The 72,089-nt window shown below is 34.9% G+C and overlaps 2 pseudogenes; both read right to left on the reverse strand.

Moving 5' to 3' along the window:
* Positions 1-46,770: 46,770 nt before the first annotated feature.
* On the reverse strand, positions 46,771-49,532 carry LOC116526837 (annotated as a pseudogene).
* Positions 49,533-55,140: 5,608 nt separating this feature from the next.
* LOC116526838 lies at positions 55,141-55,615 on the reverse strand (annotated as a pseudogene).
* Between the last annotated feature and the right edge of the window lie 16,474 nt (positions 55,616-72,089).

A 72,089-nucleotide genomic window follows, 5' to 3' on the forward strand; every position in this document is an offset into this window, starting at 1 on the left:
CTGTGTTTTACTATAATCTAGGCCAGTGTTCAGCAAATATTTTAAGGATAGGGCTGGAGAGTAAATATTTTTAGCTTTGTGGCCTATATCATCTCTAAACTACCCAACTCTGTCCTTCCCATGTAAAAGCAGCCACAGTCACCGTACGAATGAATGAGCATGGCAGTATTCAACGAAGCAAGACAGATTTGGTTCAGAACCTGTCATTTGCTGACCCCTCTCTAGATTCTTTGCTTCTCTCGGATACATATAATGGAGATGCATTAAAATGATGTTCTAATGTGCATTTCTCCCCAAATCCACATTGAGAGATTTCATATTAGTAGCTTACAATTTGCCATGGAGGGAGTATTTATACCACTGAAAGTAGCAATGCTACTACCCAGATCTTTTCATTCTCTCCAGAAAGCTGGTTGTTAAACATTTACCAGCATATCACTCTTACCCCTGTCAAGAAACAACAACAACAACAAGATTATCCAAGCACTTTTTTCTTTTTTTCTGAGACGAAGTCTTACTCTGTCGCCCAGGCTGGAGTGCAGTGGCACGATCTTGGCTCACTGCAACCTCCCCCTCCCAGGTTCAGGCAATTCTCCTGCCTCAGCCTCCTGAGTAGCTGGGATTACAGGTGTGAGCCACCACACCCGGCCTATCCAAGCACTTTTTAAAGATCGTAAGGCAGACTTTATTCAAGGTGGGGTCATGGCAATATATACAGAAACCACTACAGTGGGATCTTGCAGCAAGGGAGACACTGGGCTCAATTCTGACTTGAAAAAGGACAGGTGGGGTTTTAGAACCAAGGACTATGATTGGAGTCAGTGGATGGAAAATTACTAAGAGGAAACACCAAGGATAAGAGTTTCCTCGCTAAACTGACTTGACGTGATTACTGCTGAAGGCCGGCCAGGATGGTAAGATCCAAAGGGTGGTCACATATCTAGCATGGGGAATTTTGCTAAGCTGACTTAGCAGGATTCTTACTCAAACTGGGTTCTCCAAGGATGGAGAGGGAAGACCAAAGAGTCCAGCCCTAATCAATGAGATGATTTTAAAGAGTCTGATTATAGTTTCGGTTTAAGAGGCTTTTATTATTGATCCTTATTTCCCCACCCCTACCACCATAGAGCTTGCTGGTAAAACTTGAAACAAGAAATACCACACTTTTAAGAAGTCTGTTTCTCTCAGGACATCTGTCGTGCTGTCAAATATCAGGATCTGACAGGAAAAGGGAAGACTTCACGTTCCTGTTAGGTTACAACACAGCTGCACCTTTAGAGAGTTTTACAAATATATAAAAATTGCATATTATGTCAGTGATTAAAATGCATTTAGCATCTCAACTTCACTCAAGACTTTGCAATGTATAATCAATGTTAATATTCAATAAATGTTTATGGAACACCGTTTATATACCAGGCAGTAGGCATATATCTGTATAAAAGTTGCATTAGTAAATAAAATAGAGCTAAGATGAAAATATAGTCAACAGGAGGATATAAAATGCCAGCAGGTGGCTTGGGGTAAATTAAATTTTTAAATAGAATGCCCAGAAAATGCCTCACTTTAAAGCAACATTTGAGCAAAGTCTTGAAAAAGCCGAAGAAGAAATCTGTATAGGAGGACAGTGGGAGAGGAGGGAAAGTTTTAGGCCGTGTGAGCAGCAAGTGCAGATTCCTAATGTGGGAGCAGGTCACAAAGTTCCAGCAACAAAGAAGCTAGTGGCTCGAGCAGAGGGAGTGAGGAGGAGGATTACGTTATCGTGGGGAGCAGGAATGGAAGATTACATCAGTTATGTAGGCTTATCAACAGGGTTAGGGCTTCTCCTTCCTCCAAGTTTGGACACCTTTGGAAAGTTCTGAGCAGAAGGAAACTTGATCTGGATTCAAATTTAAAATAATTATTGGAGAACTAGGACATGTGGGAATGATGTGATAGATGAAGCAAGATTGCAAAATGTTGATAATTGTTGAAAGCTGGTGATGGATTCATGGCAGCTCATTATAATTTTTCTGTCTATTTTGTGGAAGTTTCAAAATTAAAAATGAAACAAAAGCAAAAAGAATATTTTTAAAAAAGGACTGTGTTATAAAATTGACTCTAGAGAATGATATTTGCAAGATTAGTGGGAGGCTATGCAGTCATACTGGCTAGAAATGGTTGTGACTTAGACCAGATCAGTGAAAGCGGTGATAATTAAGACAGAGCCAGGTTCTTGGAATATTTTAAAGGCAGAGCCAAGAGTAGTAACTAAAGAAATTAAATGTGTGAAAACTCTTTTTCTTTTTCTCAACTTCAAGGCGTTTTCTCTTATTTATTTCTGTATTTTTTAACCTAGCATTTTCACACTATTGAGACAAAAGATGGTGGCATTAAATAGATTTTTTTTTAGAAAAAATATTTGTCTTTCTCTTTTTATTTTTACTTACATGGGTCTTATTTAACCTTTAGCAATGTGACTGTCATTAAAGGCATGTTATGTGCTTTGCAATAGATGAGTCTCTCTCCTGTCCAGGTTTATGAATTCCAGTCACCAGGGTCTCATTTAAGCCAAGAATCTCAGACTGTCACTACTCCGAAAAGAGAATCACCGTCTCACTCAGCATTTCTCTGTGTTAAAATAATGCCATCTGTTGTTAGTCAAGCTGTAACTATAGGCTCACCTGCAAAGAAGGATGTTGAGTCTTGCCATGAATTATGCCCATTCCAGGCCGTGTTCCAGCCTTCTAAAGGAGGAGAGACTGTTTCAGATGCTAGTAATACTGCATGTAATTAGATATTTGGAACAAATAAAAAGTAATCAATAAGTTTATTTTCTCATATAAAAAATTAGCCTATTTATTTATTCATCTCCAAAATATTATTTGCCTGGGTAAAATTTGAAAGGGCACAGTTAACGATACTCCCCCTAGTACCAAACATTGACATGCAGTTATATTCTGCCTATTCTCTAGATGAAAGCTAGCATGATGGAAAACTAGGGTTGCATAAAAATTTCTGGAGAAACATATTATAAAAATGTTTAAAAGTATAGCTGAGATCTTAAGAGAAAATGAATATTACAGTGAAAAAACCTGAAGAGGTGAATGAAAGTCACTTGCTGAGTGTAAAAACTTATCCTATGGCTTTCCTTAAAATTTAAGCTGAAGGAATTATGTGCCTTGGTTACTAAGGGATTTGATCTTACTGTCAAGTGTGAGGCAGATAGTTGGAAGTGAATGAGATGCCCAAATAAAGCTGAGTTGTTCCCAGAGAGAAATTGGAAAACAGAAGGAAATTCATTCTCCGGGACAGGATGATGGCAATGAAGCTCATCTGTCCCTGTCTGGATTCTCACTAAGAAAAAGAAGTTACTGTCACCTAAAATACAAATCTCTCAGCTTGTGCAGCCATCAGGTTTAGAAACGATTATACAATACCCATGTAAATACCTAATCCTCAAGATAAAAAATTAATACAGTGATAAGTTATAGGTAGGCAATATTTTCAGGGTGCTTTTCAGGAAGCAAATACATAGCCCATCAGGAAATATGCTTCAAAACTCAGTCCAGAAGGGATACTTGTCTCCTGCCACTCACAAAGACATGAGTTCATGTCACAATATTGCAAAAGAAATGAGAAAATAATTTGTCATAATTTAGACTCAAGCATAATAGCAGGATTCTCAGATAACAGAGCAGTGATCAAAAACAAGGAGTGAAATACAATATGCAAACCTATTTTTAAAAACTTTTAAAATAATTAATACCTTTAAAAAAGGAACCACAGGCAGCGGAGAAAAAAAAAGAATGAGAATATTTGAAAAAGAAATAATGTTTCTAGAGAAGATGAATACAGTAATTGCAGAAGAAAAGTAACTGAAAAGGTAATTTAGAAATGAGGAGAATTTATGAGACATGGAATTAGAATGAGAAAGAATGGAAGGGGCAAGTTTGAAAGACATAACTGCTGGGAATTTTCTAGAATATTGTGCAAACATAAATTCTCAAAGATAGTGTGCACAATTTTCTGAACAACAAAAAGAAGCTAACTTAGACCTGGGATTTCACATTATAAATCTGTAGAATCCTCAAGGTTGAAAAATTTTAACAGTGACAGGACAAAACAATTGTATTTAAAAATGCATGTTAAACTGATCAGAGGCTTCCAATAACAATAGAGACTAGAATATAATGGAATAACACTATCAAAGTGCTGATGGAAAAACATCAAATTCAAATTCTGAATTATATATAAAAAGTATATATACATTATATGTGTAAAGAAAGGTGAATCCCACATGAAAAAGTAGAATATAAGAAATAATGTGAGCTTTGTTACATTATTTTTGTCTGTTTGAAATGTTTACCTAAGATTAAATTTAAATTTTAGAAATTAAACCTTAAAAGAAGGGAATGCCAATTTATTAAAAGAATATTTGAGTATCTCATGAAATGTTTCAATCAAACAAAAAGTGAAAAGGAAAGAAAATAGACATTTCCAGGTACTGCAGCAACAGAAATCATGATTTTTCTATCCATAACTCTACAGTGTGATTTAGCTCCACAATTCTCATTTACTCTTTCTATCTGTTCAAATTGTTCAGATGACTATGTATCAATTGTTAATGATTGGAAGCTGATATTAATTGAGTCCCAAATCCATAAAAGGGAAAATCTTTGTCAACCAATCTTTCACTCCATGAATTTTCTATTAAATTCTATCTTTTACTGTTTGACACACACACATTTCTTCTTTTTTATCTAAAGCTTTTTTTATCTAAAGATGTCCTCACTTAGTATGCTATAAACACTTTTGCTACCTCTATAAAGAGAGACAATCCCAGATTATATCTGAATGCCCAATCCAGATTTTATATCAGAATGCCAGTCTTGTCCACATCCAGGCTCTGTAGACAATGGGTTGTTCTACAGTACTCAGTCTTGATCAGATCTCATGTGATTCTTACTATTTATTTCACAAAGGGCTATTGATTCAACATTCATCTCATTTGTAGTGAGCCATTTTTTATGTGTCAAGCAGTTATCAGTGCTTAGAATAAATTAATAAACAACTTTATGTTTTGTGGGAGAGAAAAGTAATCAAGTATTTTTAATAAATAATAATGCATAGAGCATATTAGAATTTCATAGTGCTTGGAAAAAATATAATAAGTATATTGAAAATTCTGGAGAGGAAGGGACAGCTCCAGTACTATTTTAGGTGGTCAGGGTAGTTTCATTGCAAAAGTGCCATTTAAGCAAAAACATGAAGAAAGCACATTCAGTTGGCATGTCTGTCATCTGAATGAAACGTGCTGCAAGCACAAGGAGGAGTCAGTGCCGTAACTCTAAGGTAAAAGAGTGGTTAGAACACTGACTAAGTTGGAGAACAAAGATGAGACAAGTAATGGAGACTCCAGGCATAAAACACCACATTACAGCCTCTCTAAGGTTGTTGACTCTTTAGGCTGTGTGAAAATCAAGCTTTGGCAAGCCTTACAGATTGAATTCTATCAGCCAAAATTCATGTGTAGACATCCTAAGCTCCGGTATCTCGGAATACGACCTTATTTGGAAACAAGGCCATGGTCGATCAGATTAAGATGAGGTCATTAGAGTGGGCATAAATCCAATACGACTGATGTCCCTACAAAAAGGGAAGTTTGGAGGTAGACACACAAAGAGAGAATGCCATATGAAGATGAAAACAGAGATTGGGGTGATGCTTTCTGAGCAAAATGATGTTAAATATTTATTGTCAGCAAACCAACAGAAACTAGTAAAGAAAGCATGGAATAGATTCTCTTTCTAAGCCCCCAGAATGAATCAATGCTGCTGACAACTTGATTTTGGAATTCTAGCCTCTAGAATTGTGAGAAAATAAATTTGTGTTGTTTAGACTACTCAGTCTATGGTACTTTGTTATGAAAATCCTTGCAAACTAACACAGTAGGTATTGAGCAAAGGGGTGAAAAGATTCTACAAAAGCTTTAAAATAATCACTCTAGCTATTCTATTGGGTAAGGCAGGTAAAAATGGAAGCAGAAAGACTGCTAAGCAACTTACTGCATTAATTCCAGCAAGAAATATGGGGTTCTCAGATCAGAACTGAAATAGTAGAGAGATATTGAGAAGTTGTCAGATTCTGGATGAATTTTGAAGGTAGAAACTAAAAGGGGTTCATGATGGATGGAATGTGGGTTGTGAAAAGAGGAGAAGTCAAGGGTAACTCAGCTTTCTGTCATGTACAATTGGAAATATGGAGATGTCATGAATTAAAATGTAGTGGTAGAGCAAGGACTGAAATCGGTTTCTCATCAGTTTTTTCTGACTCTCAGAATAATGTCCTTGACCTTGGAATCAATACTGGATACGTGTGCCGACATTATATTATCAGAGTCTTTAATCATAAATGCACACACATACATGTATTTATAGATAAATACACACATACACACACACACATACACAAACATATGTGTCTCTTGTATTTTAATTGTGATGACTAAAATGTTTTAATCCTAGCATATCATTTTCCTTCATCTCCCTTTCTTCCCTAGTATGGAAGCTAATTATCTTTTCTGTTAAAGTAAAATATATTTTTTGACTTTTTAAATTTAGTTTGAAAGAACTGCAGTAAGTAAGAATTGCTGTTTTTAATCCATTTGTCAGAACAGTAGGGAAAGCACATGCTCTTGAATGTTCTTCATATTTTTATTATAATTATTCTATATTGGATAATTTTTTCTCAGTTGCTCTCTACTCTAAAAAATTTTTTTAATGTTATTTATAAAAGAATAAGAAAAATTGTTATTTTATAAATAGATTTTCTGATTATTTTGTAGAATAGTAGAGCACACTATCAAATAGCTGAAAGTCCATGACTTAACGTGGTGAGAATTTCAGAGAAGAGCTCATACTTTTCATGACATAGTGCAGTAGACTCATCCCTGATGTTATAAATATTAATACTAAACGAAGAAGTCCCCTTTACTTCAATGTCCTAAAATAATTGTCCATAACTGACTATTGCATTATTCCCAGAACAAAAAATAAAATCCTCAAAAAGTATGTGTTTTCTTGAAATATCTCACATCCACAGAGATGTGATCTCATTTCTTAAAATGAGAAGAAAAATCAAAGAAGCTACAGATGAAGTTTAAATAAATTTTCCTTATGACCAGAATCTATATAAATTTACCACATATAGAGTGGCACCTACAGTGGCAGTTGTACATCCTTCCATGTGATAAATTCTTAAAGGTAAAATAATAACTTGAATGAAGTCTATTAAAAGTCCTCTAAGAGGGCATGTTTACCTGGAGGAATAGAAGACTATTCATGAAGCAGAACATAAAAAATTATTTCAAGGAAGTGATATAAAGATTTACTTCCTTGGATGGCTTCCAATATTATGCTAGAAAGCCTCATTCTAAGTGTCTGGAACAGAGGAACCTTCCACAAGAGCCAATGTGATTGCAGTAATAACAAAATGATAAACAGAAAATCTATAAGTGGTACTGACTTTTGGGTGATAGTGTTGATGTTGTACTAGAATTCACTGGGAGTTCTTTAAAGCTATTGAGGAGCCATTGAAATGTAGACACCATGTTGAACATAAACATGCTATATATGAAACACGGGTACACAGAATTAATTTCAACTCCTCTTAGATTTCATTCTGGCTTTGCAGAGTCTTGAAAACCAAAATGAATATTTCCCAGATTCCCTTGGAGCTGCAGTTCTGACTGGAAATTTATTCCTGTAAATTAGATGCACTTACATAAAATCAGAGGGTGGGAGAGACCATCTGCAGCTGCTGTGGCAACTGCTGTGGAAAGCAGAGTCTTGTAGGCTCCGGATGTTTCTGTAGCAGCATTCCAGTATTAACTTTGTGAGAGCCGAAGAGTGATTTTGCAGCATTGGTGATGACAGTGAGAACAGCAGCAGTAGCAGCAGCAACAATGGCTATACTCTCTTCCAGTTTTCCAAGTCAGTCAGTTTGTGGATATTGCTATGGGAGTGATTCCTGGAAGTTCAGCCTAGATCCTGCCCTTGTGCTCATGCCAAGGGCTTTGTAAATATTTATTTCACTCAGTAAATCACTTTAAAACACCAAGAAGCCTGAATGCAGAAAGTTTTCAAAACAATTCAGAGACATACTTTTTCCCCTCCAACAAGGGGAACAAGCAGAGGGCCTTGAATTGATGCTTAGATTCAAGAGGTTAGAGTATAGCTGGGCTCTGGAGTAAAGGACTTCACCGGTATCTTCTACACTGAGTGTACACACCCATGGCTTTGTGTCAGGGGAAATGCCTGCATGTTTAATTTCTTTCTCTTCCTTTCTTTCTTTCTTTCTTTCTTTCTTTTTCTTCTTTCCTTTGTTCCTCCCTTCCTTCTTTCTTTCCTTCCTTTTCTTTCTCCCTCCATCTCTTTCTCTCTCCCTCTCCTTCATTCTTTCATTCCTTACTTCTTTCCTTTCTCATTCTTCTTGTTTTGTCTTTCCTTTTCTTTCCTTTCCTTTTCTTTTTTATTCTTTTCTTTTCTTTTCTGTCAAAACTGAGTCTTGCTCTGTCACCCAGACTGTAGTTCAGTGGTGAGAGCTTGGCTCACTGTAACCTCTGCCTCCTGGGTTCAAGCGATTCTCCTGTCTTAGCCTCCCGGGTAGCTGGGATTACAGGCATGTGCCACCACACCTGGCTAACTTTTGTATTTTTAGTACAGATGGGGTTTCACCATATTGGCCAGGCTGGTCTCTAACTTCTGACCTCAAATGTCTACCCAAGACAGCCTCCCAAAGTGCTGGGATTACGGGCATGAGCCACCATGCCTGGGCTGAATTCTACATTGCTTATTCAAAACCTGAGTGATCCTTGACCTCAAAAACTAAACCAAGAACACAAAAAATGATCTTTCTCATGGCTAAAAGTAAGTAAAAAAAAAATCATTTGAACAAGAGGCGTTACCCTATATTCCCACTCTCCACCTTCAATAGGGCTATACATTTGTCCTACTTTCTTTTTTCCCAGTTTTCACCATTCCTGTGAAAAATCTGAGAAAACAAAAACAAAAGCACAGCCACATGCCTGTTTTTCTGAGGCAATCAACCTGTCAAATGAATAAATGAAAGTTGAAAAACATAGGCTTCAGGAAAAGCAACATCACTAGATATGTCATATTGATTAAAAATGCCAGGCCCTCAAAAACATTGTAAAGTTAAATTCCCATCAAATTATTCCCCAAACAGGATCTGGAATACTCTAAAGAATATAATTCTGTTTAACAACTTTTATCTGGTACTTTAATCAATATTTATTAATTAACACATTTTCCTGAGGCAATTTAATGAAAGGTGCAGATGAAAATGCTCACTCTGTATTTTACAATTAAGTTAAAATTAAAATAGAGCAGAATTTGTATGTCTATACTATCTTTTTTCCAAGCATAAGCAATTTATATATTTTTTTCATAAATAATCACTTCTTTTTTGGTTAAATCAACAATAAAAATGCATGTTCCTTCAAATATAGTTTTTGAAATTACATATTTCAGAATACAACATTAAATAATTCAAATAAAGCTGCACACTGAAAGTCTTTAATATGGAAAAGTGAGAGAAATGAGTCTTTTTCAATACTCTAGAAATTATTTTATTGAAATTGACTTTTTTCGGCAAAATAAGAATGAATTTTCAATGGATCAGTTATCACTATGTCTGATTATTCCATGGAATACATATTAATACAGGTAATATATTGAACAGTAATGTTTGAATTTGTATTAATATTAAATGATAATTCTCTTAAGACTGGTAGCACTTGGCGATTATATACAGAAAAAAGAAACGGGAGACCAGGTTGGTGGCTGACACCTATAACCCAACACTTTGGGAGGTCTAGGCAAGCAAATTGCTTGAGCCCAGGATTTCAAGGCCAAACTGGGAAACATGGTGAAACGCCATCTCTACAAAAAATTTTAAAAATTGGCTGGGTATGGTTGTGTGTGCCTGTAGTCACAGCTACTCCGGTGGTTGAGATGGGAGGATCGCTTGAGCCTGGGGAAGTCAAAGCTGCAGTGAACTGCAATCACATCACTGCACTTCAGGCTGGGTGGCAGAGTGAGACCCTGTCTTAGAAAAAAAAAAAAAAAAAGAAGAAGAAGAAGAAGAAGGAAAAGAAATAAGGATATTTTTAGCAAAGAAACAAGAGAGGAAAAAAACAGAATTTTGAGGCAGAAAATCATGGGAAAGAGTAGGTTGGCATTTCTGGAGGTTTCTATATGTTTTGTTTCAATTGATCCATATCAAAGTCCTTTATGGTAGGTATATTTTTATTTTTCTTATTTTCAGATTAAAAACCGAGGTAACAGAGAGGACCACTAGATTATTAGCACTATGCTTTTTTCTTTACTAGTAAAGCAAGAATATAAACAGAAGTTTTCTATTTCCAAAGACAATGCCCTTTCCTGTGTACTATCCTGAGGTTTAGTACCATCTTTATCATTAACCAGCTTTGTAATTTTGGAAACTGCTTAAATTCTCTTAGACTGAGGTTCTTCATTTATGATTAGTGGTTAAACTCCATGGGGAAAGTGATTAATTTTTTAAATAATTTTTGGATTTGGAATTTAAAGCAGCATTTAAAACAAGGGAAAACATCTTTGCCCTCAATGAAGCCTGAGAAACATTCATTTCTAAGTGCCTCGTTGGTTTAGACTCCAAGAGAGCTCGGTTTGAGACCGACAACTAAGACTTCACCTTAGCAAAGCAGTACCAGATGAAAAACCTCACTAGGGTCAACCAGGATAAGAGTAAATGAGGAGAATGCAACCTTTTAATTTCAAGTCATTCATCTAATCAAAAACTAGACCAAAGAAATTAGGTTTTTTGCAAAATGGGGTCAAGCTTATGGAAAAATAAAGATTAGAAGATGAGGGAAAATATTATTTTGAAGATCCAGTGTATTTGTCACAAAATGGTATGTGGCAGAATCCAAAATAAACTGTGAGGAAAGAGTTTTTTATACTATAAAAGCATGCAAAAATATTTGGTTTCTACAAAATAGAAACAAAGCCTCTAAGGAAGTCACTCAAAAAGTATATGTAATGTTAAATACTTGTGATAAAATAAAAAATTGCAATTTAAAGAGCAAATGCAATAGCTTTCCAATTGGGAAATGTTTAAAAGCAAGAGAAGAAAAAGAATTATAGTCACAGTGTGAATAAAATTTTAAAGATGTAAAAATTAATGTTGTCATACTATCCTTTTATTTTTTACAATTAAAATATCTCAAAGTAATGAACATTTTATATCAATACAGGAATTCAAGGTAAGATACAATTCTTATGCCAGTAACATGGAAAATTTTAATCAGAGGTGAGATAGGTACCCTACTGATAGAAAACCAAGTTAGCTTTAAATAGATTGATTTTACAAGGGCTAAATCACCTAAGTGGCAACTTAAAAAATGACAACAGAAAAATATTCTTGCTGTTGGGACCATATCAAGGAGTAGGCTGCAAGAAGAAATGTCCACTTAAAAACAGCCACATCACTGATTCTTTACCATGTTCTAGGCATTATGCTAAATACCTTACATGCCTTATCTCATTTAATTCCCAGAACCTGAGTTTCATTCTTTTATTTTCATCAATTTACAGATGAAGAAATTTATAGTAATACATGAACAGAAGCCTACCCAATCTGATAGATGGAATATCAAGTCCTAATATTGTGCAAAAACAAACAAAAAAAAATTATCAAAGTTCCATTCATTTGAGGTAGTTGAAAATATATTCATCTTTTTATTTCTATTTTCAAAGAAGTGTGCGGATAAAAGGCAAAAATCCTGGGATAATGAAGTACCTTGTGGGCTAGCACCACATGTTGCCTTTACCACTCACTGAATTAAGGAGATGAGAGAAGGAAGCAGTTACCAGAACCCAGAGAAAGTAGCTGTTAGAGAAGATGCTACACAATAGTGGAGGTCATTGGTAAAAGCACACAGTCATCTCCTGGGGACTGGGAAGAAAGGCCAGAAGAATAATTACCCCATTTGAGAAAATTTCCCACTTTGATCTTTTGCTGATGGCTCCCTTTGCCCCACACATGCAGATAACAGACCATAAGATCAGCTTTTTGGAACATAGAAGGAAGTAGAGAAGTATATAGAGTGAATATGGAAAGGAAAATAGAAACTACCCATTTTCATCTGGTTGTATAACGTGCAACCAAATAAAAATTGCCAAACAGATTATAGGGTTTGGCTGTGTCTCCACCCAGATCTCACCTGGAATTGTAATAATCCCCACATGTCACAGGAGGGACCTGTTGGGAGGTAATTAAATCATGGGAGCATTTTTCCCATGCTGTTCTCATGATAGTGAATAACTCTTATGAGATCTGATGGTTTTATAAAGGGCATTTCCACTGCACATTCTCTCTCTCTTGCCTGCTGCCATGTAAGATGTGGCTTTGCTCTTCCTTGCTTTGCACCATGATTATGAGACCTCCCCAGCAATGTGGAACTGTGAGTCAATTAAACCTCTTTCCTTTATTAATGACCCAGTCTCAGGTATGTCTTTATTAGCAGTGTGATTTTTTTTAATAATTTTGGATTTGGAATTTTAATCTTATACAGATTAGAAGATTTGGTAAATTAAAGAGAAAGAGAAAGTGCCCTTACAAAGTAGTATAAGAAACAGAAAACATCTGAGAAAACTACAGAAGATAGAGTGTATGCGAGTAAGGACTTTGACTGATTAATCTACCTATTTCTATTTTTTTTTTCAGTGTATAACAAGAGGATGTATTTATATTTTGCTATTGTATTTAAAACTTAAACTGGCCAGGCACAGTGGCTCATGCCTGTAATCCTAGCACTTTGAAAGGCTGAAGTGAGTGCATCATGAGGTCAGGAGCTCAAGATCATCCTGGCTAACATGGTATAACCCTGTTTCTACGAAAAATACAAAAAATTAGCCACGTGTGGTGGCACACCCCTGTAGTCCCAGCTACTTGGGAAGGTGAGGCAGGAGAATGAACCTGGGAGATGGAGATTTCAGTGAGCTGAGGTCACACCACTGCACTCCAGCCTGGGTGACAGACGGCGACTCCATCTCAAAAAAACAAAACAAAACAAATAACCTGAAACTAAGCCACCACAACTTATTCTGTCAATTATAAGACAGGGTTGATGTCTTCAGACTTGAGACCTCACTTCTGACAGCGGGTCACAAAGGATCAGGAAGAAGAACATGCCAGATACACTGCAGGAAGCCTAAGAGGCAAGCCATAGTGAGAATCAGGATGACAACCCACCAAATATAGTCAAAATCAAATATGTAGGGGTACCAGTCAAGAAATAGACATGGAAAATTGTTAGTAGGGTAACAAGGAAGGATGAGAGGGATTTCAAATAAAATGGAGGTGGGGGTTCCCTGAGCAATTGCCTCAAAAGCCAGTTAGCATAATCTTTATGGAGAAGAGGATCTCTTATTAAAATGCTGAGGTGTATATAGACAGTTTCCATGTTATGTATTCAAAGGACACTATGTTCCTTTTCTCACATCTTGGCTATACCTATTCAGAAGATTCAAATTGGTAAGTTAAGAAAATAGAAGTATTTAATCCAAGTCAACCTTTTTGATGATATTTTTCTGGAATAAATTCTAATTTGGTTCTTATTTTGCCCAGAACAGTGCTTGCCATATGGTAGACAATTAATAGATGTCTTAATGAGTAATAAAAAAATACAAATGGTTCCAGGATTGCAAGATGCCAGAGTACTAAAGTGACTCAAATTAAATATAGCACAGTCTCAGGAATTTGGTAATTTCTAGGATAAGTCTCAGACATGTATCTAAGAGTCGTCAACACATTTGAAACTCCCATTGTGACGTTCTAATTACCCCATTCATTTGAAGGCTGATATATTAGATTCGTTTACAAGAAAGCTCCTTAGAAAATTAACTATATTCTTGTTGGTTTCCTTTATTTCCTATCCTCTTTAATAAGACCATAAATGTTCAAGAATAAATAGGCAATAGTCCACAGGTGATAGTTAACCTTTTTCCTTCTGACTCACATAGTAAGAAATGTAACAGCCTAATTAGATGCCGGTGAATGCTAAATCCCTTTTCCTGGAGAGAAGCCGTTAAGCCTGCTCTGTTGAGCTCCATGAGACCACATGTTATTAAACTTCGTCTTTGCCATTCATCTGAGACAGGAACTTAGAGGCAATCCAAGAATGAGTTGTTGAGAGCCTCTCTCGCTACCCAGGTAGTAATGCTTAGTGCCATTCCCAATGTACATAAAGGAGGTGTCTCTGTTGTGGTATCTTAATAGATCCTGTAGTTCCCACACGTTTTGGTAACTGTTTGATATAATTGCTGTGTCTCATAAAAAATAAATTTCATACAGTAATACTCCAGCCTGCTGTGCTGCTTCACTTCAAGATAACTTATGGCTACTAGATTCCTCTGTACAATATTGGTCCATAGCAATAATAAAGTTGTCATCAAGAGGCTATGATAGACCACTTTGCATTATTCTAACTGCCTTTTTGTATTATAACTGTTTGCAACTTTATGAGGTCTTCATAAATATGATCAATTGCAATAATAAAGTGTTAAGGCATTTGTGGCAGTTTATTTTTCTCTGCCTCAAAACAGGAGCTGCCTTGCTTGTTGGTCTAATGTCTGTGATTGCATCCTTAACTGCCTGAAGAGCTCTGGGCTAGGAAAGGAGCAACCAACTTAGCTTCCACAGTTGTTCCCTGGCTTTCAGGAATTCAGTGATTTATTCACGTAACTATAAACCCAGCAGGTCCAAGACAGAGGGGTAGCATTTGTGTCCTACATAAATGGGAAAAGGCAAGTCAAGCAAACCATACAAGCACATTTTTTCCAGTACTAGAAAGTTATGGATCATATTTTGTTATTCTAGTAATTTACTTGAAATTGTTTGTTTTCATTTTACAAATGACATATGAAAATGTGACAATTTACTTAAAAATAATAGAAAAATACATACCAGCAAAAACGGTAAAGTCAAAAGAGAAGATTCCTAAAGAAGAGACAGCTTATTCACAGAGAGAAATGTGGTCTAATTATTTTTTAAAATAGATAATTCTTAAGAAATTTGAAGTGTTACAAAGTGACAGGGGAAATAGTGCTCTCCTATTTTCATAGTGGAGGAAACGCAAGCACCAAGCATGACACTGATACTACAATAAAAGCCCCAAAGACCAACAGCTCTTCTTAGGCCATCTGTGTTGCTTCTTTAAAAATATTTTTTTAATCTTTCCTGAAATAAATACAGATGGCTTCATTCTTCTCTTTTCCAGAAATACTTTTCCCAATCCCTCAAACATTCATAAACTAAAAAAGTGAATTACATGTAGGCCAAATTACTTTCACTTATTCATTCATTCAAAAATAAGGAAGAAATAAACAAGCAAATAAGCAAATTAACTAAATCAATAATTTAATGAAGGTTTTTATATAAAATTTACATACAGGAAAATTAATTTATTTTGTTAATTATTGTATATATTAAGCTGCAGTTTAATGAAACAATTGCATTGCAAATTAGGAAAGCTTCAATGTACATACCATTTGACAGGTTTTCAATGAACAAGAAAAATATTTGTTGTCTACAATATATTTATATTAATTAAACACTTTGTTTTCTGTCCTTATGCTCCTATAACATAAAGTGTAGAAATAAATTTCATCATATTAAATCTCATACTTGGAACTATACAGTTATTTTATGCTTCCTGACTTACCAAATTATTTTGGCAGAAAGTTACAAAATTAATAAATAATTTATACCCTTAAAAATTAACATAGTTTTATTTTGTGTTTGTTAACCATCTCATTAATTAAGACTGGGATTTTTTTTAAATGATATGATTGTAAATTAGTTATATTCAATATATCAGTAAATCACCTCCTGATTACTTTCCTGTGACCTCTCCTGCAGTTCTCTAACTCTTGTGGGCACCCTTATACTACCTGGTTCCAAGTTTAGGAGGACAGAAATCTTGGGATTTCCCAGTATTCATGTAAAACTCAAGCAGGTGAGAACTCTGTCTGGAATTATGTGTGAACTGTTTAATTTCTGGGATGTCAGTGAGGGCTATAGAAAACATATCTAAGGAACAGAAGTATTTTAATACAATACAGTAATCTTCGGTGGCAAAGAACACTGGGTTCTGGAATCAAGCCCTGGTTCATACTCCAACTCTGGCCCTTACCTACTAGGTGCTACTTGCAAAAAGACAGCTTTCACAACAACAACAAAAAAACAAAACAAAACAAAACAAAAAAACTTTTTTAATAGTTACAATTAACTCAAAAGGAAATAAAGTGTATTGAGAAGCAGTAAGGTGCAAGGTAAATGTCTGAATAAATACACACAAACAAATGTAGCTAGAATGAAAGCATCAACATGTGTTTGGGGCTCATACCTTCTCTCTCATGGAAAATCTCTGTTACAGAAAAAGAGCACACCCCCACCACTTAATCATTTCTGTTTCCTCACCACATTCATCTCATGCACTCTACATCCTGAACTCCTGTGATTCCAAATTGTCAAATTATTTTAAATAGATAGTAACTCTAAAGGTGAAGGGCAAGTGTGGGTTTAAAAAATTACTGCTTTTTACATCATTTATATGAAATATGGACTTTCACAATCACCGTCAAAAGAGGAGTTAGAACTACTGAATTTTTACTCTAATTATCTCTGTATATTATGCTCTTTATAAGCTCTACAAGTTCAAGGATGCAGATAATTTGGACACTATCCAGGAAGAAGCAGTGAAAATTATTAGGATGCTGGGAAAGAAAATTGTCTCTGTTATTAAAGAAAGAAAGAATTGGAAAGACTATGTATTAGAAATATGCATTTTCAAGTATGCATGAGGCATATAGTCACTTTTATCTTGATCCTTCCCAAATAAACAGCAAAAAAAGATTGGATTAAATTGATTCATAATTGTGAGTATACACCTTTTTAAAAATATGAATATAAATTGGACATCAGAAAAAAAGAATTAGGAGAGTAGGTTCCTTCATATTTATTTTAAAAAGGGTTCTTTAAAGAGCAAATATATCACTCACTGAATAACAAAAACACTGGAGGAAGTGAAATCAAGTATAAACATTTTATGAGTTTCTCTTAACTGAAGAGCAAGTAAAAGCAGACAATAATACATTTCCTCTGAAATTGGAATTTTCATCCATGAGTATATTACTCAATAGCTTAATACAGCTGAATAGGTTATTGTGTTCTCTCTTTTGAGTCCGTGCTCAATTTAATGAATGTTTAATTTGTACATAGATTTATGAATACATATTTGCAAATGAAATCAGAGGTCAAAATGGAGGCATTCAGGTATGTTTTCTTCCTGTCAAAAACTGTTGCAGTGTCAAAATTTAGAAATTGCAAGATTTGACATCAAAATATAGATATCTGTCTTCTCTGTGCAAAAAAAAAAAATCTGTAGGATAAGATGATTATAGGTCTGCATCGTCATGTGGAAGTGAGTAGCTGGAGTTGGGCAATAGCATCTAGCCTTGAGGTAGGTCACATGTGATTTTCTTCATCATGAATTTCTTCATTCCCTGTTATGTATCAAAGACATATTAGTCATTGTTTTTCATGTTAGAGCAGTTCCACTAAAACAATTTATCAACTTGTCCTCTATATTCATTTATTTGGAATTGCCGACGTAACATGTTTTGTGCTTTCACATAGCCCATAATTCTGTAGCAATTCCATCTGTACTGTTTTTGAGTTGGGAATTTCTTGTCATAATGTATATACTTGTGAGTGAAAAAAAAAATCCAAAAGGTAGTTGGAAAATATTGGCATTTGATGCATGGAGAGATTAAGATATTGCCATATTGCTAAAATCTAATAAGCCATTTTGGGCCAGTCGCAGTGGCTCACGCCTATAATCTCAGCACTTTGGGAGGCCGAGGCGGGTAGATCATGAGGTCAAGAGTACCAGACCAGCCTGGCCGACATGGTGAAACCTCGTCTCTATGAAAAATACAAAAATTAGCCAGGCGTGTTGGTGTGACTGTAATCCCAGCTACTCGGGAGGCTGAGGCAGGAGAATCTCTTGAAGTTGGAAGGCGTAGGTTGCAGTGAACTGAGATTATGCCACTGCACTACAGCCGGTGCAAAAGAGCAAAACTTGGTCTCAAAAACAAACAAACAAAAAACTAACTTCTTGTTTTTATTGATTTATTTTTCATCATATTTTAATACTTGTTATTACGTGGTCTTAATTTTGCATTTTTATTATCCAAATTTTTAAATCGACTTTCCTTTTAACATTAATTTAACAAATATCTAATGATCAAATACTGTGCTACATAATGTCGGTACTGGGCATAAAAGCATGAATAAACCACTTTGTCCTCATGTAACTTATATTCTAGTGGATAAGACACACAATGAGCAAGATCGATAAGTCAATCATGTAACAGTTTAGATAATTTTAAGTGCAGAAAAGTAAAGAAACTAAATGGAGGAAAAGATGTTATAAAATGTCAGAATAATAATTAAAATTTTACATAGGCCAGACAGGACATTAGCTAACTTTTAATATTAAACTAACTCTTCCATCAAGATCTGCTTAAACTGAAGGAGATAGTTGCACAGATGATACCTAATTATATACTTGTTCAATTTTGCTACATTTTATGCATTGCTATCTATGTTATTTGCATTAATTTACTAAATGGAACACTGTAATTCATTTTCCAAAAATGATATTGTTGGAATTTTGTACTGTTGCAAAATGTTACAATTTTAAAATTATACAAAAACAACAAAGGAAATATATCTTAACTAGGGTAATGATAATGTTGGTAAATACATATATAAAAGGTCTTTGACCTCTACATGTAAGATGTATGCAATTTTTGTTATGATACAGTTGGGTTAGGAAATAAAAGCAATAATAATATCTGGTAGTAATTGTAGTACTATTCCATTAATACCTTTCTATTTTCAGCCCTAAGGCTACTACCCAATTACCCAACATTTGATCTTGAGCGTTTGTCATCTCTCAGGCTTATATTGGAGACGCTACATTTATTATTTTATTTGATATTTATTTAAAAACTTTGTCAGGTTACTTTCTAGTTTACAAATTAGGATGCTAAGATGCAGATAGATGAAGCAACTTGTATTGAAAATGAAGTAAATGTAAAATAATGTCATGCTTTTCATAATTATCATTTGTAAAATGTAGGCATTTTTAAATGTAAAATAATGTCACTTTTTCATGATTATTATTTAGAAAATATAGACATTTTCCAGTAAAATAATTATTTGTGTTCACGTATAATGAGTTATAGTATTATTTTTAAATGAATTCGTAAGTAAATATTCTTTACATGTCTCAGTTTTAATTCATAATGCGTTAAACATACAACTGATCAAAACAGAAGCTCCTGTTTTTATCAGTTGGTGATACAGTGGTGAAAAATAATACAAGATGACTCCACAAAACTTCACCATAGTGGGTGAGAGAGACATTTGAAATTTTATTAACTAATGCTTTTAAATTAGCTATTATATGTCCTCTATGTCTGGGATAAATTTCCATGTGTTTTATCCTTGCCCTGAGGTATTGGAAAATAATCACATAAGGCATGGTTCTCAAGCTTTTGTGTCTCAGGATACTTTATAACTCCTAAATTTATCGAAGACTTCAAGGAGCTTCTTGTTTATGTCAGTTGTATATTTCACACAATTCTGAATTAAAACTGAGACATGTAAAGAATATTTACTTATGAATTTGTTTTAAAATAATACTATAACTCATTATATGCTAACACAAATATGCTATTTTATTTGAAAATGTCTGTATTTTCCAAATAATAATCACGAAAGAAGTGACATTATTTTACATTTTAAAAATTGCCTCTGATGTCAGGCTTCTCAAGTGCAACCAAATTCTCATATCTGCTTCAGCATTCACTGTGTTTCAATATCTCACACCATAGAGACTTGGGATATCTCCTTGCACATTCATGAATGAATGAGTGAATGAAAAAGATATCTTAGTATTATTGAGAACATAGTTTTGACCTTGCAGACCTCCTGAAATGGAGACCATGCCATAAGAATTGCTATTCTAAGACAAACTGCATGAGATTCTGTGAGGAAAGCACCTTGGAGGACAAAAAAAAAAAAAGGAATAATAAACATAACAATGGAGTTGAAAAGCAATGTATTTATTATTTACATATGGAAATGGCCAGTAGCATTGAGTGAAACCTGGTGACTCAGTCATCTGAGGAAATCTGATACTAACCACCTACATCACCTTTGGTGTGTCACATAAACACTCCAGGGACCTTTCATTTAAAAATAAGAAGTTGAATTCTTTCCTCAAGCTTTCAAATGCAACATTAAGATTCTACCATTCTGCAAAAATCTAAATATTCTTTGGTTTTTTTCCACCACTATCCAGAAAGGTTTATGTATCAGTTGAAGGCTAAATACAGAAATAGTAACATGTTTTGGAGCATAATTTCTCTGCTTACACCTGAAATATTAGCATTATTTGAGAAGAAGTCTTCTGAGAATCCCATGAGGAGCAGAGGTCTTTAGAGTGAGAGAATAGGAATGAAGGAATTTTAAATCAATGAAAGGTTCCCAGAAAAGAAGAATTTAAGCCCTTTAAGAACCAGGAGTGGCTGTTAAGCCATTTAGCCTAGAAGGGCATAGAATTCATTCACAGATACAGTATACCAATGGTACCTGGGATCTGCCAGGTACCATTGGTATACTTATCTGGGAGTGCATTTGAGAACTCTGTGGTCCTGATCATTTTTGAAACATTTCTGAACACAACTAGCACTCACCTACAAATATATGCAGTTACCATTTTATCTGAATTTTATATCCTTTTAATACATAATTTGTAACCCATTCAGTTGTTCTATTCTCTTCCCTACTTTCTCATTTTGGGCTCTTTTTAATCAATTCAGCTAAGTGAATTTCTGAGTTACACTCGTATTTCTAATATCATTAGTTCTATTCTCTTCCCTACTTTCTCATTTTGGGCTCTTTTTAATCAATTCAGCTAAGTGAATTTCTGAGTTACACTCGTATTTCTAATATCCATTTACAAAATATCCACCATTTTCTGAATAAGTGATTTTTCTTGTATTTTTATTCAAGTAGCATCCTTTCCTGCTTTGTCTAGCTCATAAACACAGAAAATGAAGGAGATTTTAGCCAATTTGTCACGTCACTATTTTTCCTTCCTAAAAAGTCTCTAACAATTTAATAATGTATTATTATGTATTATATAATTGAGTATAACCTTACACCATAGGAGTCTTGAAAAATGAAATTCATTAGAATGAATATCTTTCTAAACCATCTGTCCATCAATTGTAAGAATGAATATTCTTCCAAACCATCTGTCTGTTAGCAGTTATTGCTATAAAAATGAAAAACTTGGATAAATAGGAACAATTGAGTGTGTGCTAATTTCATTAAAAAATGTAACTGGTGCACAGTGGAAAAGAATGGAAAAGGAGAAAACAAAATAAATTATGCTAAATATGCAGATTAATTTACATGGAGTCAAAACCTTTTCATGATGTCAGCCTAAATAATAAATACAGAGAAATACTTTAAAAAATATTTATTTGGGAATAGGGCATTGTAATGGGATTGTGAGTGCCATAATAAACTATATACGCTTTCAAGGAGGTAGTGAAAGACAAAGGTTTTTAAAGAAAAAAATGAGGAAAGTCACATAATTGTTTTATGAAAATTGTCATTGGCTACAAGGATCAATAACAAGGGTTGCACCAATCTGAGCTTAAACAGGCAGTTGCTGGGCAGATGTCCTCTCAGGTGTATTTTTTAAGATTTTGATGGCCTTTGTTCAAGGTTGCAATTTTTGCAGTCATTTGTGATCATTTTTGTTATCAGCAGTTTATTCATGAGAGCCCTCCCTTCATGGCTTTCCTGAGCACTATTTGTCAGTTTTGCTGATTTGTTTGTTTGTTTTTAACGCAAGTGACACCATTTTGATTCTAACAACTTTCACAATGACTAGTTCTCCACATTTTCAACTTTTGTTTTATGACCCTACCTTAGTCAAGGTTTCTTCTGTTTTTCAAAAAAGTGCCATGAATTTCTTCCTGAATTTATTTGTAGTTATTTCTCTCCTTCATTTTTATAGCTACTGGGAAAAAAGTATTTTTCTCCAAAATTCGTAACTGATTACTATAGATATATGGCAAAGATAATTATTCAGGAAGTTTATTTTTTAATTAGCTATGTTAATAAATTATAGCTTCTACTTTTTCAAGCCTGTTTTGTTTGGTTCAAGATAAGTAATTATGTATCCAGAAAATCATAAATATTTTCCTAAATATGGTTAGCTTTGTTGTTTTGAATGACTTATTTTACTACACAGCACTGTCAAAATTATGTTAAATAAGAAGGATTTTATAGCAAATGTTTTATTAAAAGCTACTATTATTTGTTTCTCTCAGATTTATTTTCTCTGAATTAAAGGAAGGTAGACACTCGGTTAAAAATATCAAACTGATCTAGGTGTGGTGTCTCACAGCTGTAATCCCAGCACTTTGGGTGGCCAAGACAAGTGGATCACCTGAGGTCAGGAGTTCAAGACCAGCCTGGCCAGCATGATGAAATCTCGTCTTTACTAAAAATACAAAAAAAAAAAAAAAAATAGCTGGGGGTGGTGGTGAATGCCTATAATCCCAGCTACTCTGGAGACTGAGGCAGGAGAATCACTTGAACCAAAGAGGCGGAGGTGCAGTGAGCAGCGATTGTGCCATTGCACTCCACACTGGGTGAGAGAGCAAGACTCCATCACAAAAAAAAAAAAAAAAAAAAAAAAAAAAAAAAACCTGTACAGAAAGTAACAAAAACAAACTCGGTGCTCACACTTCTCTTCCCCACTCATTGACCTCTCTTCATAAAGTAGTCACTGTTAAATTTTATGTCTTTCAGGATTTCATCTTTTTTTCTCTACTACCTCAAATAAGAAAATGTCTGTGCAAACATATTTGAATTTACTCTAAAGCTTTCCATCATCTGTGAACGTTCCAGAGCCAGCCAAGTATATTATTATCAGCAGGGGCTCTGGAGCCAGTGTATAAAGGAAGTGTTCTGTCACTGCCATCCATTAGCTCTAAGATTTTGGGTATTTTCTCAATATCCTATGTGCTGGTTTCCTCATCTGTAAAATTATCACAGTTATAGTAGTACTCCCCTTCGTTATATAGCATGTTAAATGAATTACATATTTTAAATATGATTATTAACTAACTGAATATATGGATTTTACAATTAAAATATTGTACATATATTATCTCATTTATATTATATATTATATATATTATTATATTTTATTATATAGATTATATAAGTGCTCTAAGATCCAGCTAGATTTATTAATCTTCATCACAAATATTGTTCAATTTCTATTTCATGAGTCCATGTCTCAATCCAACACTGAGTTTCTTCTAGACATACTTAAATTCCTCTCTCTATTTCCTAGATTGATAGCATCACAGATGACCTCTTTCCTGGATTGCTCATACTCTAAACCATTTTTCTCCAAATAAGAATGTGAGCACTCACTAGAAAAAGTATCCAAAACAATCTGTTGGAATTTCTGAGGACAACATTAGAATTTATATTTAATTTATGTTTAAAAAGTAAGAAGAAAATAAGTTAACATTTGATGTGAGTTTTAACACTGCTACTCACACTTTATGAAGTCCCCCAGTCAGGCATGAGGGCAAAGGTATCCCAAGGGAAGAATGAAAATTTCACACCCCTGAGGAGTTTAACAGCAGGACTCACTGAGAATAATATATGCCTGAGCAATGGGTTTATAGATTATATCATCTCTAAGACCAAACCTCACAAAATAGAGAAGCAACTTGCTTACCAGCTCTCTTTCAAGGAAACTTCTAATTTAAGATAATATGAATGAACCCAGCAGGAGAGAATGTGAAGAAAATGGTTGAGCTGATATTTCTGCTTACATTGTGAGTTCTACCTCAGCCTTGTCATTAGGAAACAACAATGATATATAATTAGATCTGAGGAGCAAGCCCCTCAGGTTAGTAAGAATATGCTTAGGAATGACCCTTGCCCTGAGCATCTTGGCCTGGTTGGAGACAGGCAGTAATGGTTGTATGAAGCACTAGTAATCTATAAACCAAACATCCAGCTCAGAAAAACCAAGCTATGCAATTTGATTCATTCACTAATTTCTAACCCATAGGACACGCAATTTGATTTTTAAAAAGTAATAAACTTTTACTTGTGATTTCTTATGCAAAAACAAAAGACCAAAAGCATACATATTTGGGTAAGCCCTTGATATTTCTGCCATGATAGTAGTGACTGAAATAATAGAAAACCTGGTGACAAACAAACATTTGTTATTTTTGGGCAAATACTGTCAAAATAATCAGAAAACATTGCTAAAGAATAGAAGAAAGAAGTGTTAGTACAAATCATGAACACCGAGATGTCTCTTCTATAGTGGAATAAAAGTGCAAGTATTAACAAAGAACTACATTGGGCAAGCACTAGAAGGAAGATTAACTATGGAAACATATTTTCAACAGTAAATTATTTCATTAATGAAAAATAATTTTATGAGAAAAACTACATGTTTGTAACTATAAATAGAATGCATTGAATAAAATAAAATGACTATGGGTTAATAATGCAAAGATTATAACATGTGAAATTCATCAGAAGGCAAGACATTACAAGAATAAAGATGAAGTTAGAGGGGTACAAAGTGTTAGCGGTTGCCATGGAAAGTGTTGAAGTTTATAAAAACAGAAGTTATTAAACACAGCAATCTCTATAGTGCTATGAAATTAGGTGGGGCTAACCATGAAAATTCTTTGTACAGCACAAATTTTACTGATGTCTCTTGGTAAAATTCTTAAAGGACTGTTAAAGTTAGGATGAGATGTGCTTTTATTTTTCCTTGAGCAAAGACACATGCTCCAGATTTCCAGTCCTTTTTCTGTGTTAACAAGAAGCTGTCATTCATATTCTATTTAGAAGATATATTTTTCTTTACTTTCCTCTTGGAAATAATTTCAGTCTCACATAAAAGTCAAAAATATGGTACAGAAAGTTCATGTACACCCCTCACTTCAGTTTCCCTAAGCGAACACGTTATACAGCCACAGTATATTTATCAAGACAACAAAATCCACATTAATACAATAATATTATAAACCATAGACTTTATTTGAATTTCATCATTTTTCTCCTAATATGTTTTTATATTTTATCCTATTTTCCAGAGTCCAATTCAGAATCTCACATTGCATTTAATTTTTCATATCCCTTTTTTCCCTTTCATGATCTTGACATTTTTGATTAATATTAGTCAGTTTGGGTTAGCCCAGTGTTTTCTCTTGACTAGAATATTATGCATTTTTGTTAAAATAACACAGAAGGTATGTTGTGCCTTTCTCAGGCACATTATATCTCTGTGTCTTATTACTGGTGAAGCTTAGTTGGATCACTTGGGTAAGGTGGTGCCTACCAAGTTTCTCCACCATAATGGTAAAACTTTTTTTCTTTGTAGTGGTTAAATATTAATTTATTAATTTACTCTGAGATGATACGTATATGCCTTTCTTCCTCCCATTTTGCATACTGACCTGGTCATTCATCTTGCTGGCAACAGTTATCACTTTGTTGTACACATAGTGATTTCAGATTTCCCTCATTCCTTTTATATTATGAATGAGAATTGTTCTGTAAGAAAGAGCTGACCCTTATCTCTTAATTATCTATTCATTCAATTATGTATTTATGTCCATATGAACTCACAGATATTTATTTATTCTATGTATTATCCAATACTATCATTTATTTTGTCACTGAGTTTGTTCAGTTTGGGTTTTGAGCTTTTTGTTTTTTTGCTTTTTTCATGGACCAATTTTGTCAGCACTCTTTATTTCCTAGAATATATATTTAAAAATAAAAACAATCATCTCATCTTTTAAGTTAAAGAGACATTTTTATCACAAATGATAAAGTAACTTTTTTAAAGAAGGACATCAAGCATTTGCAAATGCTTGATAATCTTTCCATTTCAAAATGACTTTGTTACCAAAAATTATGCAACTGTATTGTCTATAAAAGTCACATTTGTGCATTTAAATTGAGAAACAAAAGATTCTAATCAATTCAAAATCATCCAGAGAAGAAAATGACAATAAAGGTTTGCATTTTTAAAATTTATTTACATTTTAATTATTACTTTTCTTTGCAGAGATGGGAGTCTCACTGTATTGTCCTGGCTAGACTGGAGCCCCTGCCCTCAAGCAGCCCTCCTGCCTTTGGCTCCGAAAGTGCTGGAATTACAGGCATGAGGCATCACACCCAGCCCAGGTTTTGCAATGATTTTTAAATCTGCTTCTTAAAAACACAAAAATGCAATATATTTAACTTGCTTGATCAGCAAACCTTTTTTAAAATCATAATTACACAAGTTTTCAAAACAGATTTGGAAATAACACTTTAGATAATAGACAGAAAGAAATAAAAAAAATCCTAGTTAATTAAGTAGCACTAATGAATTACTTTTTCTCTTTAGGTCTTTGTGCCTTTATAGACTATCATTTTCAGTTATGACAGATGTTAAAACCATGTAGAGAAATAAAATGAGCTTACAACCAAACATTGGAGCCGTTGTATTACAAACCATCCAATCAATATTTTCAATTTACAGAATAAATTTAATCAAATTAATCTCACTAAAACTATTGGAGAGTTTTATGCCATTAGTAGACAATGTAAAAGGGATCTTTAGCTCACATTTTGTGCCTACCTCATAATGTAAGTAATATGATAAAATAGTACCTATATAATTCATAAGTCAATATGAGTATAATGAATATATTTGATTAATCTTTTAAATTATGGAACGAATAATCAAAAATATTATAAACAGTGATCTAAATATATACAGACACTACTAGAAAAACTATACTTATACATGTAAAGTAAAATTGGTTCTTGTCCTCTCTTGTGTGCAGTAAATTCTACTATTATAAGAGTTACACCTTGAAAGGAGAATTTTAAACTTTGTTCCTGTTTGACCTCTGTGTCCCAGTTGTTTCCTGGTATTTGAATATCTATGAATAGATGGAAGAGCGGGAACAGAGCCACCAGCGTTTTACCTGCTTTCAGAATGTGCGACTAGAAAGGGTGATTTACAATATGATTTAATGGTGATGACAGTCTTAAGAGGCGATTTGGTGGCAACTTCTTAAACAAAACACAAATAGGTTCGTTTTCACTCTCTTTTTAAACCTGGTGGCTTAATTAGAACATCATTCCAGCTCTTCAACCGTTGGGTATCAGTTTTATCGGGTAGTGTTGTAAATATGTGTGTTTTGTTGTGGTTATTATCAGATCTTCAATAGAATTTTAGTAATAAAAGAGAAAATAAGCAATTGCAATAAGGCAAAGAAATAGAGCACTGGAAAAGTATGTTAGGTTTTCATTTTCTCTAAACATTTTCAGTATCTTTCTACAAAATTAATTGTAAGAAAGTTAATTTTAAAGAAATACACGATTTTACAGAAGCTTTCCAATCTGAGATAATTTTAACTGTATTACGCTAATTTAAAAGATACCTCACATTGACTCATCTCAGTTAAGATTCAGAACATAAATGACAAAATTTCCTGCATAGATTTTTTTTTCCAGAAGTCACCAACTTCAGGGAAAGTATTCACATCAGAAATACTCAGATTTTACATAACACAATTCACCTGTTCCTTTTAAAATTCATCTTACATGCTTTAAGAATTAATAAAGATGAAATATTTATATTTCAATGAGCATTTCTCTCTTCATCCCCTTTCATCTTTAATTTGGTACTGTAGGGTAAAAAATGCTTTGAGCTATGGTATAGATCTCTGAACTTCATAGAAGACTAATATTACATCACCTTAAAGAGAAATCCACTCTAACCATCAAAAAGCATAGAAATATATCCTGGGAGAAAACTCCCAATATCAGACCCAAGATGGACTGAAGAACAATTCATTTAAAATTTGATTTTTGTAGACATCTGTTAGAGGACAGCTGAGGCAATGGATAGACTCTTTTACTCATTTTCAGGACTATCTGAAGCAAAATAAGTTAGAAGTTTGTCTTTGGTGCTTCTGATTTCCTATTTCAGCGTTTGTTTTTGTTTATTTTTTTTAGCCAATGTCAAATCATTTGCAACCCCCATTTCTTTACAGCTGTTTCCCCAAAGTAAATATTAATTAGGACCCAGTTTCTTTTAAGGTATGGAACTAGATCTGAACTGGAATTGGAACTCAGTCACCTTTAGGAAATGTGTTCTCTTTCTGGGTCCACGAGGGGGCGTAGTTTTAAGGGCAAGAACTTCCCAGCGCCATGCCCCACTCCCATTTCTCTCCATCTGGGAGATTTAATGTTTTATGTTTGAATTTCACGGATGCGGGAAGAAACTAAGAGTCAATCACTCCAGTGGAAGTTCTAAGGAACTCCTTTCATTGGTCAGGGGTCTTAGAGTAGGTGGGGGTTACTCCCAGGTTAAAAGTCGCCTTCTTCCACACCCCTTCAGATTCCATGTTTGAGTACCCTTCCACCAACACTCCCTTCGTGGAAGCCATCTTTCTCTCTCCTGGATTTCCCCTCTGGAGTCCCCTTCCATACTCTCTCGTGGAAGCCTGCCTTTCCCTCCTAAACTCCATCTCTCTCTATTCCCTTCCACTCAGTGTGGAAGCTGCTTTTCTCTCCTGGATTCCAACATTCTGGATTCTCTCACTCAGTGTCAGAGTTAGCTGTTTCTCTCTCCTTCTCCTTTTTCTCTCTCTAAATAAATCACTTTCTACAAACACTTTTGAGTCCAGCATTTACTGCACACTGCACTGTGGTCCCCTCTCTCATTCTTGAGAGGGCAGGAGACCAAGAACCTGGAAAATCATCCTCTCAGGGGAGCTGAGGGCAGCCTGAACCCCAATATTACGACCTCACCTACCTACAAAATCACTGCTTTGGACATTGTTCCATCAAATTGTCATAAGAAATGGAATTAAAACTCAAAAAATTGCACAACACACAAAGTTTGCTATGCTAAGAATGGCCAGATCCAAAGGTGCAAACTCAAATCCTCTTTCTCAAATTCTGGAATATGTTGTTACATTATTTTGCCTGAATAAGGCTTTGGGTAATAATTAGAGTTGCAGGCTCTATTTGGTTTGCCTTCCAATAATATGTATGAGAGTTTATAAATTGTGAACACTTTGCAGTCCGATTACTCAAGTTTCAGCCCTGCCTTGACATTTGCTAGTTATGTAAATTTGGGCAAACTATACTCAATCTCACCACACCTCAATTTCCCAAACAAGAAAATGTGCATGAAACATAATATCCTCTCAAGGATTACTAGAAGAATTATTAAGTCTCTTACATAAAATGAGCGCAATGCCTGGCATACAACAATTACCTTAAAATTATGAGTTTATTTAATTTATTGATCTGTAGAACAAGAAATTATAGGCAGATGTATTGATCATTAGAATCAAGAAAATGTCTTCTAACTGCTGTAACTCTAGAATTTCACCCAGTCCAGTCACTGAGTCACTGACACAAAAGAGAAACTACAGCTCTTAATGGAATAAATGAATCAATTAATGAAATAACTGTCTTGTCCAGGTGAATTGTTTGTTGAAAATAGCAATAAAATTGTATGGTAATTTAAATGATTCCTTGCCATGAATCTATTCCAGATGTTTGAAACATATGGTTGTTCAATAAATATAATTTAAAATGCTGAAGCCTATATTTTCCATGAGGAGTCAGCAGTCTTTCAACATGGCTATTCCGTTATTAACTCCATAACTTTCACCTTCACCTGCTAAAGGCACCTATCAGGGAAAACATAAGAATGTTTTCAACTTTCATTGAATTTTATCCATCTCAACTGTATAACAGACCTGGTTACACTAAATTATAATCATAATTTTTATGATGCTTGTTAATAAAATTTTTATAAGACCTGCACTTTAATATCACCTGAGCATCAATACCTGCAGGTATATGTCCTGACAGATTAAATGATCATGATAAGTGAATATGAAAGAGTACACACTTTGAAAACCCCCTGTGTTTAATTTTTACTTTGATTACTCAAAGTTCATTTTGGATAAACTGGATGCACACCAGCCTTTCCTGAGAATACGCACATTTTTTTCCCAAGTTTATGATATAATTGTATTATCACATGCAAAAATGACTTCATTGGGCGACAGGCTAAATCCATAAGAATCCCTAAGTAGGTGACTCATAATATCAAGCAATTTGACAAACATTATTTAAAAGTTACTGACTTAGAGATTCAAATCTCTAAAACAACTTAAAGCATAGATTTATTTAGATAAACTCTAACAAATAGGTAAGTTTGAGGAGATTAGCTCAATTTTAGTAGGAAATGGTGTTGTTTGGACATCCTTGGAGAACAATTGAAATTATCTACTATGCACAAACTGTAAACAACAATTACTACAATTATATGGGTGAATTCTATGATATAGACTGTTAATATCTCAATTATTCATAATTATTTCTGAAGACCACTGTGTCCAGAGATGCTCTTTGGGTTCAAATTTATGCAAAGTCAGAGTTAATCAGTTATTTGCACATAAATGTAAGGCTCCTGAGTTTGTTTAGCAATATGCCTACCTCCCTTTTCTTTGTTTACTAACAATTCCTTTGAATATACCCTTAATTAGAAGTTACATAACCACACTCTATGTTCTTACCAAAAAAGATAGTATTTAATCTCAACTGCCCACCTATTGTGAAGTCTCAAGAGAGACAGATAGTATCAAAGAGGACTGTTCAAAATATAGGAAGTCTATTTCTTTATCTATAAATTTCAAATTTTTACTTTTAGGAAAAGCAAGGTTAAGAAAGATGCCAATCTGCACCAAAATACTCACCTGTTCATATGAAATTGTTTCCTCATCCTCTTTTTAAAAGTGAGGAATATAATAGAAAGAATATTGTGTAGTTGTTTACTATGATATAACACATAAAGTTTCAAAACCAAAATTAAATTTGAAATATAAATAAAATGAAATAAAAGTGTATTATTTAATTTATTATATATCACATAAATATATGATGTATGTTATATAAATACAATATATACCATGGGAATGTCCATGGTGACTCCAGGTTTATAATCCCAACATTTTAGAAGTCTGAGGCAGGAGGATCAATTGAACCCAGGAGTTCGATGTTAGCCTAGGCAACTTAGCAAGACTTTGTCTCTACAAATAATTTAAAAATTTGATGTGTGTGTTTATGCACACTTGTAGCATTAGCTACTCAGAAGGCTGAGGTGGGAGGATCTCTTGAGCCAAGGACTTCCAGCCTGGGGAACAGTGAGAGTTTTTCTCTAAAAATAATCATGATGATAATATACTATAAAAATATATAATATATATAATATTGTGTAATATTTTATAAATTTTAAAATATAAGTTATTTTAAAACATATGCATATATATTTACCTATATTTCCTTTTTACCATTTTTATGCTTCTAACTAATGGACTTATTATATATCTCATTGTATTGTTTTGTTTGATTTGGTCTTTGGCTCAGAATCAAATTTGCAGCTCATTAAAAAGAAAAAAGATCACAAATTTTGCACACTAACTATATTCTGGATTTATCTTATTTTACTAAATTTATTTGTATTTCTTTATTTCTATCTATTTAAATAATCTTTTTAATTATATATTTAATTATATTTAGACTGAAACATACTATGTAGCTACATATCTCTCTCACACACACATGCACGTGCACACTCACACACACACACATAACAGGTTACAGTAGGCTTTGCTGTAACTAGCAATCCATGGTCCAGTGATGATCACAACACAGCATTTTAGATTATTTAATGTGTATATTCTCAGTGTTAGAGTTATCTGACCTAGTAGCATTTATTACCCTAAAGCCTTTGGGAAAGACCAAAAGACATTCCCTTTGGTTTTCATGTACCACACTTTTCAGGCTTTTTGCACTTTTTCTAATGTCTCTTAGATCCTCCTACAGTCTTATTTATGGGCTCCTAATTTTTGTTTTTATCAAATGCAAATATTTCTCTTTATCCCATTTGAAATATTCAAATAGAAAAACCACATCTGTTTCCATAGTTCAATTTGTCTGCTGATTATTTTAAATATCCCAATGTCTCAACCAGTGTCTCCTCTTTCACACTCAACGGATTATTCCAATTAACTCTTAAAATCAGCAAGTCTAAAATTAATAATGATCTTTTCTCTCCAAATCTTCTTATTCTTCTACGTTCCCTTTCTATGCCCAAAGCCCCTAACCAAAAAAAATCATTCCTAAATCATTATTCACTTGACTATTCATATTTAACCAAGTACAAAGTTCTGACACTGCCATATGTTGAATATTTTCTAAATCTATTCTCTCTTCATTCTCCTCCATTACTGCTGTCCAAATCAATACCATTCTTTCCAGGAATACAGTAACATTACCTAATCAGTCTTTTTGTCTACACTGACACCTTTTCCCAATCCATTCTCAAGTCTGCAAAGTAATATGATTCCCTGTGAAAAAATCCTCAAATACCTTTTTACTTTTCTTGTGATAGTGTTAACATACCTTATCTTGGCATTCAAAGGCATGCACTTTTGTTATTCTCCAGCTTTGTATTTTATCATTTTTTTCTTAAGTGTTGCAGTCTGCCCATTCTGAATTTTATTTCAATGTCTTGAACATATGGAGTGCTCTCTTGCTTTCAGAACTTTTCATGTGTATTTCTTTGTTAAAAGTTTCTTCTATGAACCATTTTTTTTCTGTAGTTCTTACATTTCAATTTAAAAATAAGTCTTGTATCAAAGGATTATAAGCATTGAATCATTATTGTACATTTGTTTGTTAATGTATTTTATTAGACTATATGTTTCATAAAGACAAAGGGTATGCTTGTGTTATATATTATTTAAATGTAGCACAGTGTCTAAACGTCTACAACATCCAAAATTTGGTAGGTTCTCAATAAATATTTCTAAGCGGTGGAAGAAATTGTCTTAAGATTTTTTTCCCTTTTCATCTTTTGTATCATATAGTACAAATTTGCATAAAATCTATTCAGATACCAACTGAAACTTACACCTTTTCCTCTATTACATGCATTTTTTTAATGCATATTATGCTTCTAAACTTTTTAGGCATGCGGTTTTCTCTTTATAATGCTGTGTAATTTAAGTCCTGCATTTTGTTAGTTCTGTCCTTTTTCATGCCACAAAAAGTAAGCTCTGAGATAGGAGGTATTTCCTTAATCTACTTCTTCTTCTTCTTCTTCTTATTATTATTATTATTATTATTATTGTTGTTGTTGCAGGGAGCTGTCTATCTATACATTTGCATTTGGTGAAGAAATTTGGCCTGTGCCAACCTTTTCTATATGTGAATTTGCCTTAACCTGTTCTCTACTCTGAGGACATGATGTTACATTTCTAGTCTTTTTCCTAATGTTAATGCCCCATGTTGGACACATGCTAAGCCCTAGTGCATTGAATGAATGAGTGTTGTTTGGCTTTCTCTTTGATTGTGTGACAACACTGACCTTGGACTATTGATGCACTGCTCCATGACTGAGTCATATCTACAAAAAGTGTTGAGTGAACTGTTCCATCTCTTTCCCATCCCGCTACCTAAAATAGCCCAATCTTCAAAGTAGAGTGTAAGTTAATTTCTGCCAGAGGCACTGCCACATCCTTTGTAAGTCAGTTTCTATTCTCTTTCTTTAAATTCTTTCTCATTTACTGTGCCTAGTGAATTTTTTTTTGTCATTTGCAAGACAACCTTTAGGTTTTCCAATAGAGTGGGCTTTTTTCTCTTCATTTATGTTATAATTTTATTTCAAGTGACTTTTCAGATGGATCCAAAGCAAGGACGATAAAAAGTGTTGATGACTTCCCAACTGGCACTTTGTAGACAAGGTACTTTTATTTTCTGTTATGAGTATCTTTCCTTGCTTTTGCTGTAGGTTTATAATGCAGTGCAGTTCTTTAATTTAAATGTTTTCATACTGCTTACAAATTATTTTTTGTTTCAACATAAGCTATTTCTCAAAGTTCTGTCATTTTTTTTTTTTCTTTTTCAACTTTTATTTTAGATTCATGGGATACATGTGCAGGTTTGTTACCTGGGTATATTTTGTGATGCTAAGGTTTCAGGTGCAAATGATCCCATCACCCAGGTACTGAACATAGTACCCAACAGTTCATTTTTCTACCCTTGCATCTGAATGTAGTCTCCAGTGTCTACTGTTGCCATCTTTATGTCCATGAGTACACAATATGCTAGCTCCCATTTGTAAGTGAGAAAATGCAGTATTTAGTTTTCTATTCCTATGTTAATTCACTCAAGATAGTGGCTTCCAGCTGCATCCACGTTATTGCAAAGAACATGCTTTCATTCTTCTCTTATCGCTGCATAGTATCCCATGATACTATGTATTGTATTTTTTTTAACCAATCTGTCTTTGATGGGCTCCTTGGTTGATTCCATGTCTTTGCTATTGTGAATAGTGCTGCAATAAATACAAGAGTTCATGTGTCTTTTTGGTAGAACAATCTGTTTTCTTTTGGATATATACCCAGTAATGGAATTGCTGGGTTGAATGGTGGGTCTGTTTTAAGTTTACGCGAAATTTCCAAACTGCTTTCTACACTGGCTGATCCAGTTTACAATCCCACCAAGAGTTTCAGCTGATGTCTGACATAATTTGTTTCTCTGCCCCACAAATCACCCTTTTAATTTGGAAATTAACACAGATAAATTAATATTTTTCCTTTTATTTTGCCTTTAAATCAGTTTAAAATTATAATATATATCATAAGTTTATTCTTGTTTTCTAGGGAAGAGATGGCAGCAACTATAGAAACAATTTTTTTGAAATTTACTATGTGACACACATTCTGATGGAATGTGGTAGAGACCATCACAAATGGGGCCTTGTTGTCATAGTGTATAACCTTCAGTAGGAAATAGACATTAGGTAAAGAAACAGAAACATATATGTAAATAATAGCAAGATACAACCATTTGTGCACAATATATGTATTGAGCACATAACTTAAGCCAGACACTTTTCTAATCATTTAGGATACAGTATTAAACCAACTAAATTTAAAATATCTGCTATCACCAACCTTCTTTTTAAATATAGCTTATATTATAAAGCAAAATTAAAAGAACAGAGTATACTGATATACAATACCTAGAGACAGTGGCCTTGCCATTTCCTGGTGACAGGAAAGGTGACTGTGAGCAATTGACATTTGATTGGGATCTGAAACAGGAGTCCATGTTACTAGATGAGAGCAAGATTAGATGAAGCTTTGTGTGGGATAGATTTTACAGGTTCCAAGGAAAAGAAGCAGAATGGATGGAGGCCTTGTAGTAGATGGGAGCATGAAAGAGCCAAGAAACAGAGAGAAGCCACTGGGTCTAGAAGGCACTGAGAGGTGCAGAGAGACAAAAGAGAATGCTAAAGAGCTTTGACTGAATCAAATATTGCTGGACTTTGTGGCTATGTTAAGGACCTGGGCCTCTATGCTATGAACATTCAGAAATTATTTTAAAATTTTAGGTAAGTAAGCAAAAAACGTGATTATTTTTAAAATAAAGCACTCTGCCCACAGTGGAGAGCAATGATCTAAAAAGTAAAGCATGCAAGCTCATATAATAGGAAGAAAGAAAACAATAGCGTTTTTAGGTTGTTTTGTCTTTTAGATTTCCATCTTGTAGACTTTTAAAATAATAATAGGCATATATTAAGGTATTACTCATAAATAGTTTTCTATATGGGTTAATGGTCAAAAAGGTATGTAGATACTTATGTAGAAGGAGAAAGATCACTTAAGCAGTTATTTCATTAGATACATAAGGAGTTTATAGTATTTCAGTTTATATCGATGATGTAATGGAGTCAAAGGGATGTACAAAAGAGATATTTAAAGAGAAGAGTCAGCCAGGAGTGGTGGCTCCCGCCTGTAATCCCAGCACTTTTGGAGGTGTAGGCAGGGGGATCACGATTCCAGTAGTTTGAGATCAGCCTGGCCAATGTGGTGAAATCCCATCTCTGCCAAAAATACAAAAATTAGCCAGGCATGGTGGCACATGCCTGTAGTCACAGCTACTCAGGACTCTAAGGCAGGAGAATCGCTTGAGCCCATGAGGTGGAGGTTGCAGTGTGCTGAGAACATGCCACTGTGCTCCAGCATGGTTGACAGAATGAGACTCTGCCTCAAAAATTAAAATGAAATAAAATAAATAGATGAGTCAATGTCTTATTTTGGCCTAAATTAGAATGGACTGCAGTAGCATCAAAATATTTTCCAGTAATATTACACTTCATTTTGACAACTAAAATATAGAAGTGTTAAAATTTGCTAATTTTATGGCTTTTAAATTATTCTTATACTCCTTTTGCAATCAGAAAAGATGGGTTAAGATGAGAATAAAACTTGCAAAGTGCATAAAATTAATGGTCATATCTTAAAAGATTTAAGAAAGTCACCTGATAATTGAGATGCTAAGTACGACTGTGGCTAAGGTATAAGTAATGACAGTGTTTGGCAGTAATAAACGGTGTTTTATTTCCTCACTCCAATTTTGACTTATTATTCTTGGTGATTACCTTGGATATCTACCAGTCATTTGTGGTTACAAATATTCTAATATTTTTCAAATTGTGTAAGAACTTCAAAATATTCATATTACCCATTTCCTTAGAATTCTTATAAAATTTTCTCTCATTTTACATTGACATAGTTCCTAAAAACTCCAAAAAGTAAAAAGATTTGTTCTGATTTGTAACATGTACTAAGAAATTTTGACTTCTTTTTTCCAATCTACTTTAAATCATTTACACTGATTTACAATGCGTTATGTTTCAGTAGATGAACAATACATTATTGGAACCTAGAATGGAAGGCGTTGTATCCATTGATATCTGAAAGTTTATAAAAAAATCAAAACATATTTATTATAAGGAACCTAGTTTTTATAAGATTATCCTGTTATTATGGGCAAAAAGAATCTTATAAGTACAATTTTTTCTCTCCTTAGAATATGCTTTGGGGAAAATTAATTCATAAGGCACAAAAATAATGACATATTACTTAGAAAAACTTTATATTCATAGCCATAAGTTAATATCTTGCTTTTTAAGGTTTACATATTCATTCTTTTATTCATTAATCTGATGACAAAAGCAAGCAAGATGAATAAAATATTGTTTTATATAGTTACATTTCTGGAAATACATCTAAAGTACTGGAGAACTTTTCCCCTGTCTATGATTTTGATGGACTGAAAAATGCCTTTTAGATAAAGTAAGACTGAAACTTTTTTCATACTATTTTGTATCCATTCTTCTCACTGTAAAAATGAAACACATTGAAAAATCTGAATTATTTTCATAACCATGCTTAAAATTCATAATGATGTATTTTCAGAATATATTAATATTTGAAAAGTTTTTAATAGTTATGTATTTATATATCTCATAGAAATATAAAATCCAAGTATTAAGTATATTTCAAACTTTAGCTCTCTTTATGAAAATCAATATGAGCATAGAGATAAACTACATTTCACTAACAGGCTAGAGATTTTTCAGCAAATCTTTTCAGACTATTCATATTATTTTCTGATGGCAACAACATCTCAAAAGAAGCATGATATGGTCTTTGAATACCATCAAACCTCCTTGCTGTCTTACATTCAACAATAGATGGTAGATTTTCTTTTTATTAGAAGATGACTATATTCCAAATGCAATTATTATAAAAGTAGCTGACATTATGAATAAGAAATGGGAGGAAGGGCATTTCTGCTGGAGCTGGTTTTAGGAAAGTAGACAGGCATCAGTTATTACAGCAAATAGTCAAGGATTATCTGAAAATGTGGATATAAATTGTGGTGTCACTACCAGGAGCCCCTTTTTTAGCTAATAAATAATCTTTATGGCTTCCCAGGAATGCTAGATTAATGGAAAGAAGATGGAAAACAGTTTGCTTACAGAATCTTGGAAATTTTCTTGAGTTCATGATGCCTTCCAGTAGTATGAGAGCAAGCAAAATAATGTCTCAAACTCCAGTAAATGGGTAAAATTTTAAAATAATACACTATATAATATCAACTTGTTTACATTGTATCTTCTTCCAGAACTGTTTCAATATTATTCATTATTATTTAACATAAACCTGTAACCATCAAAGAAGATTCTTCTAGAAGGGAGATTATTAAAGAACTTGTTATTGCCACAGTTTCCAGGTCAAAGATATTTGTCCTCAAGTGATAAACAGCTTTTATCCACTATACGCAAAACCCTGTGCCCAGATCTATTTAATTATCACTTGGAAGACCCTGCATGCAAAGAATGTCTTTGTGGTTTTGGACCAAGATATTGATCATATTCATGAATTATTTACATTAAGATAGCATTAATATAAAAGACCTTATAAGAAACACAAAACAAAATATCTGTGACAAATTTAAGCTCCGAAAAACATAATTATAAAATAATAAAACTAGTCTAAGGTAAAAGAGAATGCAGAAAGGTAAAGAGAATCAGATTCAATACCATAAAGTCACTAATCAAAGAAAGACACAAAAAAGTTTTAATGCTAATGTTTCAGTGAAAAGTAGGCTGCAATCTCTTAAGCTGGGAAATCATGGTAACTGAGAAACTTTCCTTTAGAATACTATTTTATTTTTTTCATTTTAACTTCAGTATTCTCATGTTCTTTATTATTATTTTACAAGCTCCTCTTTCTTACCCTTAATCTCATAGCCCGTAAAATCACCTAGCATTGCTAGCCTCACTGGGCCAGTTGGTACGTGAAAAATAAAGTGGTTAGCTAGTGGAAAAGATTAAGTAAACATCCCATGTGATATATTGAAATCATGTGTAAAATATAGTGATTGTGCATTTTTTGATCCCTTGGCAATAGTAAACAATGTGTGAATAAAACAACATTAGCAATACAATTTGGAAATTAAACAAAGACTCTTCACTGTTAGAGAACTATATACGAAGCCCAAACTATGTATTTTTTAAAAGGTAGTCCATTATATTTTTTATTTTAAAAAAAGCAAAAGCGGCCGGGCGCGGTGGCTCACGCCTGTAATCCCAGCACTTTGGGAGGCCGAGGCGGGTGGATCACGAGGTCGAGAAATCGAGACCATCCTGGTCAACATGGTGAAACCCCGTCTCTACTAAAAATACAAAAATTAGCTGGGCATGGTGGCGAATGCCTGTAATCCCAGCTACTCAGGAGGCTGAGGCAGGAGAATTGCCTGGACCCAGGAGGCGGAGGTTGCGGTGAGCCGAGATTGCGCCATTGCACTCCAGCCTGGGTAACAAGAGCGAAACTCCGTCTCAAAACAAAAAAAAAAAAAAAAAAAGCAAAAGCCACATTCACAAATCTAAATACTTTTCTGTGTACTGAAGGAAGCTGTAAGATTCTAGCGCAATTTACCTTCTCACACATATCAATTATTCACTCTTAAATAAATGAGAAAAATGCTATCTGATTACTCTGGAGGCTGAAAATTGGAAGAATTTAGAGAGTGATAAAAACATAGAAGATGCAACTGGCACACAGGGAGTTCCCCTTTTTTTATGACTTTGCCCTGAACACTTTACAATTCATGGCAGAAATGCTGGATAGTTAACCTTTGATTTTAAAAAATTAACTTGTCAACTTTTTTCTGGCCTTGAAAAACAATGAAAGACAGACTCAAAGGAAAGTGAAGTGGGAACCCGATAAACAAAATTCAGAAAATAAAAGTTTTAAATTCACTAAATAAATTTTATCCTAATATATAACTAGTCCTGGAGTTCCACATGTGTGAAGTAAATTGCTAACAATTTGGCCTGAGATCTCAGAAACTTTGTCCAAGTTACAGTCTTACTGAACAAACACCCCAACATTCTTTAGAAGCATATAACAGAATCCACAGTTCCCACAACACAATTTTCCTAATGTCAAAAATGCACTCCAAAATTACTTATGGGCATAAAACTAGGAAAATATGACCTTTTCTCAGAGGAAATAAAAATTGACAAATGCCAGCCTTTGGATGACCTAGCTGTTATAATTATTATAAAAAGGACAGTACAGAATTTGGTAAAACTATGGTCATTTAGTTCACGAGAAATATACTCATAATGAAAGAATATCTCCAAAGAGAAATCAAATACGTAAAAGTAAAAGAAAACATCAATTTTAGAATTAACACATAAAATATTTGAGATTGAAATGTACACTGGAAAGACTTTATAGTAGAATGGTGAGGAAAAGTATAATAAACGAAAACACAGATTAAGAGTTTTCCAATTTGAAGAATATGGATGGAAAAAAAGATTGAAAAAGATGAACAAAGGTTCAGGTATCCTTAGAACAATATCAAGAGTGTGACACTATGAGTATGTACAATTGGCATATGTGTGTATGTATAAAAATGTATTAACATTATTTGACACATACATGATGTAAAATTTACGTATATTCATATACATATTATACTAATATCAATAATGTATTAATACTATACATATATGATTATATATGTGGTATATTATGACAATAAATCTCAGAAAAAGAGAAGGGATTAAAACTGGTCATTTAAATTTTTAAAGAACACCAGGAAAGATGTTTTCAAATTTTGGCAACAGATTTAAATTTAAGAAATTAAATAACACATTCCTTAAATAAACTACACTTGGTCATAATATTGTTTTAAATTGCTAATTGTTCAAAATGATATGTGTCAATGTTCATGACAGGTACTGATCTATATGTATATTTTTTCTTATATGTCTTCACATGTTTTTGTTATTAGGGAGATTCTGGCCTCACAAAAGTGATTTTGCATTGTTTTCCTCCTCGTGTGTGTTCTGCAGTTTTGCTGAATTATTATTTCTATTTTAAATGTTTTATAAGATTAGGTAGAATTTCCCATCAAAACCAAGAAATTTATGTAAACATGCATTTGTGTATAAATTGAACTTAGAATGTTCTTCTACCTATTTTAATGTAAAATTTGACACTGCTTCTTTTGAGAATTATTTCATAAAAATTATCAAATTTATGGCCATAAAGTTGTTTGTAATAGTCTCTAATTTTTTTTATACTCTCTATGTGGTAGTGATATACTAACTTCATTCCTGAAAATTGTAATTTGTTTTTTCTCATTTTTAGTCAGTATGGTGAGAGGTTTATCAATTTTATTAATTTTTTTCAATGAGTCAGGTTTTATTAATTAATGTTCTTTATTCTTTTTATACTCAATTTCAGTAGCTTCTATTCTTCTATTTGTTATTTTCTTAAGTGTTCTTGCCTTAAGTTTAATTTGCTTTTTTCTGTAGTTTCTTAATTTGGGAGCTCAGATCAGTGGATTAAGACCAGTGTTTCTCCCTTACAGAAGACTTTAATGCTTTCCAATAGTGATAACTCCCAAAATAAAGATAGGTTGTATGATCATTTTAACTCAACCTGGAATATTTTCTAATTTCCCTCATGATATATTCTTTGAACCAGGGATATTTACATGTATATTGTTTAATTTCAAATATTTGAGTACTTTCCAGATATTTTTCTGTTATATACTTTTAGTTAAATGTGTTTTAATCTCCAAAAACACAACATAGTTTATTTTTGTTTGTTTAATGACCCAGAAAAAGGGCTGTTGGGTGAATGCTCTACATCAACTTAAAAAAAAATGTGTCTTTAGCTGTTGTTGGGTAGAATCTGTGTATGTTAAATATAGTTGTTATTCATAACTGTGGGTTCTGCATCTGCATTCAATCAATCACACATCAAAATATTAAAAATAACAAAAATAACAAAACTATACCATTTGTAATACAAATAAAAAACAATACAGCATAACAACTATTTTGATTGTTTTAGGTGTTATAAGTAATTTAGAGATGATTCAAGATACATAGGAAGATGTAATTTTATTTTAAAAATATAAAACATTTTATTAACATACCATACCATGCATGAGCTCCACCAGTGATGTGCTGTTAAATATTGAAAAATCAGTTCTATGGGGGAAAAAAGTTTACACGTGCATGTATTTATTATGAATTTTACAGATATAATAGTTGTATAGCACATAATATACACATAAAACAATATTGTATTATAATTTTATTTATGATTATTTTTAAACTGATACATAATTATACATATTTATCAGGTACAGTATATTTTTATATATGTATACAATATGTAATGATCAAACCAGTATAATCAGTGGGTCCATCTTCTCGAAACTTCATCTTTTGTTTGGGAACATTCAAAATTATCTTTGCTACCTATTTGAAAATATACTGTAAATTATCATTAAACATATTAACCCTACAGGGCTATTGAAAACTAGAATGTATTCCTCCTACCTAGCACTAATTTTGTATCAATTAACCAATCTCTTTCCATCCTTCCTCTCTACTATCCTTGCCAGCTAGTACTGTGCTATTTTGTAATTTGGCAACTGCAGGGGTTTTGGAATAATTCCCTTACGTGTACCAATCCCCCAAGAATAAAAATGTAATTGGTTGTTAGGTTGGTTCAGAGTTTCTATTGCCTTATTGATTTTTATGTACTTTTTCTATTAATTACTAAAATATTAATTCTGACGTGCAAATATAATTATGCAATTATGTATTTCCTCTTAATGCAATCAGTTTTGAGTGCTACATTTTGAAATTATTTTGTTTGTTTTCTTTACTTTTAGGATTGTTAGGTCCTTGTGGAAAATTGATTTCTTTATTATTGTATAATGATCCTCTCCAGTCCTAGTAATATTTCTTGTTATGAAGTCTATATTTCCTCATAAATGTAAATATTCTACCTTTCTTTTTATTATATTAGAGTGGTATTTTTTTATCCTTCAAGTTATTTGTATTTTTATATTTAAAAGGGTTCTTGTAGAAAGCAGATAGTTAGATCTTTTTTTATCCCACTTGAAAATATCTGTCTTTTTATTGATGTGTTAAGATTGCATGTGTTAGTGTACTTATTGATGTAGCTAAAAAAACTATCAACTTGCTGGATGGTTTTCTATTCGTGCCATCACCTTTTGTTTGCTTAGTTTCTGCCTTCCTTTGGACTACTGAAGCATATTTTATTCCTTATTTTCATCCATTATTGGATTAATTTTTTTCTCTCTTTTAAAAATTGTATTTAGTAGTTACCTTATATATGAGTATACCTTTTATATGCATTGTAAGTGCATTTCTTTGCTTTCTCTGGCAATGTAACAGATTACCACAAACTTAGCAATTTAGAACATCTGTTTATTATCTGATAGTCCCCTAGATCAGAAGACTAACCTCAGCAGAACTGGGTTTTAAGCTTAGAGTCTCACAGGCTAAAATCAACGTGTCAGCCAGCATTATGATCTCATCTCAGTCTCAAGGTTATCTTCCGAGCTCGCTTTGGGTTGTTGGTATAATTCAGTTTCTTGCATTTTAGTGGAACAAAGTTTCTAAATTTCTTGTAAGTTATCAACTGACAGCCATTCTCTGTACCCAGAGGTTAGCCACTGTTTCCTGTTAGGTAGCCCTATTCACAACATGGAAATTTGCTCCTTCAAGGCCAGCAGGAAAATGTAGCTTGCTTATAGTCTCTTAAACTACATTTAAGACTGATTTTATGTCAGACACACTAAGATTTCCCATTTGAGTAACTCAAAAGTAACTGATTAGGAAACTTAAATATATTTGCAAAAACCCTTTTTCTATCTAATGTAACATAATCATCATAGTGAAATCCCATCATATTTATGAAATCCTGTCATATTTACCACTCTCTTTTTAACTCAGGATGAGCATTACTCTGGATTTGTACACCAGAGAGGAACAGGAATCTTGGAGCCACATTCCTACAGAGGAACTTACACATTCATTATATGGTATATCACTGCATTTTCTCATTCATTAAACATTATACAATCACATTTTCTCATCGTTTTTGCTATTTTCTCATGGGCTAGACTTTTTTATTCTCTACTGGGAAAGTTTCACACGGTGAGTAAATAAACATTTTTGTTTATATTTGTCTCAATTCAGAATATGCTAAAGCTAATTATCCTCTGCTATACTTCTCAGGATCAATGACATTAAGTCATTTCCCAGGATGATCTGTGGAGAGCTCATACATCATCTTGAGAGTTATTTTGGACAAAAACATAGTATCACTTTCCTGGAGTGACCTTACCTAAGTGCAAAAATGTAGGTAGCTTAAATAACAGAAATTTATTGTTACATAGTTCTCCAGGCTGGGAATCCAAAATCAAGATGTCCGCAAAGTTGGTACCCTCTCTGGCCTGTGGGGGAGAATCTATTCCATGCCTCTCTTTTACCGTCTGATGGCCTCCGGTGTTCCTTGTCTTGTAGATATCATTCTCCCTGTTCAGTCGCATCATCTTCCTCTCTATGTGTCTCTGTGCCCAAATTTGCCCTTTTAATAAGGACATCTGTCATATTTGCTTGGGACCCACTCTGATAATAAAATCTTAACCGAATTACCTCTTTAAAGACCCTATCTCCAAATACAGTCACATTCTAAGGTACCAAGAGTTAGGACTCTAACAAGTCTTTGTTTTTTTTTTTTTTTTTTTTTTTGAAGGTACACAATTTAAACCATAGAATACCTCTTCTTAGTATTGAGAGAGCATTTTTACTTCTGTAAAAATAAATAAAAAGTTAAACTTGAAGCACAAAAATGCAACTACAACATACAATTCAATTTATAAAATATGTATTAAAATGTCCATAGTTTTTGCTTTGTTGCTATGGTGCACATATCCCGTAGCTGCACTGAAAGGCAAAACAAAAAGTTTTCAAATTGTTTAGCAACTTTAAATCAACTTTAATAACAATATACTAAAAGAAAGAACATTCTTATTGGCACAATAATTATTTCATTACAACACTTACTATAAGACAAGTTTTAAGACATATATCCGTATACTAAGCATATATGACTCATAAACCTAATACTATTAAAATTTTTACAACTCTTCATTTTCCCAAATGATCAGTTTATTTATATAAAAAAGCACTACTTTCTCAAACAGACTGTGTAAGTACTGATTCACCAAACATGAGTGGATTCACAGCAATATCCCTTCTTCCTGGGAAATAATATTCCTTGCCTAATAAACTTTGATACATTCTTAGGAAGAAACAGAACTTTTATTCATATGGTTGCAGTTTAAAACTTTTCAAAAGTTCAGTCTAATGTATTTCCAGCACTGAGTCCTATTCTTTGAATGTTTCTTGGCTCCCAGGCTCATAAAATTCGATATCTTGTTGTTACTTTACCCTGTGTGACGATGTTCCTTTCAAAGCATATGTAACTAGACTTCTTACCTAACAGAGTAAATAGCATATGAAAAGTCATTCGAAGGCAAATGTATAATTTACTTTTCATCATTTTACCTTGAGAAATTAATCATTTCTTTTCATTCTGACTAGATGGCATCATTTGGATACGAGTTTAGTTTAAGCTGGTGTTTACAGCCTAGCTGATTTATGTTCAGAGAGTATGAACATAAAGAGATGGAAGGAAGGGAGGAAGGAAAGGAGACAGAGAGAGAGAGAGGGCATGGGAGGGAGAGAGGAAGAATGGAGGGAAGGAGGAGGAATGAAGGAGAGAGAGAAGGAATACAGGAAGCTGGAGGGAGAGAAAGGGAGGATAGAAAGGGAGAAAAATATGAATCCCAGCCTTCTCAGCAAACAACCATGAGGGTATGGCACTCTTTTCTGTGCCCATTCTTCCCTGAGGTTTCCTCTTTAGTCTCATTTTATCAGCAAAATACTTAATATAAAATTATTCAAATAAAAATCTGCTTTTGTCCATTACTCCAAAAGTTGCAGAGATGTACATTCTTGTCAAGTGACTAAATCATCTTAGTAGTTGTTTAGCTCCACTTGGGTTCTAGGACATTCAATTCTCTAACCCAAGTGAAAGAACAACATGCTTCAGAAGGTGTATCTATCCTACTCAATGCCATTTGTTATACATATATTTTCCAGCTCATTCAAGAAATGTTGATGAGCAAGCCAGGACCGTTGATGATTTTAAATGAGTGAGGCAGAAGCACACATGCATAGCTCACAAATGGTGGACTAAACTTTAGAGTTATCACTGGATGTCATATAACCCTGCAGAAAACTTGCTCACTTAATGTTTTCTGCCTGGCAAGACTGGGGTAATTTTTGACAACTTCACTAATATATGTTCTACCAGAACCACCTTCATTTTATAAGCACTTGGTTTTGTTGCACAGAAGCAACTGAAAGTGGACTCCAGTGGAAAGTGCGCCCTGGCATAATTCAGTGGCCAGTGCCCAGTGCCCGGCCCCACTTGAGTCGCTCTTCCAGAAAATGGGAGCTCTGGGCAAGGGCTTGACCACTCCTTTGGAAAACAGAAGGCATTTGGGAGTAGGTTAAGACATCTCAAGCATAATGTGTTCTAACTGCTCATTTATTATTGTAGTCATCCGTCAGTTGCACAGAGACAATAAATGCACTTATTTGGAAAGGGGTGGGCAGTTTTTATAGCCTAGTGTTTATGAGTGCCATTTGGCATATATCACATTCAGCTCCATAAGCTATCGTAACATAATTGTCCATCTCCTGGGGAGGGTGTGGGGGCAGGGGGCTGGGAGCACCTTCTCTTGCTAACATATTGCTAACAGAAATTCCTGTTTGAAGAAGGAGGCCCCGTCATCTAAGTAGCTTCTTCTTACATAAAGAAAGAAAAACTGAAAATTGCATTACTCTGATCCTTGAGCTCTGGGACCCTTCTGAGTTTCTTTGGCTGCTCCAGATGTTTCTTTCTCCCTGCCTTACTTCCCCTTGGTGGCTTTGTCTTCTGTGGCCTTCTCTGGAGGCCTGCTGTCTTTTTGATCTGTGCTGGAGGATTTGATCTGTGCTTTTCCGCCTTAGGTTTGCTGGGCTCCTTTGAGAGGGTCTTGTCATCCTCCTTGGTTTTAGCCTCTATCTTCAGTTTCTCTTCAGGCTTCTTGGCCTCGGTGGCCTCCTCTTCCTCCTTGGTGTCTTTTTTCTCCATTGCTGCCGCTGCTGCCTCCTTCTCTGCTGGTTTCCTGGGTTCCTTGGCCTTGGCATCATCTGGTTCCTTCTTGGCCACCTCTGTCTTCTCTTTGGGTTTAGCGTCTTCCTTCATCTCCACCTTGGCAGGATCCTCCTTCTCTGGGGTGGCTGCTTTTTTCTTATCTTCAGCCTCTTCCTTTTTGTCTTTGACTTTGGATTCTTTCGGCTTTTCAATGGCAGGTTCCTTCTTCTCCACCTGAGGCTTTGGAGTCTCCTTGGGTGCCTCCTCTTTCTTACTGGCTTTCCCTGTTTTTGGCATGGTGAGAGCTTTCTCTTCTTCTGCCTTCTTTGGGAGCTCTTTGACTTTCACCTTCTGGGGCTTCTCCTCCTTCACTGGAGACTTCACTTCTTCCATCTTTGGGATCTCCTTCTCAGGGGCCTTGGCATCCTCCTTCAGGGGAGACTTCGCCTTCTCTGGGGATTTGACCTCCTCCTTGACAGGGCTTTTGGCCTTTTCAGGGGATCTGTCTGCAGGGGACTTTGCTTCCTCCTTTGTTAGAGTCTTGGCTTCTGGAGACTTCACATCAAGAGACTTGGCCTTCTCAGGGGACTTTGCTTCTTCCTTCTCCGGGGAGTTGGGCTTCTCGCCTTTTCAGGGGACTTGACCTCAACTGGAGATTTTGCTTCCTCCTTCTCTGGGAATTTGGCCTCAGCCGGTGACTTTGCCTCTTCCTTTGCTGGGGACTTGGCCTTCTCAGGGGACTTGACCTCAGCTGGGGATTTTGCTTCCTCCTTCTCTGGGGACTTGGCCTCAGCCAGTGACTTTGTCTCTTCCTTTGCTGGGGACTTGGTTTCCTTCTCTGGGGATGCGGCCTGTTCTCTGGGGGAAACTTTGCTTCTTCTTCTCCCTCTTCTTCCTCCTCTTCCGCCCCTTCTTCCTCCTCGCCCTCCTCCTCTTTGGTCTCTTTCTCCTCTTCTTCAGTCACTTCTTCAGTCACTGGGGTCTCCTCCGTCTGTTCCTCCACAATCACAGTTTCTCTTTCAGACTTCTCTACCTCTTTGATCTTCTCTTCGCTTTTGACCTTTATGTGAGTGGACATGGAGGGAATTTGGGGGAATCCTTCTGGAAGCAAGAAAGGAATTGGGGCAAAGCCAATCCAACACTCTTTACCTTCCAGGATTTTTCTGTAAGTAGCTATCTCTATATCCAGAGCCATCTTGACATTGAGCAGGTCCGGGTATTCTCGCAGCTAGGCTGCCATCTCTCACTTGGTGTTCCTCAGCTCGGTCCAGCTGCTGAATGGCTTCCTGGTAGGAGGCAATGTCGGCCTGATGACGGTCCTCCAGGTCAGAGCGCTGCCTCTACAGGGAGTCCATGGTGCTTTTCATTGCCTCCAGCTCTGTGGACCTTGCCTGCAGGTGATGCAGGTACTCAATTATATCCTGCGCTGAGCGCACAGCGTCTGTATTCACCTTTGCTGCCTCTGAAAGTCGGTCCAGCCTCACTCGGAACCACTCCTCAGACAGCAGCATGCTCCGCACCGCGTAGCCTTCAAGCGGCGCGCGGATCTCGCGCAGCGCGGACGTCACGTCGCGCTTGGAGTCGCGCGCCTCGGCCTGTATCTGCGCCTGCGCGGTGCCACAGCCCTGCATCTGGCAGAGCAACCCACCTCCTCCTGGTGGTGGCGCCGCAGTAACCGCACTCCTCCTGCAGCGCCTGCGCCTTTTTCTGCAGTTCCACGCCCGCCGCCTCGGCCTCCCGCGCGAAGCGCGCTAGCGCAGAGACTGCCGCCTTGGCCTTATCGCACTGCGGGGCCTCGTAGTCGAGGCGCTGGCGCACGTGCGCGACGTCTTCGAGCAGGCGCCCAGGCGCAGCACAGCGCGCTGCATCTCGTCGCGCGGCCTGCCTGCTGCTGTCGCAGGGCCGCCGCCTCGCCTTCCAGGCCGCGGTTGTGCGCCTCCAGCTGCCGCACCTTGTCGATATAGCCCGCAAAGCGGTCGTTCAGGGCCTGCAGCTGCTTCTTCTCACCGCGAGCCGCGGCCGCCGCCACCACCACGCAGCCCTCCGGCCCGTTGCTCAGCGTGTCCAGCGAGTCGGTGCTCTAGGCGGCGGAAGCGGCAGGGCGAGGGGGACACGGAGCTCACAGACGTCCGCGTCCACGAGTGGAAGCCGCTTGAAGAGCCAGCGGCCGAGCGCGTCCCGCCTGCGCCGCCCTTTTGGGCCCGCGCGTGGTGGAGACTGCCGCCGCCGTGCAGAAGGGGCGCCCAGGAGCACATCCGCGCAGCCGAAGCTCATCTTGGCCAGAGCAGGTGCGTGGGGCCGGTTCGGGACGGGAGGCCTTTCTAAAATTTTAGGGTAATATAAGGGAACATTTTGCTTACAAAATCCTACAGATTTCAGAATATCAGTTGGTATCATACTGTCAATCTGTGTAATTTCTTGGACAACTCTCAAAAGAGTAAAAAATTGACAATTTTTTAAAATAAGTGTAAGCCATTTTGTCTTGAAGTATGTGTTTCAGTACTAATTATAAGCCTAATTTACATGGACCCACCTAACTCCTAGGACTTTGGCCACTCGCCCAACAGAGAGCCAGGGTTGCCATCACTATAGCCTTGCTATCTTATGCCGCTGGTTCTCAAGGCCTCCCTCCAGAGACAATGGGGCTCTGACACAGCATTCATGATGCGGGGGACATATTGTCTCAAGAGTTCCTGCTCATGCTATTTGGATAGGAGGATCTGGCTTCTTCCATCCCTGACAGACTCAAAAATTTTCACTGACTTAAAAAGTCTAGATTTTCCAGGAACTGCATGAGAGAAATCAATAACTCAACTTGAAAGCACAATGGAATTAATATGCCACGAGGCAAAAATTGACCATTGAGAGACAAGAGATGCATTGAGAATAACAGATAAATGTGTTTACCTTGTTTTGCCAGACAAACTGATACAATGATTGAAAGACAGTACATGACATTTTTAAAGATGTTTCACCTTCTCCAGCAAACTGCCAGATTTTCTTGAGAGGCCATGGCCAACTCAATAATGAATCATATTATATTTACTTTGCCTGTTTCCCTGCTTCACTTCCCTTTCCCCCTCACTTACATTCCTATGGTGTATTAGTCTATTCTCACGTTGCTAATAAAGACATACCCAAGAGAGGGTAATTCATAAAAGAAAGAGATTTAATGGACTCACAGTTCCACATGGCTGGGGAGGCCTCACAATCACGGCAGAAGGCGAATGAGGAGCACAGTCATGCTTTACCGAGTGGCAGGCAAGAGAGCACATGCAGGGAAACTCCTCCTTATAAAACCAACAAAACTCGTGAGACTTATTCACTATCAGGAGAAAGGCATAGAAAAATTCTGCCCCCATGATTCAGTTACCTCACACCCTGTCCCTCTGACAACACGTGGGGATTATTACAATTAGAGGTAAGATTTGGGTGGGGAAACTGAGCCAAACCATATCACATGAGATTATAGCTCCAAGAAAGCATTAGCATATAAGCTTTGCAGCGCAGGTACTAGAGGTATTATTATATTTTCTAAATAAGGAAACAGAAGTAGAAAAGGTTGAAATTGAAGGTAGGAGAAGAACAGGGTGAAGAGAGTAACTCTTCAGGCTTCAACTTTGATGAACTTTTGTTTACATTATACACCATCTAAATATAGATGAACAAAGAGAGGATTCAAGAAAATAAAACTAACTTCTGAGACTTAACAGTTCCATTTATTATATAACTATAATCCAGTTTTCTGAAGAGCTATCAAAGCTACATTCCACTTCGTAGGTTGGCACTGTCTTTTCCTGTCCCATCAGCTGAGAGGTCCATAACAAGTCCATAAACATCCTCCTCACTTCTGGGTTGTATGAGTCACTATTCTTATCTGATATGATAAAAAGGAAGACAGAAATGAGGAGGATACAGTTACTTCTGAGGAAAAATATGACTTCTACATTTTTTTAAGCCTGAGTATAATAATTGATGTCAGAAATCAGATAGCTTCTCCTTCTCCAGGATGCATAGACTTGCACCTTGTTATATAGTCTTTAATTGGAGCCTTATGTCAGCAAAACTCCAGAATTAATTAACTGAATGAGACTAATATACACTTTCTGACAGAATATCCTATAATTCATTCTGCATTTTTTCTAGCTATTACTTTGATTTCACAAACAATTAAGATTGATATTTACTCTAAATTCACTGTAATATTTACTGTTATGTTTTTCCTGCTCAGATTCCCCATGCTTCATTTTGACTTAAATGTGTTATTGGGTTTTAGTACTCAACCTTATTGCAGTGTTTAAAGAGTATTCCTCGAGTACATCATCATGATTTTATTTCAGATACATTCAACAATAGGAAAGAAGAAATGTCTTCTAGAGTTCACTGCTTTGTCTGCCAATTCATAGCCACTTATATTGCTGCCTGTTGGTTTGCTTATTTATTGGCTATTCAAAACAGTTTGAATTTTTTTTCAATCAAATAACTTGCATAAAGACATGTTATAGATATGTTTTCACGGCCTGATTAAATGGCAAATATAAACTGAGCTCCTATAATGTGTCCAGCATAGCATTTGGTATGAGTAACAAAAAAACCTTGTAAAGAACATAAAGCTTGAATACTCAAACACATATGAAGCCAGAGCAAAAATAAATACATATATTTAAATGTGAAATGTTGTGATGACAGACTTATTTTTGATGAAAAAATAACAGGCTTATTTTTTCATCAAAAATAAGTCTGTTCTACAAAATCTTTATCTAATACAGTATTCTTTATAACCTTATGATCTCAATTTTGATAGGTAATTCATATTTTATAAAAATTCTGGAAATATACTGGCAACAAAAATGTGCTGATATGAGTATGAATTTCTCATGAAAACAATGTTATAATGTTTTCTTAAATGTATAAACTACATCAAAATAATATGTTGATGATAATGATGAAAATCACAAGAACATTTTATATTGTATTTTGTCCTTTTTTCTTTTTACTTTGGACATTATTCAAAGCCAGATCACCTTTGTGGTCTTTACTTAGAGACTTTTAGTTTGGTTGTTTTGTCAATTTGGGTTTTTAATTGGTTGTGATAATGCATAATATCACTTCTTCCAAACATTTCTAGGTCAATGGCCTATATCAATATATGTCAGTGACTTAACAACATATAGAATCCTGTTACAGTCAATTAAAAAGTGTTTTCAAAGAATGCTTTTGAGTCTTTACCACAAAAACAACCTGTGATGATTAATTTATTTATCAACTTGACTAAGCCATAGACTATCCAGATATTTGATCACACATTATTCTGGGTATTTCTGTGAAGTTGTTTTTACATGTGATTAACATTTCAATTGATAGATTGAGTAAAGCAGATTGTCCTCCCTAAGGTGCATGGGCCCTGTACAATCAGATCAAGGCCTAAGGAGAACAAAAAAGCTGATTTTCCCCCATAAAATGGAGAATTCCCTCTGCTTGTTGCCTTTGTACTGGTTCTTCAGCATTTTTCTACCTTTTGAATTGAACCAAACATCAGCTTTTCGAGTCAAACAGCTTTTGAGCTGGAACTTCATCATTGGCTGTTCTCATTAAGATTTGAACTCAGAATGAAACTGTACCATCATCTCTCTTGGATTTTGAATAAACAAACACACCTGCAGCTCTTGGAACTTGTCAGCTTTCCTAATTGCATGAGCCAATTCCTAACAATAAATAAATCTATCTATATATAGAGAACTATATCTTTCTATATATAAATATATATAGAGAGAAATATAAATATATAGAGAAAACTATATATTTCTGTACTTATATTTCTATATTTATATTTCTAATTATATAAATATATAAATGTATTTATATTTTATAAAATATAAACATATTTTGATATTACTACATTTATATTTCTACTATAGAACATAGCCATATTTCTATATAATAAATATAGAATGTTTCTATATTTATATTAAAATTAAAACATAAAATAAATAAAAATAAAATATAGAGATGGAAATATATCTATGTTAGAGAGAGGAAGATTTATTAGAAATTAATATATAGGAATACACATAATACAATTAAATATTTTTCTGGAGAACCCTGATTAATGCACTATCCCTTGGCTCCACTCTGAAAAGACATCACAGTAAGTTTATTTCAAAAACATATTCTAGCTAGATTTCATCAACTATTATAAGACAATTTTTTCTCAAACATCAGTTAAAGCACACAAATCTATGTTTAACTGACAATGTATAATTAGCTTATAATTGGTACTGGAAAGCTAATTCTAACTCAGATTATTTGCCTGAATAAAGCATAAAATTATACAAAATGTTTTGCTTCCTCATACTTTACCTAGTGATATGACAGGTATTTCATATGTGCTTAGAATTCTTAAAAAATTTATTTTTATCTCAGTTTTTATGTCATACAAGTATATTTAATTTAAAAACATATTTTTACAATTAAAATATTTATTTTAAAATTTTTTGTTAAGTATAAAAAATATTTTGAATCCCCCAAATCAGAATGTATAGCCATGTGCAATATTATCACAGTATGACTTTCATCAGCAATTACATCTCTCAGCCTCTAAATGTCAAATTATAATTGGCATTTAAGAAAATTGCTTCAGGATATATATCACATATCTTTTTAAATACCAGTTGGTATTTTTAGCTATTATTTCATTACTACTAAATTGAGTACTAGTGTCCAATTAGACATTAATTACAAGTCTAAATATGGCTAATGTTCTAATCAGGATATCACTAGGCATTTTAATTTTATTAAATTAAATGCAACAGAATTCAACTTTGCAGATTTCACAATTCAAACACCCTTTTAATTATAAAGGTTTATTCGAATGGGATAGAACAAATGCTCTCTAACCTTAAAACTCTGGTGAAATTAAACATGATATTTAGTGGAATATCACAGGAGATCAGACAGGAAAGGATTGCTAGAGACCCTGAAAGAAACCTCCCACAAAACTCCATAAAACTTTGTCATAGTCAACCCAGCCCCTGCTTCAGCAACTCCCCCAACAAAGTTTTCTAACTGTTGCAAACATCTTCCTTTTGTTGAGCAAAATTTTCTCACTGTAATTTCAACCTTTAATTTTATTCCTGCCATTTGGAACACACTAGAATAAATTTATTATTCCTTTCAAATATTTGATGACAGCTAGTCTATTATTCCCCTGCCTTACTTTCTCTAGGGTAGCTGGATATATTGCAGTACACCTTCATCATTTTCGTTGCTCTCTCCTGAGCAATCAGCATTCTTCTTAAAATAGGGACCTCAGCTATTGGAATGACATGTCTCCAAAGCTCTCTCAATTCACAATCTTCTTATAAATGTAATAAACTACATCCTCTAAAGAACTGTCAGAAACTCTATAAAGGTAGAAGATGGCTTTGGGTATTTCTGTTATACCAAAATACCTTTTAATTTAAAAAAATAAATAGTTTCAGGGACTTCTAACTTGTAGATAACAAATAAAATACTACAAAATAGTCCTTGTCTCAAAATATGTGTGTGTGTATGTGTGTGTGTGTGTGTGTGTGTGTGTGTATTATATATATATATATTTATATAAAATATATAAATAAATAAAAAAAAAATATATATATATATATATATATATATATATATATAAATGAGCATTTACATAAGAACAAATAGAAAATTGGCAAAGGTAGGATAGTAATTTACTGTTGTCCTCTTCAATCTACAGGTAATCTGTCCAGGAAACATACAGTTTATGATGTCTTACTTAGTCTTATTACCTTGTTTTATTTAAACTTATCTTTATGTTAACAAACAATGTCACATAAAGAAATATTTTTGTTTTTTAATTTCTTTTTTTTCCTCATTTCAAGTTTTAATCAAAGCTTTTATATAAGATTACTTTATTCCTGCATCTTCTCAATTGTTTTTTCCTTGTATTTGCCCTTTTCCTTTCCTACTTGGCGAGATTTGGCTTTCCATTCAAGGATCTTTTTGCGGTCTTTGTCCAGTTTTAGCCTAGTGATAACCACCTTGCTGGGGTGAATGCCTACATGGACAGTTGTGCCATTAGCCTTTTCCTGCTGCACCCGTTCAACGTAAATTACGTATTTCTTCCTGTAAACCTGGACTACTTTGCCAGTCTGCTGACCTTTATAGTGTCCTCGTACAACCTGAACTTCATCATCCTTTCGGATGGGCATGGATCGCACGTTGTACTTCTGTCTCAGCTCTTTGGAAAGAGGGGAGGACATAATCTTCCTGCGAATGTGGGAAGGTACATTGAAATGCCTTTTGCGATTCTTGGTTCAGTTGGAAGTCACAAAGGGATTGAACTTCATTTTGGCAGCTCCTGCTTAGGTGATGGCCGCAAAAGGGAAGAGCTGTTTTTTAATTTCTATGCTTCAGTTCTCCTACTGGTTCTTCTCATATTCAATCTATACTAGTACCGTTTTTTTCAAGTAGGCTACATAACTGGCGTATTTGCTGAGATGCTTTTTAAGTGAAAAAGTCTTTCGGTTACTTTCTTATCTTAAACACAGTTTTGCTAAATGTAATATCCTCTGATCACAGTCAATTCAGATTTAAAACTATTAGTAGACTCATGAAAATACTCATTAGTTCAAAACAAGAGAAAGAAAGTTATTAAAACAAGGTCTTCTGCTTTGAAAGGAACTTACAGGAAGAAGTACAGCATTTAAGACAGTTCTATATTCTAAAAGATGTTTCTTAATAAACTTTAAAGTTTATTATAATTACAAAGTGTGATGAATTAGAATCAGAAAAGAGTTATTTGATAAGAAAACATAAATATAACATTCCAAATTAAATTTAAGATAATGAATATCTAAATTATTTTGTGTAAAAAACTCAGAAAATAAAAATAAATATGAAGTATAAAATAGAAATGAAGAACCAAGAAATTCAACATACAGATATTATATTTGAAAAGAAGGGAAAGAACAAATAAGGAAACAATATCTAAAAGTAATATTTTGGTAACCATTTCTTTATCTTAAAAAAGGGTCATTTCTATAAGCCAAATAGTAGTAGAGACTCATAAAAATATTTCTTACTGAAGTATTTTAATTTCAAGATTGGGAAAGTAAATCATATAAGTACCAAAAAAAAAAAAAAAAAATGGAAAGCTGAGAAAAAAATCCACAACTGACAGGTCAAGGCAAAACAGTCAGATCATACCACTGCTGTAAGATTTTGAAGGAAACAAACAAAAAATTGTGAACTAAAATGTCTCCATCAAATTATGCAAAAAAATACTACAGTGAAATAGTATATAATTTTTATATCTTCTCTTCCAAATTAGTCAACAGTGATATTTTCCACGGTTTACTATTCAAACCCCTATTCTTTGACATGCTTATGAAATCTAAGAGATCTGTTTCTACTGGGAATCCATTTTCCCTGCCTTTCATAAAATTCTCTGAAGCATTCATCACAACATACTGATTATATCCTTTTCTTCTCTAATTAGTCAAACTTTAACCAGAGGAAAATGCCCTTTTCCTAAATCTAGAAATTATTACATGGTGTATGTTATGGCTTGGATGTCACCACAAAAACTCATGTTAAAATTTAATCCCCTATGTGACAGTATTGAGAGATGGGGTCTTTAAGAAGTGATTGGCACAACAGCTCTGCTCTCATGGATGGATTAATTCATCTATAGATTAATGAGTTGTAATGGGAGTGGAACCAGTAGCATTAAAGGAAGAGAAAGAGAGATGTGAGCTAGCACGTTAGCATGCTCAGCCTCCTTGCCATGTCCTCTATTACCTCAGGACCCTAGAGAGCCCCCATGAGCATGAAGGCACCCACCAGATGCAACCCCTTGACCTTGGACTTCTCAGCTCTGAATTATAATAAATACATATTTTTTTCTTGATAAAGTACCCAGTTACAGGCTTTCTGTTATAAGCAACAACAACAAAAACTAAGTGCATTAAAAAGAAGAAAACGTATTATTGCTCCCTAGGTTCTTCCTTGAATGATAAATGACAAGTTCCATAGTTTCTTTCTTCTTTTTTTTTTTTTAACATGTTTAACATCACAGTTTCTTTCTTTCTTTCTTTTTAACATGTTTAACATCACAGTTTCTTTTTTTATTATTTATTTTTATTGTATTTTAGGTTTTGGGGTACATGTGAAGAACATGCAAGATTGTTGCATAGGTACACACATGGCAGTGTGATTTGCCGCCTTCCTCCCTATCACCTATATCTGGCATTTCTCCCCATGCTATCTCTCCCCAGAGTTTCTTAAGAAACTGTTGCCTAAGGTGCTGGCTGTTAATGGAAGCTATGCAATTCTTAGAAATGGCTTTTGTCTTTTTTGTCTTCTTCATCCCTACCAACCTACCACAAATAAGTACAGAATTTGTGGTTTTGTTTTTGGTTTGTTTTGTTTTACAATGTAATTTCAGCTACACCCATATAAACCCCCAGCTGTTTCTCCAGCCTTTTCTATTTAGAAATTTCAGGGTTACTACTGGTGCCATGTAATAAAGTCTGTACTTTCAAGGATGGGTGCTATAAGCCAGGGCTAAGTGTTGCTATGGCAGTTAGAGAAATGGTTACTATACCCACATAGCAAATAATGGGAGAAAACTGATTTTTACCAATAGTTTAAAAGTGAGGTATAAAATTTAACCACTGGGCTCACTGGGGTCAAGTTAGAGCTCTCTGAGCCTTCTTGCCAGGTTAATCCCAGCTTCTGGTGAGGCTTCTCTGGTTAACTGCTGCGGCAGTAGCAGGACAGAGACTTAGCACTTTGTGGGGTTGGCTACCCCAATAGAAAGTAACTGGGAGAATGTGAGTTGGACTTATTGATATATCACATGCATTTGTGGTATGTTTGCACTGGTTAAATCCATATCCAAAACAATATTATTTCACATAAATTTTAACAAAAGGATATTTACAATTGTTTCTTTTACTACATCTTTTAACATACACCAGACACTTCAGGAAATTTAGAAATATTAGATATATATTTTTGTAGTACTTAAAATTGTCAACTGTATATGCAACAGTGAGGAAGAATGTACACACAGAACAATAGTTATAATCTGAAAATGTCTTTTATGCAGGACTGGAGCCCGTCTTCTCTCTCTTCCTTCTCATGGCCTCTGCTTCACCTCTGCTGACATCTCCTGGTATCATTTTGAGAAGTGGTCTAATGACCCAGTTTCCAATGGTCATTTGCAGAGGCATTTCTTTTCTTTTTAATGAACAAACATTTACAAAATGTCTGATTTTCGAATTCTGCTTTATCATATGTCTCTAACTGTATTACATAAAAAAGACCCAGATATGGCAAAATATGTTTCCTTTTAGAACTTTAGGAAAAATGTTGAGAACACTTCTTTTGTTTGTTTGTTTCACGTTATATACACAAGCCTTTCTTTAAATGGCCAGTGAATCTTCCCAAATGAAGATGGGCACTTACTGGTATTCTCTCATTTTTCCTTTACAAAGACAAGATCTAGTGGAGTGGAGACCTGTGTTGCCTTCAGGTCTCCATGTCTCCTGGTCCTTCAGGAAGGGCTCTAGACTCAGTGGAGGACAGCCCAGGCCATGTGAGGGCCCCAGAGGTGTATGTGGACTGTGCTTTTTTCTCACCTGCTCCCTTCCAAATTCCAAATTATTCTCTTTTAATTTTCCAAATAGTTCTTAGTTCAATGAATAAAAAAAAATTATAATAACTAATTTTATAGAATTTTAAATTAATGACAACCTTAAATATCAAAACACATAGAATGTCAATGTGAGATACAATCTCACAATTCTCAGATTATCAGAAATTGAAAGCCTGAAAAGATCAATTATTGACAAGGATAAGAGAGGGCAATAACTTTAATATTCTATTTTAGGAAATACAAACTGCTGTTGTCACTTTGGAAAGGAATTTATAAATCTCCAGTAAAATTAAAAATATGTTTAATTTATAACTAGAAATTTCATTTTGATATTTGTGCCTTAAACAAGTCCTTTACACATTGAATAAAAAGCTACAAACAAAGATGTTAATTCTGGCAATTTCTGCTAAACCAATAAAATAGAAACAATCTCAACATCTACCAATATTTGAAAGCAGAAATAAATTGTTACATATTTATACAATGGATTGCTATCCAGAAAAACAATGACTGAATTAGATCTATATTTATAAATATGAAAATATACAAAAAACAACCTTTCAACATTAAAACAAATTACAAAATTTTATTTAATGCAAATGTTAATAACACATTCAATATCATCCTGTATCTTAGATAACTTACTCTGGCTAAGGTGTAGAGAAATTATGGACAAGAGAGACAGTAAGTGTATTAAAATATCACAGTAGCAATGATTTTACTGGAGGAAAGGGAGATTCAGAAAGAGCACAGAGGAAAATGGATCCATTTGTAATGTTTATTTCTTTAAAAATATCTGTAGTAACTATGGAAAATGGCTTTTATTTTTTAAATGTAAGCAATATTTAATTGTGTGCATATTATCCTACACTGTAATTTGCATCCTGGAAATACTGTAATCCCCTCTTGTCCACAATTTTGTTTTCAACAGTTTTAGCTACCTGCAGTCAACAGTGGCCCAAAAATATTAAATGAAGAATTCTAAAAATAAATAATTCATATGTTTTAATTCTCACACTGTTCTGAATAGTGTGATGATATCTTGCACTGTCCCTCTCTGTCTTGCCCAGGACATGGATCATTCCTCTGTCCAGCATATCCACTTTGTCTATGCTACTCATCCATTAGTCACTTAGAATCTGCCATAGTTCTCAGATTGGCTATGGTGGTGTTGTAATACTTTTGTTTAAGGAACTCTTATTTTACATAAGAGTTCCCCAAAGTGCAAGAATTCATGGCCCCAAAGTGCAAGAATCGTGACGCCTACATGTATTGTTATAATTGTTCAGTTTTATTCATTATTGTTAATATCTTCTGATGTCTAATTTATAAATTAAGCCTATCATAAACATGCATGTATGTATAGGAGAAAAACATAGCTTATATAGGGTTCTGGTACTATCCTCAGCTTCAGGCATTCACTGAGGGTCTTGGAAGACATCCCGCCATACATAAGAGGGGCACTACTCTATAGCATTAATGGGAAAGGACTTGCCTGTTTAATGTAGGAAGCCAACTGGTTCTTCTGATGGAATGTGACTTTTGGTCTTTGCCGAAGAATTGATGCGCAGGAAAAATGTCTCACTATCTATTTATCTATTCCACATATTGAATCAAGGATGACTTATTTTCTGGATTCATCATTTCAGTTAGGAGACTAGACATCTTGCAATAGATTCTTCAGTTTCTTTAGCAATCAGTTTTCCTGTTTTGGCTTTAGGGTAAACATTATCCTCTGAAGTCAGAAATGTTTATGTTCTAATATGAAATTAACTTAGAAACTAATGAGAATTGTCTTATATGAAAAGCAGAACTGGTTTAATGTTTATTTTTATCTAGTGGACAGACCTCATTTACAGGTTCACTTTGGGCTAGGGCTTCAGGAATGTCTATTTACAAAGAAGTTTGATTATATTCTTAGAAAATTTCTTATTATTTCATTGTCCAACTTTCTATTTAATGAAAATATAGAGTAATTTAATGGCAAGATTCATACCCCAATTACAGAGTCTAAGAAAAAACCTACAAAAATGCAATGTCCTTCAAACAGCAATAACAGAAAACTGAAGAAATAAAGTTGGAATTTTCCGACATTGTTAAAAACTGATAAGTCAATGTTTTGTTTACCAGTTTTTCAGCCAGCTTATGTTGGAATGATCTCTTCCCTCAAACACAGTTCTACTCTCATTTCTCTGACCAAAAATTAAAAAATAATCAGAAATGATATTAAACCATGGTAAAGAAAGCCTTTGCATTGGAGAATGCTAGTAACTATAAGATACTACATTTTAGAGATTCAAAATCTAATAATAAAACTTCTATAAGACAAATGAGGACATTGCATTTCAGAGAAGTCAAGTCACACCATCAAGTCATACTAGTTGGCACCAGCAGTTAGTTGTAGAACTGAGATTTAGGACCTAGATCTATTGGTTGACAGATTACAAAATAGAAAATGGACTGAGGTAGTTTGTCTGATGTTTGAACATATAGATTGACATTTAGCTTCAGTTGTGCATTATCTCTACTCTTTTCATAACTGCAAATATAATTGCCAAGGATATGAGGTTCATAGAAGTAAAGTTAGATGCTGATCTCATTCTATTTTTACCACAGAGAGAAATCTGACAGCACTAATGGCAAGTGAGAGAGATTCCTAAAATTGAGAGTACAGGGAGTCTTTTAGGTTTAGAATACAAATTACTCAAAAGCTGGCTACATCTCATCTCAACGTAGATTAATATTGTAGTCCCTCATTAATTGACTTCCCAGAATACTTCCTGTGGAGGATATGCTACTATCCTCTACAAATGCCCCTAATGTTTTTGATGCATGTCAGTTAGGAACTAGAAGCTAGTGCTTCAGGTCATTTAGAACACTCCAGAGGCTCATAACTACTCTGGCTGAAAGAATTATGGTCAGCATAAGTGTATGAACAGCTTTTGAAACCAGCATAACAAAAAAGAACTGTTATAAAATCAACAAGTTTAACTTATACGACAATCTATATTATCTTCACAGCCCTACACTTATAATGAATTGTAGGAAACAGGACAATGTAATTTGGGAAGTAAGCAAATATAACTGGGCCACCTCTTTTGACATTGGTATTTTATGAATGTTTTGTTGTTTTTATTTTGCTTTTTAATTTTCAAAATCTGAGAAAAAAGAAGATACCTGTTACTTATAAATATCTAGTTAATGGTTACTCTTAAGATTGCTATGTAACAAGTTGTGATTTTCTAAATCCATTTCTCCCATTCTGTCTCAACTTAACGTCCTTTCTGGGTCAGCTCAAGTGATTGCTCCTCAAATCTTTCTCAGCCACTCCAATTTCTTCTGTATGTGTGGCATGCATAGGAAATATCAATAACTGGTATTTGAGGGCCAGGCATCATAGCACATACCTGTAATCCCAGCACTTTGGGAGCCTGAGGTGGTAGGATCGCTTGAGGCCAAGAGTTCAAGACCAGCCTGGGCTATATAGCAAGACACTATCTTAAAAAAAAAAAAATTAACCAGGTATGGTGGTGCAAGTCTGTAGTCCCACATACTCAGGAGCCTGAGGTGGGAGGATGTCTTGAGTCTGGGAGGTTGAGGCTGCAGTGAGCTGTGTTTGTGCCACTGAAATCCAGCCTGGGTGACAGAATGAGAGTGTTTCAAAATAAAAAGTATTTGATTAAAGGCTGATTTTGCTAATTTTCTTCATCAGTTGTATAAACCCTTGTTTCTCTCTGAGAAGAGTATGAGAGGCAGTTCATGTATAGGGCACTACTTGATCACATGGGCTATGGCATTCAAGTCTTTGGATTAAATCCTAGGTGTCTGATTATATGTTGAGTGATCTTGGGAAAGTTACTTAAACTGTCTTCATTTCCATCTTGTTAAAAGTTATATGAAAATAATGATAAAGTTGTTGTAGGGCTTAACTCGATACATCACACGCAGCAAACAAATTTTATTCCTCAAGAGTCTCTTGTCAATGTTTGCAGACATTTTTAGCAGTTACGTATTAGGGGGGACCTCTGTTGCCATCTCCTGGATAAGTTTACTGCTGAACATCCTATAATGCACAGAACAGCCACCCACAACAATTAATTGTCTGGCCCATTGTTGATAGTGTTGAGATTGAAAAAGCTTGGCTTAAATGAATTACTTTGTATAAAACATTCCAAATAGTAACTGACATATAGCAAGTGCTCAGTAAAGAATGAACAGGTATTATTAGGATTATTCCATTGCTTCAAACTATTAAAATGTTGACCGAACTACATTTCTCTTTTCTAGGATCAGGTAAAACTTACCTGGATTTTCTTCTTTATTGGCACCTTCTAACAACTTACGCATCTTATCTTATTTGCTATCATTGTATAGCCCTCTTATCTGCTAACTAACACTTGGTATTTATTTTATTCTTCCTTAGAATTAAATGTCTTCTCACTGAACATGAAGAAAACATATTTTTATGAAACATTCTCAATTTTAAAAGGATCAAACTAAAGAAAGCACCAGCAGATCAACAAAAGAAGTCTCCAAATTTTTTAAAGAAAAACTGTCATATCCATTTTTAAACTAGAGAATTGAGGCCTGATATGCTACAGCTTTAGAAACTGGTTATTCAGTGCATTCGTGAAGAATAGGGAAGGAATGTTGAGAGATGTTCAAAGAGCATGTTGAAATAACTCACCATGTGTCCATCAATACTTTTTGAATGTCAGCTATGAGACTTTTTTATACATCAGAGATATTTCTGTGATTAGGGACACCTGTGCAGGAATAATATAGAGTAGTAAATTTTTTAAATATATTTCATCTCTTTGCTTTCCATAAAACTATTCAATATAATAATTTGTCATAAGAATAACATCCCAGCAAACAACCACACAGTATAGTAATTACTACAGTCAATTGCCTACAAGGCTACACAAATGGTAGTATGATTTTTCTCAGGAAATATATTATGAAATATTCCAGAAATAATCCTAATATTGATATGACTTCAAACAATGCTGTAGACATTCACCATATAGCAACTGTGTGACTGCTTATATCAACTGTCAGCATTTTATAAAAGTTAAAGCATCCACATCCACTTCCAAGGCTACACTATTTTTCATTGTCATGTAGGACAGAATTAAAGGAAGTGAGAATTTGATTTGTATTTTGAGAGAATTAGAAATTGACTTCCTAAATGTGATCGATGAAATACACTTTAATCATTAATTGCATCATCACCCTTCAGCAAAACAATTACCTTAATGAATTAATGTGTGATTAAAATTTTGAAATAACCAACATGGGACCACAGCCTAATCAATCTTAATGGATTTAATTTATTTCAAAAGTAAAATGCAAACAAATATTTATTTACATTTGTCGGCAAACCAGAAAAAAAATAAATCAGTCAAAGCCTTGTGGCTTGTAGTAATATGTAGATATTGATTTCTACTAAAATGGAAGTTAAAAGTAGCAGTATGCAGTACACTTAAAGCATACGTCTCAAATTTGATTGGTCCTTTGGTGAATAGTGATACAGCACTGAAGACTATCTACATCTTGTCCCCCCACTTCCTCCTCTCTCAATTCTCTCCTTTTTTCTTCTCTCTTCTGAATGTATTTTCCCTGAGAGAAAAGAAAAAGGATTACTTTTGAATACATTAAGAATGTATTACAAATAGGGTATGGCTAGAAAGGAGTTTACAAAAATATACATATATATGTGCACACAATGTATGTGTCTATGTATACACATGACATATATGCATATATGTATATGTGTAATATACCTATATACATATGTATGATGTGTGTATATGTACGTGTGTGTATGTACATATAGCTATGTATATGTACATATATGTATCTACATGTACATATATATGTATACATGCATATGTATGTATACACCATACATTTATGATACAATCTGCATGTTATATGAATACATATATCATATATGAGAGTGCTAGCATGAATATATGTGTGTGTGTGTGTATATATATATTTTTTTCTTTTTTGAGACACAGTCTCACTTTATTGTCCAGGCTGGAGTGCAATGGCGTGATCTTGGCTCACCGCAACCTCTGCCTCCTGGATTCAAGTGATTCTGCTGCTTCAGTCTCCCGAGTAGCTGGGATTACAAGCATGCACCACCAAGAGACGGAGTTTCTCCATGTTGGTCAGGCTGGTCTCGAACTCCTGACCGCAGGTGTTCTGTCTGCCTCAGCCTCCCAAAGTGCTGGGACTACAGGTGTGAGCTACCACTCCTGGCCTATAAATATATTTATATGTATATTTATGTTATAAATATAATTATATACATGTATATTTGTATATGTAGTTATGTGTATGTATATATACATATCTATACATATATGTGTATTTATATATGTTGGGACTATGTATACACATATATACATGTGTATGTGCATATATGTATATCTAATACACATTTTATATAATATGTGTAATACATAATGTGTATATCATATCATTATACAGTATATGTATATATCACATATGTGTATATGAGTATATGTGTGCATCTAATGTATGTATATGTGTATATATACACACATATTGCACACCTATATGTATATTTTTTAACTTCTTTATAGCTATACCCTATCATTACCTCATTCTCAACATTTTCAAAAGTAATGCTTTTTTTTTTCTTTCCATCATAGTAACTTGTCATCTTCTATATCTAGCATTCCTTTCTGTGAATTTATCTGTCAGTGATCAGTTATGCCAACTTTGAGAGTGATTCCTTTAGAGAGGGTTAGCTTTTATTTTTGTCAGTATCCCTCAATCTTGTGCCATTTCTGCCCCCACTGATTTTGGCTTAGTGTCCAAGTTCCAGGTTCAGCTTCCCCATGGCACCAGTATCCAAAATTTTATAACTCAACAGCAGTGCCATTAAGGACAACTTTACCATTTCTGTGGCCTGTGAGCCAAGGCTGGCTCCTTTGACCTGGCTCCATCTAACCTGGCTCCTTGATGCTACTCCTATCCCTGTACCCATCTTACAATCTCAGTTTCCCTCCCAGCCCTGTGTTTCTTTCACCTCGGCCCAGGCACTCCTGTACCACTTTCTAGCCACCTAAAACCCATCTCCTTGCTCAACCACTCTGACTCGTAGCAACTCCAGGCCAGGTCACATTATGTATTTGTCTATTCATTTGGCTAAGAGGGAGAAATATTTGAGGAACTCTTATCTTTTGAGGTATTAACCATGCCTCAAGAGATGGGTGCTAGTGTCTCTTAAAACTCCTGCCCTGTCATGATTCCAGAATTGGAACTTCCGTCTCCAAATTTCTCCACCCCCATTTATATGCTTGGAAGGATTGTCAGTCTCTCTATTTCCTCACTTCCTAACATGTCTTATAATCTCTCCATCGTGTCTTTCATTCCTGATACTCCACAGAAACAGCTCACGTTAAGGTCATAACAACCTCCATTTGCCAATTATAATGCTTGAGTCTCAGTTTGCAACTTACTAAAGCCTTCCACAATACTTGCCATATTCCCTCCCTGGTTGAAATAATTCTGAAGTTGGACAATACTACCCTGTTTTTTTTTTTTTTTTTCCTACTTCACTGAGCTCTTTTTCTGTTTCCTTTGCTCTCTTCCACCCAGTGACTGCCCAGCCCTTGTCTTTATATTTCTTCTCTCCATCATCCATGCTCTCTCGGTAATCTCATCAGGCCCTATGCCTTTCAATCCCATATACACCTTATGGATTCTCAGAATTGTATTATTATCTTGGACCTCTCCCTTGACCTCCAGAGTCATTCATCCAACTTCCTACTGGGCTTCCCCACTTGGCATATATATTATGTATCTCAATCTTAACATGCAGATACTTAGAAACCAGAAATCTTGGCTTAGTTCCTATATGTGTTTCTTTTCTATTGTTCCCTGCCTCAAAAAAATGGCATCACTTTTGCTTCATTAGCTCAGACTACTATCCTTAGTTCCACTATTGCTTTTATATCATGTGTGCAATTAATACACAAGAGCTATCAGGTTTTTCTTGAAAATATATTCAATATTTAGTCACTCTTCAGCAGGTTCACTGCTACCATCAAATCCAAGTCCATATCATCTCCCTTCCAGACAACTTTAATACCTTTCAAATGGTTCTCCTCATTTTGGTTATTATCACAGTGATTTTAAAAAATCATTAATCTGATAATATTGCTCCCTGTTTTCTGCTATTTTAGGGATTGTTCTATTAGCGTTATACTGACTTTGCTATTGTTGCTACATTGCGAACTCATCCTTACCTCAGGGCTTTTGTACATGCTGCTTCCTTTGTCTGGAATGCTCATGGCCAGATTTTTCTCAGGATTGCCGTCATCTCTTCATTCAGGGCTCCACTTATATGTCACCTATTCACAGAAATCTCGCTCACATCTGAAGAACTTTCAAATCTGTTATACTCTATTCCGTCAGTATGCCTCATGTTTTGCTAAGCAATTATGTACTAAGTACTGTGTGACATTTCATAAATAGTAAATATTATATCCGTTTTTACTTGCATGCATGTTTGTGTTTAAACCAATACATACAAACATATACATACAAAAATTGAACATAAAAATATACAGATATAGACAAATATGAACATATATGTTCGTATTTGAGCATATATATATTTATTTGTATATATGCTTCCATTTTTCTGACTTAGATGGTAAGTTTTGTTAAGGGCAAAAACATTTCCTGTTCTGGCCAACTCCTTATCACTAGGGCCTACTGCAGTCTTGCTTCACAGTAGATAGTCAACACATATTAATAGTATAGTTAATGAATAGAGAGATAATAACCATGAAACATGATATACAAGATAACATTAAAAACATAAAACTGTATGTAATGAAGGAAAAAATAGAAGCAAAAATTATGATGAATGATTGTAACACACAAACGCAATTTTAATGTAACATAGTTCTTTTATATTGTAAGTATATACACGAAATATCTTATTTGTATTTTGTTGTAGTAAAATACACAAAACATAAAATTTTATAATCAATTCCAAATTGATTATAATGAATAAAACCATGAAAATTTAAATGACAGTATGGTAGTAGAAACTATTTATGTGCTACATGTTAATATGTTCTATTTTACCTTGCTAAAAATACATTTTTTATTTTGTTTGAAATTTTGTAAAATTGCTTCATAAACCAAAGAACAAATTAAGCTTCATTAAATTTCAGAAATTTGATTTATGTTGTATTCTGTGACTACAGTAAAACTAATTAGCAATAAATAATAAAATTCCAAATATAACTTACAAAAATCACAGTAAAAAGTATTTGGAAGTTAAATAAAAACAACCTTCTAAGTAAATAGTTGTTATTAATAGGGCTAGTCTTATTAACAGGGCTAGTCCCAACTACAGACAATTTAAAAAGCAACAAACCTGAAAAGAGAATATCAAAATATGTACAATGCAAAATGCAAGCTTCAAAATTATGAAATGAATGAACTTCAATACATAGGATCAAGTTTCTGGGGGGGGGTGGGGCCAAGATTGCCCACTAGAAGCGTCAGTGATTGGAGGCACCCATCAAAAAGAACCATAATAGTGTGTGAATCCTGCATCAGCAACTGAGATATCCAGGTTCTCTCTCAGAACTGACTAGGTGGCTGGTGTGATCCATGGAGAGGAAGGAAGAGCATGGTGGTATAGCACCTACTTGAGAGCTACACAGGACAGGTAGCCCCCATCCCCCAGCCAAGGGAGGTGGTGAGTTAGGGTGCTATCCAGCTGGGGAAACCATGCTTTTTCCTCAGAACTGTGCAACCCACAGATAGGAACATCCCACTCGTGAACCCAAGCCACCAGAGCCTAGGGTCTCAACCCTGGAGCTTGCAGATTCTCAACAGCTTCTCAGCTAGAATCTGCTTAAACTTGTTAAGTTCCCAGGGGGAGGGGCAACCAGCACCACAGCTACCACTCTCTGCTGTCTAAGCCATTTGAGCTTCTTAGAGGAGGTGCAGCAGCCAGCACTGGGACTGATATTTGCCTAACATGATAAGCTCCCAGGCTGGGGAAGGGTAGCATCATCTCTATAGCCCCATATCGTGCTTTCCCCCTGCTGAATCCAGGGAGGATGGACTACTTCGTCCCAAGAGGTGTCCAACTCAGCCCAACACACCGGCTGTGGCCGACTGCAGCCAGAGTGCCACTTCAGGCCTAACCAGGACCCATCTGTCCTTACTAGGCAGGGCTTCCCTGCAGGTACTCCAACAACTCCATCCAGGGGCTCAGGGACAGAACTCTAAAATACCTGGGCCTGAGCCTCTAGGTAGAGGTACAGCCACAGTCTCTGTGAACCAGAGGACTTAGCCTTTCCTCCGGGTTCTGAGGAATCCAGGCAGCCCAGACAAGTAGGTTTCCCCTCAATGAAGCATACTCCCTCCGCCAAGGGACAAAGTGCTTAATTAAATAAGTCTTGTTCCCCATGCTGCCCAAGTGGGTGAGACCCTCCAACAGTGGTTGTCAGACACCCTATAAAAGAATGATTCTACTGGCAACAGGTTGGTGCTCCTCAAGGTCAGAGATCCCAGAGGAAGGAGGAGGCACCCATCTTTGCTGTTCTTCAGCTTCCTTGAGCGGCATCGCCAGGTGCAGGAGTGAACCAGATGAATAGGGTCTGAAGTGAATCCCAAGCAAACTGCAGCAGCCCTATGGAAGAGGGACTTGACCATTGAAAGAAAAACAGAAAGCAAGAACCATAACAACAACAAAGAAAAGTCCCCATAAAAACCCCATGCAAGGATCAACAGCCTCAAATATTGCAATAAACAAACTCATGAGCCTGAGAAAGAATCAACAAAAAAATACTGAAAACCTGTAAGGCCAGAGTGCCTTGTCTCCTCCAAATGATTGCAACTCCTCTCCATCAAGAATGCAGAACTGGATGGAGGAAGAAATGGATGAATTGACAGAAGTAGACTTCAGAAGATGGCTAATAACAAATTCCACTGAGCTAAAGGAGTATGTTCTAACTCAATGCAAAGAAGCTAAGCAACTTGATAAAGGTTAGAGGAGCTGCTAACTAGAATAACCAGTTTTGAGAAGACCATAAATGATCTGATGGAGCTGAAAACACAGCATGAGAACTTCATGATGCATACACAAGTATCAATAGCTGAATTGACCAAGCAGAATAAAGGACATCAGAGTTTGAAGACTACCTTGCTCAAATAAGGCATACAGACAAGATTAGAGAAAAAAGAATAAAAAGGAATGAACAAAGCCTCTGATAAATATGTGACTACATAAAAAGACCAAAACTATGATGGGTTGCAGTACCTGAAAGAGATAGGGAGAATGGAAACAAGCTGGAAAACACAATTCAGGATACTATCCAGGAGAACTTCCAAAACCTAGCAAGACAGGCCAACATTCAAATTCGGGAAATACATAGAACACTACTAAGATTGTCCATGAGAAGATGAACCCCAAGACACAGAATTAACAAATTCTCCAAGGTTGAAATGAAGAAAAAGAAAATGTTAAGGGCAGCCAGAGAGAAAGGCCAGGTCACCTACAAGGGGAAGCTTATCAGATTAATAGCAGACCTCTCACCAGAAACCCTACAAGCCAGAAGAGAGTGGGGACCAATATTCAACATTTCCAAAGAAAAGAATTTTCAACTCAGAATTTTATATCCAGACAAACCAAGTTTCATAAGTGAAAGAGAAATAAAATTTTTGCCAGGCAAGCAAATGCTGAGGGATGCCATTGCCACCAGACATGCCTTGTAAGAGCTCTTGAAGAAAGAACTAAATATGGAAAGGAAAAACTGGTACCAGCCACTGCAAAAACACACCACAATGTAAAGACTAAAGACGCTTTGAAGAAACATTAACATTAACTAGTGTGCAAAATAACCAGATAGCATCATGATGACAGGAGCAAAGCCAAACATAACAATGCTAGCCTTAAATGTAAATGGACTAAATGCCCAATTAAAAAACATAGACTGGCAAATTAGATAAAGAATCAAGACCTATTGGTGTACTGTATTCAGGAGACCCATCTCACATGCAAAGACACACATAGGCTCAAAATAAAGGGATGGAGAAAAAATTATCAAAGCAAATGAAAAGCAAAAGAAGTAGAGGTTGCAATCCTAGTCTCTGGCAAAAGAGAATTTAAACCAACAAAGATGATAAAAGACAAACAAGGGCATTACATATGGTAAAGGGACCAATGCAACAAGAAGAGCTAACTATCCTAAATATATATGAACCTAATACCAGAGTGCCCAGATTCATAAAACAAGTTCTTAGGGACCACAGAGATTTAGACTCCAACAAAATAATAATGGGAGATTTTAACACCCCAGTGTCAGTATTAGACAGATCAACAAGACGGAAAATACACAACAATATTCAGGACTTGTACTCAGCTCTGTTTCAAGTGGACCTAATAGACATCTACAGAACTCTCCATGCCAAGTCAACAGAATGTACATTCTTCTCAGAGCCACGTGGCACTTACTCTAAAATAGACCACATAATTGGAAGTAAAACACTCTTTAGCAAATGCAAAAGAACTGAAATCATGATAGTCTCTCAGACCAAAGTGTCATCAAATTAGAACTCAGGATTAAGAAAAATCAGTGAAAATCACACAATTGAATGAAAACTAAACAACCTACTACTGAATGATTCAAAGGTAAATAATAAAATTAAGGCAGAAATCAAGAAGTTCTTCTAAACCAATGAGAACAAAGAGGCAACATACCAGAATTTCTGGGACACAGCTAATGCAGTGTTAATAGGGCACTAAATGCTCAAATCAGTGCCTTAACATCACAATTAGAAGAGCTAGAGAAGCAAGAACAAACTGATCCAAAGATAGCAGAAGACAAGAAATAAGGAAGATCAGAACAGAATTAAAGAAGATAGAAACAAACAAACAAAAGCTTCAAAAAATCAATAAATTCAGTTGTTTTTTTGAAAAAATTAACAATAGATCACTAGCTAGACTAATAAGAGAGAAGAATAAAATAGACACAATAAAAATGGTAAAGAGGATATCCCCACTGACCTCAGAAATACAAACTACCATCAGAGAATATAATAAACGCCCCTATGCAAATAAACTAGAAAATCTAGAAGAAATGGATAAA

Source organism: Sapajus apella, unplaced genomic scaffold (assembly GCF_009761245.1).
Source record: "Sapajus apella isolate SASKATOON/1434 unplaced genomic scaffold, GSC_monkey_1.0 scaffold52, whole genome shotgun sequence".
Taxonomy (NCBI): domain Eukaryota; kingdom Metazoa; phylum Chordata; class Mammalia; order Primates; family Cebidae; genus Sapajus; species Sapajus apella.